The sequence below is a fragment of the Bemisia tabaci genome, chromosome 4 (genome assembly GCF_918797505.1).
Source record: "Bemisia tabaci chromosome 4, PGI_BMITA_v3".
NCBI lineage: Eukaryota > Metazoa > Arthropoda > Insecta > Hemiptera > Aleyrodidae > Bemisia > Bemisia tabaci.
This window is the reverse complement of record NC_092796.1, coordinates 18,895,513-18,967,601: the sequence shown is the minus strand read 5'-3', so window position 1 is coordinate 18,967,601 and position 72,089 is coordinate 18,895,513. Positions and strand designations below refer to the sequence as shown.

General features: G+C 38.9%; 3 protein-coding genes across 3 annotated transcripts; all 3 read left to right on the top strand.

Moving 5' to 3' along the window:
• Positions 1–5,221: 5,221 nt before the first annotated feature.
• LOC109030058 (uncharacterized) lies at positions 5,222–8,524 on the top strand. Its single transcript, XM_019040820.2, has 2 exons — positions 5,222–6,570; positions 8,206–8,524. Exons 1-2 carry the CDS (start codon positions 5,448–5,450, stop codon positions 8,451–8,453), a joined length of 1,371 nt encoding a protein of 456 aa, XP_018896365.2. The 5' UTR covers positions 5,222–5,447; the 3' UTR covers positions 8,454–8,524.
• Positions 8,525–10,790: 2,266 nt separating this feature from the next.
• LOC109030000 (uncharacterized) lies at positions 10,791–24,965 on the top strand. The gene is made up of 6 exons (XM_019040737.2): positions 10,791–11,140; positions 13,229–13,319; positions 18,093–18,310; positions 19,280–19,579; positions 22,927–23,250; positions 24,133–24,965. Exons 2-6 carry the CDS (start codon positions 13,315–13,317, stop codon positions 24,927–24,929), a joined length of 1,644 nt encoding a protein of 547 aa, XP_018896282.2. The 5' UTR covers positions 10,791–11,140; positions 13,229–13,314; the 3' UTR covers positions 24,930–24,965.
• A 10,061-nt stretch (positions 24,966–35,026) lies between these two features.
• Positions 35,027–43,942, top strand: LOC109030008 (uncharacterized). Its single transcript, XM_072299072.1, has 4 exons — positions 35,027–35,046; positions 35,930–36,141; positions 37,952–38,182; positions 41,598–43,942. The coding sequence occupies exons 1-4, from the start codon at positions 35,027–35,029 to the stop codon at positions 42,032–42,034; spliced, it is 900 nt and encodes a 299-aa protein (XP_072155173.1). The 3' UTR covers positions 42,035–43,942.
• Positions 43,943–72,089: the final 28,147 nt, after the last annotated feature.

Genomic DNA, 72,089 nt, shown 5'->3' with positions numbered 1-72,089 from the left:
TCTGGCTTTGCGTTAAAGTCTCCTTAGAGGTTCCTCTCATATTGCGCATGTCCATAGAAGCAAAATGAAACATATCGGCAACAAACAATCGGCATAGGTGAATGAGATTTTGAGAGTATGACCTACACGTTTTCAGTTTTGCGTCCCACTTTTACTGCCCATGTACACAGACGCACAATACAAATCAATGAGTCAAATGGACTAAAATAAGCTTTAGAAAATGAAAAATTGAAATTGATCGGTATGTTTCTAGTTGTAGGTATAACATGATCTAACACACAAAATCAACTTAACATGGGACAAAACTCGCAAAAATAAAAACCCGCGGGATGTTTCACAGTATCACAACTGCACTTTCAACCGGATAAAAAGAAAAATTAAAAAGGAACAAACTGAGATCGCTATTTATAAGAGACTCATCACGGTAACAGCGGCGAGGCTCAGTTTGTTTCTTTTCAATTTTTTCCGGTTGAAAATGCAGTTGAGATACTGCGAAACGTCCCTAGTTTTTTATTTAATGTTTTTATTTCTGCAGCCTCAGTCCTGTTTTAAGTTAATTTTGTACTATCGTTTTGGGTCAATTCAGTGGATTTTTTTAAATATCCATAACGTAATGCTCAGAATAAAAATAGATGTTCGTCGAGAAATAAATATGAAAATGATAAAGTGTGCTTTAAAAGTGTATCAAAAGATTCTTCACGCTTTATTGAAATGATCCCTACGTTTCACTATACATCAGTTTTATCCAGTAGTGATACGCGGACCGGTGGAAAACAGAGATACCACCTCTCAGCCATCTTCAACGTCTTCATCTGAAAAATAATTCGAAAATACGCAATTTCTTTCTTCAGATTTGTTTTTTTTTTTCTACCAAGACGGCCCTGCTTAGTAAGTTTTATCTCTATCAATTCCCCGGTGAGCAGTTGACCGTCATTCACATTCATTCTGAGAATATTCCGGACGCCATTTTGAAGGATTACTTAAGGAATCAATGCAGCCTTAAAGGAATTGCTGAAGTATACGATACCTACAGGGATAATCCACGAGGCATCCCTTGTTACGAGTACTCAACAGCAATTCGTAGAAGACTCGGTTTCAATGCAGCACACAAAACCCGAGGGTAGGACTAGGTAAGCCTCCTTGTAGCCTTTTTTTAGTATAAGAGTGAAATAATGTCATTATTTGCAACATTTTATTACATAAATTTTGGTCTTGGACAAATTACTATAATGGATAAATGTTAACAAAATTGGTCAAGATTTGCATTTGGACCAAAACATTTATTGAACAAAAACCTGTGGTGGACACATTGGTGAAGTGGACGAATTGGACTACATTTTGCCATTTGGAACTATATATTCTGGCTCTTCTGGAAAAACACTTATGTGCATAGGAAAAGTATACTAGGGCCCACGAACGATGATCCCTGAGCCGCGGGTATTTCTTGCAAACACTGGCAACAGCGACACCCCGGCCCGGACCGAGTCTCGAATTCGGGGACAATGCCGAGCCGAGTCACAATCGAACCCTAATTATTTACGCGTAATTTCCAATTTCACCCTCCCGCTAGAAAAAACCAAAATTTGTTAAAAGTTGTGTAACATTTTTTTAGCAAGTGTTTCGTTACTCTCCTTTAAAACACGAGTAAAAAGAGGCCTCGTTTATAAAAATCGGTCAAATAGCATCAAAGTTACAGTTCGAGATACGATGTTATAAATAAAAATTGGACTTCGCTTCAAAAAGGAAAAAGAAGGAAAAAATAAAAATTGTATATAAGAATTATGTATGATTTAGCTCAGAATTTTACGAGCAATCCAACCATATGATTGACGTAGAGATTGGGGAAAAATTACAAGAAATTGATCTTTTACGAAAGGGCTTCCTATGAAGAATTTTGACCTGAAGATAGGGGTAGAATAGCAGCAGTTCGCATACAATAGCTTTTCGCGTTCACAATACCCGGTCGGGCGCCATCCAATTCCCTCCCCCGATTCCCTCCCGAAACCGATTCCCTCCCCCGATTCCCTCCCAAGACCGATTCCCTCATGCGGCCGGAACCGATTTCCGATTCCCTCCCGGCTTTGAAGTAAATTGAAAATATGTGGCAACGTCGCAACAATTGATCAAGTAGTAAGACGAAATAATCAAGATCCAAAATAAACTCACCATTCCCAGATACACCTGACATACAATTTGGCACGTAAACATTTGGCAAATTTCTATGAAGTACCTTAAACGGGTGTACAGAGTCCGTCGCGTCAAAAAAAATAAGACCAAAAAAAAAATTATCACAAGAAAACATTTGGCGAAATTCTATGAGACACCGTGCGAATGAAGTGGAGCAAGGCTTCATCGTTGTAGTTTTCGAGAAGTTCGGATATATTTTTTTCGAGAGCAGAATTTTTTTGGCAGTTTTTGATCTGGGTTTTGCCACTGACTGATTAGTAGATTAGATAAGGTACTTCAAACTTCTACAACTTCTACCACCTACTCTTCTACTCTTACGAGTAATGGCGCTGTATCAGGTGTATCTGGGAATGGTGAGATTTTGGATCTTGATTATTTCGTCTTACTACTTGATCAATTGTTGCGACGTTGCCACTTATTTTCAATTTACTTCAAAGCCGGGAGGGAATCGGAAATCGGTTCCGGCCGCATGAGGGAATCGGTCTTGGGAGGGAATCGGGGGAGGGAATCGGTTTCGGGAGGGAATCGGGGGAGGGAATTGGATGGCGCCCACCCGGTCTTGTTGATGTGCGTGCTCGACCTTGCAGCGTTGTCATTTACATGGTCCATGCGTTTATTCGCCCGATTTTTCAGGGATCATCGTTCGTGGGCCCTAGTATAATGGCACATACGTCGTTTTTAAACCGGGCTAGAATCTATAGGTCCAAATTGCAAAATGCAGTCCAATTACATCTCAATGGAAAAGAAAAACACACTGGATCTAGATTCCAGACTCTTGAAAACATCGACAAGAAAAAAACTCTTGATTCAATCGGATATTTGCTTCGATTAAGAACCAAGCCTCGTAATTTGAGCGGATTTCCTTTGATTTACGCAAAAATCTGATTGAATCAACAGTATTTTTTTCTTGTTAATGTTTTCTAAAGTCTGGACTCTAGATCCAATGTGTTTTTTTTCCAGTGCTTGACGAAAAGAAAATCCTGAACCCGGATTGAAACCAGCTATTTTGGCAAATATCTTCTTTTTTTATACTCTCTCCGACAAGATATCGTCACCTCCCGGCCAAAATATCACAATCGCCATGTGACGTTTAAACATTTCCGCCGCCATTGAATTTTTTACAGAGAAATTGTTGGTTGAATCTGTTTGAAACTCTCTCTGAATTTTATCGATAGCTCAAAGGAAATTCAGTGAAATTTTCGGAAAGCTTCATTGAGAAATTTCTCTATAAAAAAATAAAATGATGGCGGAAATGTTTAAAAGTCGCATGACAGTTGTGATATTTCGGCCGGAAGGTGACGATATTCAGAACAGGGCTCCACACAGAATTTTCTCTCTGCCTCTCATCCCTCGCTGACGAGGGGTAGTGAATTACGCCACAGTTCCCCTCAAAAACGATTTCCACTTTTTCGGGAGTCTCTTTAAAACCGCATATCACTATCAGCAACCGTTCCCGAGATAATAAAAGGTAACCATATCTTGGCGCCATCGAGTAGAGGTGAGAATACTCCTATAGTGAGACGGTGTTCAAATTTCCTTCAAATACACGAGAGACTACAAGCGGAACACTATTCGGAAGAAGTATACACAGACAACTGAAGGAGAAACATTCCTCGATTAGAAAGCAAACAGTCGTGGTTGGATCTCTGTCAAAGCTAACGAACTACAGCAAACCGTCAAAATAGACCCATTGAATTTCTTACGCGCACTCTCTTTAAAACACTTCAATGATTGGAATTTGAATAGTAAGCAAATCAGATAATTGTAATTTTAAATTAAACAGTGACTTATATTTGATAAGTATCGAAATCTAATGAGCTCAAAATGCGACAGGCTATTCCAACTTAGGGAACCAGAGTTTTAAAATAAGCGACTTCAAGCAATACGTAAAAATGTAAATTTTCAGCCTAGAGACAGAGTAATAACATACAACAAGGGTTCATAAATACTGACAAGACGTTTCCGTGTTTAAAAACCACCAGCAATTGGAGGAATGAGTTCAGTTTCAAGCTCAAATAAGAGATTCAACAATTCCCACAACCTTGATGTTCATTATGCATGCTGTTTATTATGAATAGTATTTAAATTTTATTAATTTTAATACGCCTATGGTTCATATTATTTCCTTAAGAGACTACGCCTTTTAGCCGTTAAGATTCCCAACCCCAGGAAAGCACTTCGCGCCATTTAAGGTCCACTTTGCGAGCTCTGTTTAATTATTTCCATAAAGCGGGCTCTTCTAGGGACAATTATCTATCTATTAATAATATTGCAAAAGTCATGAATATTCACCCGATAAAGCGTCAGAACGAATTGTGGCAAAAAATTAAAATTATTTAAATGGGAAAATCCACGCTGAAGAAAATAGATGGTGCTGACGACAGAACCTTCTGCTCACAGGGCTCCTGCAGTTTCTTTGTTACACTTACTAAAAAACCTGGGTCACATTTCCAAACTCTAAATTTAGAGCAAGCTCATCTATAGACACTACACTCTATCGACAGCTAAGAAAATCATGGTAATCGGACCAACTGAACAGAAAACGAGCTTTTGACCAAAAAAAAAATGAACATTTAGGGAGGCCGAGAGATCATTGTAATGATGTTATTTACAATTTACTAATTTTACACCGAAAAAATGGGTGCTGATTTACCGTGCTGGATGTAAAAAAGTGTGCGACAACTTACAAAACGCTAAATTAACTTCCACAGCAGTATTAGTTTTACATCTTGACATTCCTGAAGTAACTGTTGTAGTGGTTAATTCAGCGTTTTGTGAGCTGTCGCACACTTTTATACATCCAGAATGTTAACTCAGCATCCTTTTTTTCCGTGTAATATTACTGTGATTCATTTAATGTTATACCTCTCACCTACTCAGCAGACATTTAACCGGTAAACGCCGAGTGAAAACAGAATACCACTGAAATGGAGGACACGTATGATTCGAAGCATGACAAATTCCCGACTTGCAGCTTCTGGAGACACTTATCATCTCATTGACTCCGAGAAATACTCCAAGCTATGCAAACTCAATTTCATCCGGTTAACTTACGCATGACCGAGTGACCAACTTGTCCAACTATCTACAACTGCATCTCAATTTTCATCAGGGTAATTGCGACGATTTTCCAAAATACATTATAAAACCTCATTTCATATCCAATAATGGTCAGTTGTGTACTCATAACTTTGATTGACGCATCCTCTCGTATAAACTCATCCGTTTGATCTTGTCGTGAATCACTGAAAATAGCCAATATGTGTAATGTTGTATTTTACATTTTTTATCCGGTAGTTTTTAAATTGTGTGGTGGTTACATGATAATTACTAAACATATGCTCGATGCAGGTCTAGTTAAGCCTGAAAATTCCAGCTACGAACTTTACAAAGGAGTTAGACACTCGTTTATGAAACGTGACGTGCAACAACATGTGGACATGACGGAATTTGGTGCAAAAAATTTGAATGGAAACGCATCTTCAAGTGGCATCACTTCAAACGCGAATGAAAGTTACATTCAACAGGAAAGTGTGTTTGGACCTAATCAAGGAGCTACGAACAATAATTTATCCAAGGCTGAGAGTGAAATAGATAAAACACCAAAAGTAAAAGACGTTTTCAACACAGCGACGAGGAGGTGTAAAAAACTTGGCCCTGGACAAAACAATTCAAAGTGTTTGCTGATTCGAAGTAAAATTCGAACGTTTGAACCCCTCGACACATCTTCGAGAGGGGCCTTGGAGGGAAGAAGCGTTGACAACTTTTCCAAAAGATCGGGAAAAGACGCAAGTCAGTTTGCTATTTTTAACGGGGAGAAAATTGTACTCAAGCCCGCTCCAAAAAATCACCAAGACCGTTTCAATTACTTTTTAGAGCCGCACTACAACAAAGAAAAAACCCACTTGGATTCTTCGTCAAACCAGTTTGATGCTGAGAAGCAGCGGTTTAGAGCTGAGCAAAATCCAGATGTTTTTAGCCAAGAGTTCTTTTCAAACCATCAAACTGAGAACAGTGTCAGGACTAAGATGACATCATCGTCCGACGAGGAAGACGGAAGGCATTTTTCGGAGCAGGCGAGCTCTGATGAAAGCGGCGTCAATGAGCAGCAACTAAACGACACAATTTGGAATAACGTACGTGATAACATTTTCTCATCCTTGCGGCAACTATCATCGAATAGAACTGAGAGTGCGCCCGACGAGGTTTTTTCGTCGCACGAGCTGTGTAATTTTCAAGATTATATTTTCTCATCAAGTCCGAATTGCACTTTTGGCCAACTGATATACAATCTAGTGGAGGAGTCGTCGTTTGTTCTTCAGAATCAAAATTTCTCCGAGCGGAATCTTCTAGACACGATGCCAGACACTAATTTCATCTCAGGTATGAGTTCAATTCAGCTTTTCGTGGTTCCAATCTTTAGAATGAAGTGAAGAGGGGGGCATGCGAAGGGATAATTGGACTACATTTTGCAATTCGGAACAACAATTTTAGGCTCAGTTTAGAAACAACTCATGTACCATTAGTTTCCCTACGTGCATAGTATTTTTAGCACTGAGCTAGAAATTGTAGTTCCTGACTGAAAAATGAAATTCAATTGTTGATTGGCTACTTTGTGTTTTTAGATCACAATATATAACATAAGATTAGTTAGTTAGTTATTTTAATTTACGACGATCAGCAACCAGGCTATTTACGTCGGGGACCAGGGAACCTTGGGATGGACATCAAGATCACAATACGCATAGCTGCTTTTCAATTCTTCCACAGAAATACGTCAAACATCAAGACATTTTCGAATTCACTTCATATTGGGATCTGTATGTTTTATTTTGTTCGCCAAGGGGGCTATTCGCCCCCGGGCGCTTCGAGGCACGACCCCTGTGCTTTATTTTATAAATATGATGAGTTCATCTTTACATGTTTTTTTACCGGTAAAAGCAGGTAAAAACCATCTAAATAAAACATGAATGATCAGGATGAAGTAGGATACATTCCGTTGAAACGGGATAAACCGGGCTAGAACGGGACATATTGCCTAGCGGGACAAATTGTTACTGATCGGGATGAAAGGGGAGAAATCGGGATATCCTCTCTATTCTAATAAAATCATTATAAAGAAACTCAATGGACGGAGTGAGGTAGAAGAGTAAGACGATCCAGAGGTCGAATTTCAAAGAAGGGATCAAAATTCAGAGTAGGAGAAAGTCATTAAGAATACTGTCTGGCGGAATATTTTTCTTTGAAGCATCGTTTTGTTATTAATTAAAATTATTTGCTAATTGACCTCATACGGGCGGTTTCGACAATTTTGCTGGCCGCGAAGCGGCCTTAGGGGGCGCACGGCGCCCCGGGGATCAGACCGCGTAGCGGCAAGAGGGCAGAGCCCCCTAGTAATGAAATAAGACGGTGTAAATCGTGATTAAACGATGTATCTATAGTATAAGTTCTCAAGCCTCCTAAATGTTCGTCTCTGGTAACGCTTAGTTCTAGCATTCTACCGGGCCAATTTTCATGATTCTTGCGCCTATCGAAAGGTGATGGGCTCAAGATGAGCCCGTTTCCCTCAGATTTCGGAAATATGGCCCGGGTGTCCGTAAATGGGTCTATTGCTTGTAAGCAAGAGATACAGCCAACATACACTTTTTCAGGGAGAAATCGCTCGAAAATCACGTAGGGCACATTAAAAAAGTCTGAAATCCATTCCTTAGCGCACAATCTGCGTAGTATAACACACTTTTTCAACTTTACCGCGTATGCGGGCAGTTTTTTTTAGTGGCCGGCAGTCAGGTCTCCAATTTTTAAAATAAACATTTCGACCATTAGATTTTTTGATTGGAAAAAAGAGCTAACTGCTTCGCATATACGCTAAAAATCCAACACAATGAAGTATAAGAGCATTTGCGTTGCATTCCATGAAAATTGGTACTACATATTAGGTAAAAGAATTTCAAAGAATCTGTAAAAACTCTTCATAAAACAGTTTGATCATTTTTCAATTTTGATTTCATTTTTCAGGACGGCGGAAGGCATCTTTGAAGTACATCACTTTTCTACTAGGCGTCTTGGTCGTCAAACTTCTGATTGTGTTACCGCTGGTTATTTTAACGGCCGGTAAATCCATAGCCTTGAGTCTCCTGTCATTGGGCGTTGCTACCGCTAACGTATTTCAAAATAAAAATAATCTACCCTACATGAAGCGTCGAGACGAGGTTTCACCGTTTGCATACGACAAATTTTCTCTCGGACCCCATAGCTTTAGATGATTTGTGTGATCCATCCGATGAAACGTGAAATAATTGGTAGGCGCTTTAATAAAGTTCCAACCTCAAAAAGAGTCTTGATGCATTTATTTACCAAGGGCCCACCTATGAGATATACTTTATATATATATTAATATTATAGACAGTAGGAAAAATGAGCATTGACATCGACGGTAAAACTGCAGGAATACGTATCTCGTTTTGCGGCGTTGCTAACCTCTCATCATATTTTATTTTTACATAAAATTTACTGAACATCATGTTTTGAAAACTGCAGTGATTTTTCTGCTTTACGTAAAGAATATTCCGTAAAAATTTCAAAGTATAATGTTTGTTTGGTACAACGTGAAAAAATAAAATAGAACCGGATATTCGGAAGCACCGAAATAGAGTTACGCATTTTGTAGTTCCATCGTCGAAATGTGAGTCAACAACGATACGTTACATGTAACAATACAATACATTTGTCACAGGCAATTAGTAAAATCAGGCATTTTATCAAATGCATGGGCACATGGTCAATTTTTGACTGTTTACGACATTTTGTAAATTCAGGACGAAGAGCTCACGATTTTTCAATATTTTGGAAGGAATTAATCATCAAAGCTACAAAATCTCTTTGTTCTTTCCTCCTCAAATGCTTATCATTTATTGAAACCTCAAAGTTTTAATCATTCTTTGTTTAATGGCATGGTGTAAATTTTAAGGTAAATGTTCGTTTGGGAACTAAAAAAAACGTAAAACACTTTTCTATGATGCACAATTTCAAGAGGAATTCTTTCTTGTTATAGCAGTGAATCATGTTGCCTAAAATTAGGAAAAAATTCAGAATTTCAATGTAAGTATAAATATTTGACTATTTGCTTAGACTTTTGACAAAATTCCTGATTTGACTATCTATCTGCGACACATATACAATAACGAGGCAATTTATAAAAAAAAAAAAAACACACACAAAAATTAAAATGTGAAAAAATGTTCAAATCTCTCTGGAACTTACTCAGTCGAGAATAAAAACCAAGAAAATGATAAGGAATTTATGGCGAGGTAAACACCATCTCTTGTTACCGAAAATATGTATTTGTCTTTCTCATGAATCAGCCTCAAAGTTGCCTCACTTATGCTGATTAACCTTAAACATAAAACTTGAGTATCCGCCTAATGTTCCAGAGAGTCATTAATTAACACTTCAAGCAATTAATTAATTTTTTATGATGTTTAATTAGTGAAAATCGCTTGTTTTCACGAGAGAGTGACGCAGATTAGAAGTTCGTTGCTCCAGCAAAAATAAACAATTCTCGACATGTATGAAAACTTGGCAAGTTTATAGCGTACTTTACCGATGCGCTGTTTTCGAAAGATGACCAGGGAAGATGTCGCCAGTTGGTGGCAACTCCATTACTTATATCTGGATCAAATTAATACCAAGATTATTCAGGTGGAGTTGTGATAAAATAAGTTATCTAAATAGGTATGTTTGCCGTCTTTGAGAGAATGTTATGGTTGCATGTTTCCATTGGTGAGACCTGAAGCTCAGAAGTCGAGGTACTCTTCAGGGGCCAAATACGATGGATGACGTCATCAATGTGTTTTTTTTTACCTCCTAAATTGTATACTTACTTACAATACTTCAAGTACAAACTTGTTCCCTCCTGAACCGGTTTTGTTATTATAGTTGGCAACCAGTGAAATTTATCAACTAAAAGATTCTTCAACAATAAATGAAAATTAAATATTTTATTATGGAGAGAACGAAATCTAATTTTGGTGGAGAGTATGAGGTAAGAGTTGATGCCATTGTTCAAAATCTAGGAGTCCATTTTATTGCGACCTCTAATTTATATATACGTCATGATCAGTGAAACTTAGAGTAACTTTTAGTTCGATGGTTGTCTCTTTCATGCCTCTCATGCTTGAATGGGTCTCCCTGAGAGTGTAGTGTATTTCACCCTGGCTTTTACTGTATTTGATTACTTCTAATTCCATTAATATGATCCTTATACGTAAAAACCAGTCCCGTTTTCCATACCTATTATAACTCCGGGTAGAATAACAATCTCGAGTCAGTATTTGAGCCTAAAAAACGGTACATTTTCTTCTGCCAAAAATGTAAAGTTGAGAGAATGTATGAGAGAATGTATTTTACATGAGAAAATCGGATTGGACCTTCCTCTTTAACTTTGAATCGTATGGAGGAGTAAAGCAAGTTTCGAAACTTTGCAAATAAGTAGTTTGTATCAAAGACACATGACGAGTAATTCAATTGACGTCTCGTAACCTTTTTTGCGTTCCGGGGTATGTTGCAACCCTAAACTGGAAGATGCCTGGAAGATGCTGTGATCCACTGGTTCTTTCCGGTTGAATTTTAATAAAGTCATACTTCAGTTTGACAACGTGTCTAGAGTGCGTTTTTCTTAACTGCACATCTTCGGTACAGACCGCGAAATAATTGCACTGTTGCCGCTGTAGAATGCCGCGCAATCTGATCAGGGCTTCGATTTGTTGCGCATACGATGCGTGAACATATCGTAATGTTCTTGCGAGTAATCTGCATAATTATTCCCGGATAACGTTCAATCTTGTTTTTGTTTTCCGGGCGCGACGTCCACTTGACGTCTTTTGTGGTGCGGCTCAGTCGCTTTTTTTGCTGCACACGTGAAGTGATCCCTTAGTATTTCCTGTGAATGTAGGTAAGTATCTATTTAATTTATTTTACCTTTGATGTGCGAAGGATCTTGACTCTTCGTGTTGGTTGTATGAGAATCTGGGTGATAAACTGAGTCCAGGAAAACGATCGAGTTTCGTGAAAGGTATGAAAATTATTTTGTAAACCCAACTTGCTAAATTATATTTATTTCGAGATTAGTGTGGAATATCAAAGCTAGTTGAACATATTTCAACCTATATTTGGACAATTTGCATACCTGAACTGGAAGTTTTTTGAGTATGCTTGTCTGCAATCTTCGATATTGTCAATTTGTCAATCCGTATAGTGTTCACCATGTTTAACTAGACCTAAAATGCGCCCACAGTATTTGCTTTTTTGACTAATCGTAATTTGTGCTGCACCAAACGGCGATTTTTTGAAGGGAAACTATTCGTTAAACGGAATGTTCCATCAAAATGAACAATTTTCGGATTTTTCATTTTTTTCCCCAGAAAATATCCGTAAGTACGTTGTCAACATGAAAACCAAGTGTCTTCTGACTTACGCACTCAAATTGCACGTGATAAGCAACACCTAATGTTTCCTTTTTATTCAAACAACGAATATGACGCACATTATATCAATTAACGCATATGTAACCTATCATTCTTAAGAAATTGAAACTTCGGTTGCAATTTCGTATCAACCTTACCTGTAGAAAAATATAGCACAAATTACGCAAATAATATTCGACTTTCAATAAGATTAAAGTTTAAGAGGGGACATTGCTTTTTCTCATGAAAAAGCAATTCTATTTTTCTATGGTTTTTGTCCTCTAAAGTTTCAATCAATTATCAAAAAATCCCGCATAGTAAAATCTTCTTCTCTTATCCGACGAACAACAAGGGCACGGTCCTGTTTGTGAAACTCTCGAATACGTCTTCTTCTGCAAAAGTTGGTAGTGTAGCCAGAGTACGTTACAAATCAGCATAAAGCTGAAAATCTCAATATATCTCAATATACGTTCCTCTTTGAGGGCAATTGTGCTCATGTGAGCTTTTTCCTTCTACACTGAGATTTTCAGCTATATGCTGATTAGTAACGCACTTTGGCTACACTATTAGCTTTTTGTCTGAATGACTCGTGCGTCTACCGTAATCAGTATCAAGGACACTTTCGTTACGACATGTTACTTTTTGGTGTCGCAACACATAGTTTATTTGGTAAAATAACGTTTTCTTGCCGTGGCGAGTTTTTTCTTTAGCACGACAAAATTAATGCAATGGATTATGATATAAATAATCGAGTTCTCGCATCTATTGGGAATTTGCGATTTCTATGTACTTCTTCGTAAGGAACACGATTTTGCCATCAATTCCCTCTGAAATCAACTCCTAACCTTAGAACAAGCTATCTGCATTCAGGCCGTAATGGAGGAAGATACCCACCGTTACGTTGAGAGTCCATCTCTATACCTAGTCAAAATCTCCATGCACAGATAGAAAGGAAATACAATAGCAGGGTTACTACTTTGTTCAGGGACTCCAAGGCTAAAAACACGGCAACCTTGCTAATGTATTTAATCTCTAACTTTGCATGGAAAGTTTGACTCATTGATATAGAGGTGAGCTCAACGTAGCGTGTTATATCCCTTTCCATTACGGTCTGAGCTTTGATAGCTTTTTTTAAGCTTGGGAGTTAATTTCAGAAAAAAACCAGTGCCACCATTGTGTTTCTCGCAAAATTTTAAATAAAAAGAAGTACTTAAAACGTAAATCTCTGACATATGCAAGAACTCTATTGTAATTAATGTAATACACTGGGAAAAAAACACATTGTATCTAGAATCCACACTCTTAAAAACATCGACAAGAAAAAGTACTCTTGATTCAATCAGAATCTAGCTTAAATTAAGAACCAAGCCTCTTAATTTAAGCAGATTTCGTTTTGATTCAAGCAAAAATCCGATTGAATCAAGAGTATTTTTTCTTGCCAATGTTTTCAAGAGTCTGGACTCTAGATCCAATGTGTTTTTTTCCAGTGTCGTAAAGTAATACATCCAATCTCTCGCATTGTAACAGAACGAGTTCAGTCGTATGCAATTTTTAATCCACTATTTTCTTTTTGAAAGGAGGTTCGGATGCGGACCGCTGCATGGAATACGAAGATGCGAAAGTTTATTGATCTCATAGCACTGGGTGAGGGAGAACGGCAACAATGAGGTAAACTATAATTGCATAATTTCCTATTAGATTCAAATGGCCAGACGGAGGGAGTGACCAAGTTCAGAGTCATTCTCTTGTTCTTGAAAACTTAATTAGTGCACGTAACTCATCGGAACATACGTTTTATCGTCTCATCAATTGCATTACATTTCACGCAACCAGTACTCCAATGCAGCCATTTTGATTCTTTGCCGAGCGTAATAACTTCATTGCGAGTGTCTCATTACCAAACGGAGTCGCAATATGTTATTTTTGGTCGTTCACTGCCTATAAATAACAGAAGTTTGAGGTTGAATAATCAGTTTTCATCTCATATTGATGGCCGAAGTGCGAAATCATGTATCTCCTTTGCGGTGTTTCAAAATTTCTGCTCCTATTGTATTTTTTCGAGAAGTAATAACCCAGCTTTAGTGTTTGAAAATCATGCAGAATATTCCAGTGACATAAAAAAACCAAGGAAGTTATCAAGAAGTAATGTTAACTAATTTTCACAGAAAAAAATTTAGCAAGATAGGAAGTCAGCAACGTTGAAAACAGAGATATGTGGTTTTGCACTTTGCACTTCAGCATGCACTAAGAGAAAAATATCGATGGTTAAAGTGCAAAACCACATATCTCTGTTTGCAACGTTGTTGACTTCCTATCATGCTACATTTTTTTCTGTGAAAATAAGTTAACATTACTTAAGTTCATTTGTTTCTCAGGCTGTCGAAATGTTTTATCGATTTCAAACTCTTCTTTTTCTCCGAATTAACTAAATTTCATAAACCCCTTTATTCGAAAAACCTTTACGTAATACACGCGAACGGATGGAATAGCTCTGAAATGGTGAATATGTCGGCGGATGAAGCACGACATTAATTTTAACGCCTGGTGGCCTGGATACAACTATTCGTACTCTAGGATTGTCCGTAATGCATATACAAAAAATTGAAGGCGTTCTGACTTGTCTTGCTTTCTCAGCGATGCAAGTGTTAAGCGTGGCATCTTTTATTGAGCTATCACTTTGATGAATGAGGATTGTAACGTTAGAAAAAAGAATAACGGAGGGAGTCTTATGCATTTCCCTGTCTTTGCACGGCAAGAGGCATGGTTATGACATAATAGAACTACTTACGAATATGTAGGCAATGTCAAAGGTAAACTCAATAATATGCAGGTACAATAGTATCGTCAGACGTTACTTCCATGGTAAAAATTGGCGATAGGAGCTGCGTTTCAAAATACCATAGGAGCTCATATAGCCGACTGAAGAAGGCGATAGAAAATCATATAGCTGGCTGTAGAAAGTGGAAATCATACGGTCGGGCTACACGAAGCGATAAAAAATTATACAGCCGGGCTATAGTTCCTGTCGCCGGGCTTTACACTTTATCGCCTGGCTGTTGCTTTTTCGCCATCGGCTATAAAATGCTATAAGAAATTGTGTAGAAATTCGTGTGCTTTGTAAATCCTTAAGTTTGTACGGAATCACCTTAATATTTACAAAACGCACATTATATTTTCCTTTACTGCATATTTTTTTTTTTCATAAATTAAAATGAGAATAATCCATACAGAGTGTACAAACATTTCAAAGTCATGAGTTGAAAAACGCTGACTCCACGAGATAAAATATTAGAGCCTAACACAAAGCGGAGCGGCGGCACACTGGTGCCTACAAGCCTAACAGGGATCCCTGTTAGGTTTGAAGGCGCCAATGCGCGTTTCGCGCTGGCTGCCCGCCCACCGCGCGCGCGCGGCGCCGCAGCTTACCACGGCGCTTGAAGCAACTATTTCACACCCGAGGTATTGCACAGTATCATACGAAATTGCAGGCGCTCCAACATGTTAAGAATGGCAGGCATCCCTCAAAAATACGGAGCTTTCCTCGCAAAATAAATCAAGATACTACTGCCCAAAAAGAGAGCGTTAGTCCAAAAACTCAGCAAGTCCTAGCATCCGTAATTAGTAACGTGTAGCATACACTTTATCGCCAGGCTGTTGCTTCGTCGCCATCGGCTATAAAAGGCTATGAGAAATTGTGTTGCCGGCTATAGAAGCTGTTGGAAATTTTACAACCGGCTGTAGGTCTATGGTATTTTGGAACACAGATCCTACTGCCAATTTTTATCAGGGTTGCCATAACTGTTTCCCTTCCAAATAATTTTAATTTCAGCAGATAATTCAAAACTATGGAATAACAAAAAGTCCGAGACACAATAAGGTATTACTTAAATTGTGCACGCATGTACCGTTCGGAATCTCAGAGTGAAGTCCAGATTGCATTTCACTACAAAGCCTACTTTGCCCTCTAAAAACTCTAGTAATAGTGGGGAAAAATGGTATCCATGCCATAAGAGACTTTATTCCGCAAAATGAAGTAGATTCCACTCTAAACTGCTTATATGTTGAAATTAAAATCAGTTGAAAGGAAAATATGGTCATGGCAAATTCCGTCCGACGAAACTTTTCCACCTACATTATTGAATTTACCCCCGACACTGCCTACATACCCGTAAGTAGTTCTACCATGACAGAACCATGGTTACAATGCCTTGAAAAGACAGGAAAGTGCATAGCTCTCCTTCCATCATTCTTTTTCTTAACGTTCCAATCCTCATTCATCAGAAAGATAGCTAAATAAAAGATGCCACGCTTACCACTTGAATCGCTGAGAAGGCAAGACAAGTCAGAACGCCTTCAATTTTTTGTATATGCATTACGGACAATCCTAGAGTACGAATAGTTGTATCCAGGCCGCCAGGCGTTATGATTAATGTCGTGCGTCAACCGGTAGCGCCGGTAGATATTAGGCTGCAGAATAAAACGTTCCTCACGAATTCCACTCCGATATTTTTCACAATGTCTTTCATCCTTTCGAAGAAGAAACATTTTCTCTTTTTGAGAAATTATCATGAAAACATGTTCTCTCCTTTTGTCTCTATGTCAAGAAGTAATCCTCATTATTTAGCTATGCTGATATCCTCGTGATTAGAGAAATATAGTTGTATGTTCGCACCTGCCCTGGATGATACGTTGAAAATCTTTAATGACATAGATCCGCACTTGAAAAACCGCTGAAGATATGATGGTGGACTTTTATTTAATGCTGAGTAAAAAAGACATCAACATTTTCCTTTTACCCATTAACTTCCCGTAGGATATTATCGAGTAACTAAGAAAGTTACTTCACTGTGTCTGATATCGAGGGTCTTCCTGTCAGATGGCAAAATTGGCCCTTTGAAAAAAGGTCCGTTTTTTGGAAATCTGTAAGAATATACCTTTTTTGTGTGCATAATTTTAATGCTTTTGCTCTAACGGTTTGCTGCTGAAGGCCTTAGTTTTTTTCTATCATTCCCTAATTTCCCAAAAAACTGAATTACCTACCAACACTGCACCCCTTTTTAGCATCTTGCACTGGAAAAAAAAACACATTGGATCTAGAGTCCAGACTCTTGAAAACATTGACAAGAAAAAACACTCTTGATTCAATCAGATTTAAGCTTAAATCAAAAGGAAATCCGCTCAAATTAAGAGGCTTGGTTCTTGATTTAAGCAAAAATCCGATTGAATCAAGAACATTCTTTCTTGTCGATTTTTTTAAGAGTCTGGACTCTAGATCCAATGTGGGATTTTTTTTCCAATGTAAAAATGCACGTTCTTTAAAGGTCCAAAAATCAAAAATAGTCCTCTCAGATGTAAAAGAAACGGGTCATTTTTACATAGGGGCACCGGGCACGTTAACAATTTATACCATTCGTTTAGAATAATCCCGATATCAAACTCAGTCGGGGATATTACTAAGGTATTCGATACTTGCTGTCCCATTTATTTTGAGCTTTTAGATCTGAATATGACCAAATTTTGTCTATATCATCAATCTCATGAAAAATTGAACTTTCCTCGGATAAACCTGTTTTTGAGGGAAATCTCAATTTTCCGCAAAATTAATAGGTCATAAAAGAAAATCCAAGGAAAATGTTTACTCATCTGAGCGCTAAAAATCACACCAAAACCAGCTCTCTTATCCATGGCGTTTAAAACAAAATGGGCCTGTTGCATGCAAGAGATACAGCCGCGCGAATATACTTTTTAGCGGTTAAATGACACGAAAATTACGATGGTCTCATTAAAAAAGTCTGAAATACACTCCTTACTGCGCAATTTGCGTTGTTAGGAACGCGCTTTTTCAAATTTCCCGCGTCTGGGGGCAGTTTTCTAATCACCGGAAACGAGCAAACGGCGGGCTCGGTGATTTCCGGAAGATGCCGAGTCGTTGTTGTTGTTATTATTTATTCCTTCAGTTTGTTTACAAACCCAACGTGATCTCCTACAGTGGTCCATATACGCTTTATGCGGTAACCAAATCGATCAACTTTTAAATATCCAACGCAATCCTTCTACATTTCATTTCACGATGTCACGAGCTCCGATTTTTAGGTTATGTTGTCAGTTTTAGTTGACCGGAAATAGCCGCGAGTTGCCGTTAATTGTTTCCGTTAGAAAACTGACCCCAGACGCGGGGAAATTTGAAAAAGCGCGTTCCTAACAACGCAAATTGCGCAGTAAGGAGTGTATTTCAGTCTTTTTTAATGTGACCATCGTAATTTTCGTGTCATTTAACCTCTGAAAAGTCTATTCACACGGCTGTATCTCTTGCATGCAACAGGCCCATTGCAAACGTCTGCAATCTTCACAAAAATGAATTCATACTGTAAACCCGTGAGGAATGTTTATATTACTTACGGAATAAAATAATCTTTAAATTGTTAAATTTATCTTTTTTAGGAGCTCATACATCCTTTGCTCAACGGTGATTCTTTTGCTGCTTTGGATGAAAACAGAAATAGCATTAGAGGCGAGCAAAATCAAAACCGGGGTCGAGATTTTGATGAAGTTCTACAAACCATGCGTGACTGGATGGAATAGCACCAATTGTTTTCGGGAGAAAACTGTGCATCAACCAGACCCCGTACACACGACCAACCGCACTTTACCACAAACAGGTTTGTAAGCCAATAATTCATACAGCTTCATAGTTTTCTTGCGTCCATTGCAACAAAATAAACGTGAATCATAAGACAAGTATTTTTACGATATGTGTTATGGATCAAACAGCATAGCAAGGAGTCGCGTGAAAATTCTCGTATCACTACAGGTTCTGGGATAAAATACAATCCAAAGTGAAATGATTTTCAAACTTTACAATGAGATTTTCTAACAGTGCGATACGTGGGAAATATAAAAATGACCGTGTTTGAATTCATATCGCCGACCATACAAAAATAAACAGAGTTTTTATATGCTCGTAGGTAAACATAAGTGCTTTTTTGCGACTATGAAAACTATCGCGGGCGGATTATTGAAATTGATAGACAAAACGACGGACAAAGAAGACGAAAAGAAAACGGAGTGATCTTATTGGTGGAAGCGGATGGTTACCAAGCACAAAGGAAGCAAATAGCGGCAACCTAAAAAAGTCCCTACAGTTAGTCTATAATTTTTCCCCCAAGTCTATAACGGCCACCCGTTTCAACTGATAGGATCGCTCCATTTCCTTTTATTCTTCTTTGTCTATATTTTTGTCTATCAATTTCAATAATCAGCCCGCTGCGAATGGCAGCGTATAATTTTGCGGAAGCAGATCACCTTAGTCTTAACAATTGAGGCGTGCAAGGGGAAAATCATTTTCGTGCGTTATTCTTGTGAGTATGTTCATAAATTCTTCAATTTCAATAATCAGCCCGCTGCGAATGGCAGCGTATAATTTTGCGGAAGCAGATCACCTTAGTCTTAACAATTGAGGCGTGCAAGGGGAAAATCATTTTCGTGCGTTATTCTTGTGAGTATGTTCATAAATTCTGCAATATATTTTTTGTTTAATTTGTATTTTTTCATTTTTTAGTTAAATTGATCATGACTATACATAACCGATGAAAAATTTATAAATGATTTCCATGTTTATTGTCTCATAGATAACACGATGCCATCCGAGGACCCACCCCCACAAGACAACGTAACTTCTACCAAAAGGAGCCATACTAATTATGCCGTGGGCGCAAATTTAAACTTCACACTTATTGGTTTGGTTCGCAAGATTGTACGATTATTCTCAACGGTAGCAACCTCCGGCAAAACTACGAATCCATCCATGGCCAGGTCAAGCGAACCTGCCGATGATCAACGAAAAGACGAAACAAATTCAGCTATCAAGGGCAAGAAAGTTCAGAAAGATGCCTCAGAATACTCAGAGGACAATAATTACACGGAGGAAGGTAAAAGAGTTATCAAATTTCCTAAAATTTAACAACGGAGATTGAGAAACACAATAATGAAAATTCAAAGAGGATTTACGATGGCACCGGCTTCGAAGGTGTATCCAGAAGGAAGTTTCCCAATTTCACAACTCAAAAACTATTACAATTGCAGATGGTAAAAAATGCGTTCTGTTGGTCATATACTTTCAGCTTTATAGAGAACAATAATTTTGGACTTTGGTCTACGGATTGCAGAGATATTTAACTTTTTTGCGCTCAACTTCTCTCACCTAGGATCTAATTTGGTCCACTCTTAACTCAGCCTGTTGAAAATAAATGCGCAAATATTTCCGTACCGTGGAGGTTTTCGAACACCTTTATTCGGTCTTATTATCTATGGAAAAGATAACGTTGCAACGTTTATTTGTTATGATGATTTCTTGCTGTTTTTTGGATAACATGAATTATCGATAAACCACCTCTTTCTGCAAAACACGAATAGTTGTGCGTAGTTCACCATCAAAAACGGTACACAGTAATAAATCTAAAAATAAATGACACGCAAACACCGCGTGGTTTACATTATAAGACGCAGAGCAGGTTGCATTTCTGACCACAATTATTTGATTGACCCTTGTTTAGAAAAAATACTCCTTTCACATATCCGCGATTAGAGATGCAGGTGAGATCTTCAATCAGACGGAAAGTGCCACACTTCGTCGTTCCTCCAATATGGGAGCATATATCTCAGTGGAGTGGCGTGAGTTGCGATGTATCGATTGTTATGCCATTTAAACCTATGGTAAAGAATCGATTATTAAGGTGTTCGCTACGAACACCCTGTTTATCGATCCTTTCCCATAGGTTTAAATGGAATAACAATCGATATATCGCAAAGCACGCCACGCCACTGATATATCTGCTGTGCGACATGAGCCCCGTAAAGCGTAGAGTTATACAAAGAACAGGGCTCACGTGGGAAATTGAGATACGCCCCTACTTCAAAAAAACGACGACGAATACCTTTGATGCGCTGAGTCAGAGGGCAAAATTCAATCAACAACGGGAGGGGTAGATTCCGAAAAATGTAAATATCTGGCAGTTTAGAACAATGCTGCGACACGATTGCGCAAATGCCCGCTGTTTTACCTTTTTGGAGATGCATAGAATTGCGCGAATATACAATATTCAACGAAGAAACGTTTATCTGGCGACCTTGGTTGTATGTGGTAGAAACTACATCGCGGAAAACTTCATCCCTTCCTCATTTATAGGGGGGGCATGTCTCTCTTCAATTGATTGCCCTCGCAGCACGAATGACCCAAAGAGCTTTCATAGACATTCAAAAAGTGAACTAGGGGCCTGTGGCTGCTGCGCGGTCGCCAACTACTGGAAAAAACTATACACGTAACAAATCGTAGAACAACCGAGTTCAAGTGTTTTAAGAGATGAATGGATTCAAAACCCGACGGGTGCACCCGAAAGAAAGCGTATATTTATCTGTGATTGCAACGTTATGCACAACTTCTATGTTTCATTTTTTAAGAAATGTTTCTAAAAAGCTACACACGGTTTTTCTGATAAGTTTCCGTGAATTTACCTAAATGATGTAAAGTGTCAAAAATTTCGACCCGATAAAGTTCGTTTTATTTTCTTGTGACGAAAAAAATAAAAAATAAAAAAATAAATGTCATCTGAGTAGTAATGAATCGTTACAATGAGGATACACATTTTTCCTTTAATTATGGTAAAAACTGGAGCAGAAAGTCAAAAATGATGACACGCAGTCCTACAGCATTGGCATTCCTACAGTCTTATAGGCGCCAATGTGCGTTTCACGCCAACTAACGGCTACACTGCGTTTGGCGCAATGCGAGAAGTATTCATGTAGTCTTGTAGGCGCTAATATGGGCTTCAAGCCGATCGCACTGTTTGTCGCATTGCGTGAAGTATTCTTACAGTCTAGCAGGCGTTAATATACGTTTAATGCCGACCGCACTCTGTTTGACGCGATTGGTTTAACTCGCGTTAGAATAATCGCGGCATCGAATAAGAGAGAATGAAATGCCCATGTTGTGTTTCGACGGCGTGTTGAGCAATCCAACGTTGCCTCGTTTCTCCCAATTAAATATTTTTTCCGAGAAAAGTTAGGAAAGTTCTTTTCACCCACGACCATTATTCAATCTTTTCACTTCATTTATCACCATTAAGGTAAGACGTAGATGAATTGTCAACAAACTAACCTATACTAGCGTTAACATATAAATTCGTTTATTTTCCAACTGCTTCCTGTTTCGCTTTTTTACCTTAAGATAACTTCATTTTAAATTCGCGCATTCCTGTAGCAGATGTGAAGGTTTCTAGCCGCGCAATCATTATGTCTTTTTCGCGCAATTTTCAAATATTTCTTAGAACTTTCGCGCAATCCTGGATTACCGTGGAACAATTATAGACATAATTCCAAATCCTGCTATGTAAAGCTGATAGTGTGATCAACTGATCTTATCATATAAATTTGCTCCATCTATTATGGTTTTTGAGATAGAAAATGGGCAACCCGCTTTTGGGTATACTTTTGAGCATTTATTGGTAAAATTGTGCAAGAAATATTATGATCCCCATAACATTTTCTTAAAACAATAAGCAGGCTAACGAGAGGTTTTCATGGGCGACTGTATTTGTTGAAACGCTCGTAATTCATGATAAAGCAAGAAACCTTCTCACCGTTGACCTCGAAGAAGAGCTATGAATTGAATTACCACGTTTACACGATTACTCTCCAAAATTTTAAGTAGAAAACGACGGAAGCTCATAAATTATACTCTGAGCAAAATTTTAACATAAGAGTTTCAAATGGATACTGTGCAAATCAGATCCGTTTCGCGGAAATGATTTTAGACTTGATAAACAGAATCGAGGGGAGTGAATTAAATTTCCTCTCATGCCTTATTTTTTAGCAGAAAACTAACCAACATCACCAAGGTTGCGATGAAGGGGAAAATATGTGATTTTAAATTGAGTATTACGCGATAGTTTAAATTGTCCATGTCTTCTAAAAGTCTTGGAGACTTTAACGCCAGGACAGGGAAGTAAGAGACTCGATCCTGCAAGTTCGAAACAGAATCATCAACTTTTTGTTTGAATTTTTTGCAAGTGTATAACTCATTCTCTGAGGAGAGACTTCAAACAATTTCATTGCTTAGATTTCATGTAAAATAGAGCATGGAAGTGAAAATACAGATATTTTTTGTTTATATATCCATCTACTCAAGACAAATCCATATGATGAGACTCCATAGAATGGACGTCCTATGGTTGCGTCTTTGAACTTAATTGAGCGCCAGAGGTACCTATCTTTTTTATAGATATGCAATTCGAGCCAGATCAAGGTCACGAAGGTGGTGATATGGGTTACGCGGGAGAGGAAGAGGAACTTGAGATGGAAGAACCGGAGGAGGAAACGGAGGAAGAAGACGAGGATGAAGATCTTGGTGGTGGTGGTGGTGGATACATGCGCCCTATCGCAATGAACATGGGCGCCATAATGACAAAACCCAGCATGGAGCCACAGAAAATCCCGAACTCAGGGTCAGTGAGCCTCAAGAAAGAACCATCTTCAATGATGTCTGGCATGAGTTGGCCCATGAGACCCATGCACATGATGCCTCTTATGGGAGCCCCCAATGGAGGTAATTTACTCTCAATGAATTCATGAATGGAATTCCAGCTGAATTTTTGAAAGCAATTGTATGAAGACAGAGTATAATATGCTCAGAAAATGTTCAAATGACCTGTTAAATTCGACTAAATGTGTCCATAAAAGGGTAAAATTGCTAAGTTGTGAGGGAATGATACATTTCTCCGTCAACGATGCTTCTAGATAATATACATTTGTTTGCTTTGTTGAACGAATTGCGTTTAAAAAGAAACGATCGTGAATTTTTTAAAAATAAATTATGATTTTGGTTTGCGAAAGTGAATATGTTATTTACGACTTAGAAAATGCTCACTGGTGGATAATATAAAAATCCACGAATATCTACAAAGCTATCGAAAGACCGGAATTTTCAGGAAAAATTGCATTTTGTATTTGAGGGCCGATTGAGACTTTATTCTAGATGTGTTTTTAATCTCAGCATGATGTAATTTTGAGTGACTAGAAAATGAAAAATACATACACACTCAGGCACCACCTCGAACCAGGGCGTTGTTTAGTGCCAGAAAATAGTGTCTTCCCAAAACTCTTTGTGACGCACTGAAACAGCCCTTGGAGCTTCGTGGATTTCTAATCAACTTGTCGCCCAGCAGCATAGTTTAACAACAGTCCGTTGGGACCGCTAGGCAACCTAATGGGAAGTTTACTGATATTGAACAACGTAATTTCTTCTGATCTCCTCTGAGTCAGGTGTAAAATACTATAAATAAATGATAATTATTTCAACCGCCATTAAAAACATGTTGCTACAAATGGAATACTCTCAGTTTTGCCCAAAAAAGAGTATGTTAACCAAACGATTGGGTTTCCTTCAAAAATAGGTTGTCTCACTAGTTTTTTTTACATTTGATTTCAGGTGAAATGATGATGCCCCTAAAAAGTGGTGACGAAGACGACGGTGGCCAAAACATGGTGCCCATGATGATGATGATGATGCCATCCTCCGACTCATCGCACCACGACAAGCATAAACACAAGGACAAGCATAAGCACAAAAAGAAGAAGAAGAAAAAGAAGCATAAGAAGAAAAAAGAGAGTGCAGCAGCCGCTATGATGGCCGATAAAATGGACGGTGGTGGAGACGGGAGCGGCATGATGCCCGACCCCTCCACCATGATGAAAATGGGGATGATTGGGGTTGGGGGTATGGTTTTGCTCATCCTCAAAGCCATCACGCTGATTTCGGGTAAAGCCGTCCTCGCCAGCACCATAGCGCTCACCTTATCCATCATCATGGCCTTAAAAGCGCTCTTCAACTCAGTCCATGCGCATCCACCAGAGGGCGCTGATAAGGTCATGACTTACATGAAGAAGCCAATTCACATCAATGCTGATGCTGGTTACCCGGACTATAGGAACTACCATGGGAGTGACTGGGGCTACCATGATTCTAGCTACTTCCCAACAAAGAAGTCTGGGAAGCTGCCAGAGTACAAGATAGACAAGCTTAAGCGAACTGATAAGACTCCAACAACCCTAGCTCATACTGAACTCACAACGGGCAGTCCTGTCAACCCTTTCGACTTCAACCCGGAGACGTATAGCTCGGCAAATATTATAAACTATAAGAGTGGTCTGAATAACAGTGGTATCAGTCAGTTCTATTCACATTCCGTCCCACTTTATACAGGATACGCTCCGATCAATTCTTGAGAATTCTTCTTATCATGAAAAATAAAGCATTAAACAATTCACAATCATTGTCCTTACCTTTTTGTAATGCAAAAATAGTTTGAATCTACTTTGCTAATACTACAAGTTCTCGTTCTTTGATATTCCCTGTTTGCAGTTTTCTACTTAAAAGAAAAGAAAAACTAAAAAAAATCATAGTCACACGATTATTTCTGTACCTGAAAAGTTCGTTATGGTCCAACAGTTCTCTGTGCTTTTTGCAAACCTAATGAATCATAAAACTAGTTTAGTATTGCTCAAGTTCACAAAAATATTCTTAATTGTAAAATTTTTGCTTTCATTCTGCACATAATGATGAAATGTTTACACATTTTTTCTACCGACGAATGATATCTTTTTCACTAATCATAAAACGATCATTACAGGTTTCACCAATTGTCACGAGCTAAACAATCAGTAAACGTATACGTTTTTGTGTTTCCGTTATGATTCGATTACTCACAATTGAATTTTCAATTTCAATTTAATTTATTGAAGTAAGTTTTTTATTGCCAACAGTTGGCTGTAAAGTTTATTTTTAAGAAATTTTCAAGGGAAAAGATGTTGCGTAGTGCTTCCATTCATATTTCGTCTAGAGGCTCATTGTGCGGTTCATAATTTAGACAGTTGCGCAATTTGAGCTTTTTTAGATTCCAAACTAATGAATTAAGCCGTATTCTCTAGATGAGCCCATTTCAATGAAAATATATCTATAGTCCCTCAACAAACGCACACTTGAGAAACATTACTTTCAACCAATAATGCCCGACAATAATACTTTATAAACTATAGAAATTGGGAAATGTTTCATACGAGGATAAACTATTTTAAATATCGATGCACATGAAACAAGCCTCCAATGTTAGCTACTGTCCACGGCATGACTATTTATTACATTTTCACTACTAATACGAACAATAAACAACTAACAATAAAGTTGTTATTCCCGGTTATATGAATTTAAGGAAATGCAAAGCAGCAAGTGAGTGTAACTCATTGATGCTAAAAAATTCCCCAGTAGAAACACACCGTATAATAGGGACACTATTATATTCTATTTAAAAAAATAGAAATGTACTTCAGCACAAATTACACGGGTCTACTGGCTGCTGCAATATGTTGAGCCCTCTATCAATTCGAAAAGCTATTGTCACAAACTTTTACATGTAGAAAAATTCTATTAGACACGTTGTGCATGAGTTTGTGATAGAGGATTTCATGCAGATGGCACGTAAATTCCACGAATATAAGCGAGGAGCGCACAATTTTATTTTACATTATTATTAGAGGACATTCCATTCCGAGGTGCCGTTACGTTACTTGAAATATTTTCTATTAACAAGTCTTATTCGAGATGGCTGCCGAGGAAGCGATCGACAAAACAGCAGGTAAGCACTACTGAAACCTGAAATCCTTCACTATTCCACCTCTAGAATCCTCTTTGAGGTATCAACATGGGTTGAAAAAGAGGATACCAGCAGTGATAACATATGTGTACTCAAACGATTTCACCAAAATTATGAAAAATATCACCAGATATCTGGCTCCCGACCTCACAGTATTACTGTGTCAAAAACTAAGTAGATTAACGATAGATATTACCATCCTTCCTCTAAAATTTTCCATACATTGTTTCAGTGAGCCTGACTCATCCTAGCGTATACATTTCTACTTAATAATTTGAAAGCCGAAGTTTAGAAAAAATGCATTTTTATTGCATTTATGAAAATCGATATAGCTAAATATATGGATGGCGAAAGTGAAAAAACCACGTGCCTCCGTTTGTGACGTTGCGGGCTCCCTCTTGTATTTGATTTTTCTTTGGAAAACTAGTCAAAACAATTTGCCTTTTGTGTTCAAAGAATATTTTGTACGAATTTCAACCGATAAACTTGGCTTGTTTCTCATAAAAAAATTAAATAGAAGCGGGACTTCAAAATATAACGGATGAGATATTGACGGTGAAAGTACCAGATTACGTATCTTGGTTTGCAAAGTTGCAGACTTCCTGTCATACTTTATTTTTTAAAAGAATACTACTCAACGTCAATCCTTGAAAACTGCTGTGTTTTTCCTTCTCTGTGCGAAGAAAACTCTGAAAATCTAAAGAAATTATGTTGGTTTGTTCTCATTGAAAAATTAAAATGAGAGCGGAGATTTTTAAACATCTCCACCGAGGTACAAGGTCTGGTAGTTCCACCGTCGATATGTGGTTTTGATACTTAAGTGATGACAAAAGGGTGCCGAGTCGTCAGTGAAGTCATAAATACACTTTAAAAGTAGTATTTTACTTCCTGTTACTTCGTATTATCAACAGAAAGCATGGCATTTTTTATGGTGCAAATTTTAAATAAACAAACAATAAAGAGGATTCGCTCGCCTTAATTCAATTATTGTCGGGCCTAGCGTGCACGCAAACGATGGACTATGTGGTTAAGGAGACGATAACAAAGCGTGCGATGAGCGTTATCACAGCGCCGAGCAGGAGGATGCATCTCAAACGCTTTTCAAGTCTATTTATTGTGTTAATAAGGAGGAGTAATTGCCGAGCAAGCCGCAGTAACCCATATAACCAAGACACCATCATTGGGTCTGCATACACCCTTGTGCAGTGTGCATGTGCATGGAAGTTCGCATACTGATGAGTCTCGCGCTCCTGAGATCACGGAATGTAGATAAGCCGCTGGCTCCCTATGCAGCAGCCTCCGCGAAAACCAGAGTATGAAATTTCCTTGTATATGCACTCTCTTCTTGTGCCTGAGTTTCTCTCTAACTTAATGGAACTTCACCTATAAAGCACTGGAAAAAAACACATTGGATCTAGAGTCCAGACTCTTGAAAACATTGACAAGAAAAAGGGCTCTTGATTCAGCTTAAGAAGCCCATCAGATTTAAGCTTAAATCAAAAGGAAATCCGCTCAAATTAAGAGACTTGGTTCTTGATTTAAGCTTAAATCTGATTGAATCAAGAGTATTTTTTCTTGTCGATGTTTTTAAGAGTCTGGACTCTAGATCCAATGTGTTTTTTTTCCAGTGAAGGGTAATTCATATATTTTGATGCGAAGAGAAGAAGACATATGAGAGGCTTGGTGGACAATGGGCAAAAGTGCATTTTTGGGCTATTTCGAGAAATACGAGTTTGAAGTTTCTAAATTACATGGATAATGGCGGAAAAAAAGTTTATACTGGCTTTGGGAGCGAATTTTTCACAGAATATGCATTGAGACTAATTTTACTTGAAATCATTCATATCTCAACTATTTCAAAAACAGCATTTATATTTCTTGTCCTCTAAGCCCCTCAATTGAGTCTGTTGCACACAAGAGATACAGCCAATTGAGTAAACATCTGTATAAAAAACTACACAGATATTAAGATAGGCATATTATCAAACATTTCTAAAATCCACACCTTCAAACATAGTTTGCGTATCAGTGAACGCTTGAACAGGAGTGCAATCATATACATTTGTATGATAGGGATAGTATGCGACATGATCTGAGTATTAAAATTAGGTTTCCTTGCGTCTTTTCCTGGGTAAAACTGATTGCTGGCGACTAAAAAAAAATTTTCACATAAACGGCAAATTTGAACATTTGCGATACAATTTACATAAATTATGTGATGTTGGAGTCATTGCGCAATGTCAAAACAAGGCAAAATTTGAATTTTTGCACCCTCGAAAATCGAAACATTGCTAAAAATTTGCTTTAAAAATAATTTTTTTCTACTTTTAATGACATGCACAGATAAGACTTTTTAAGATCTTTCATTTAAAAAAAAGTTCAACTCAATTCAATTTTTCGTTCAAAAGTTAAAGTAAAGGTCTTGCCTTTGACATCCCCCTACCGCTCTCTGGAGGAAGGAGGCCCCGAACCAAAAAATCCGTCATATGTGAGCGATTCACTCCAGAAAAAATAGATGATTTCTGATAGGGGAAAAAATCTAATGGAGATTGAACAACCTCCTTTTATCAATTTTCATCAATTTTTAATAATTTTATCCCTTTTATACGTGTTTGATACGGAATTGATTGCATGGCAAGCAGTGTCTATGCCCTAGTCAAAGGAAAAGAAGAAGAAGACGGAGGAGCGTTGCGAATTCACGCCTCGCGCCAAGGCGCCTTCAATTTTGCAGACGCAACACGGTCATCCATCGAGCTTGAATAGTTGTATCTCTGCGCCGTCATTAATGCGCGTCCTTTCCCTTGCTCTATTTTCATGCAGTGTTGTTTCCGTTTGTCTTATAATTCTATCTCTGGAAATTTCGAGCTGGGTCATTTTGATCCGACAACTATCTATACTGAAGGCTTTTCGTATGGCGGATTATGAGGAGGGGGGGGGGGGGGTGAGAAAGTGCCAGTGTGTTACCAAGGAGGTGGATAAAAAGAGGAGTTTTAATTTACTCCAAAACCATGAAAATAACAACTTATGCTTCAAAAACTATTGAAATCAATGCATTTAAGCACGGGCCAGGGTGACTCAACTTGTAATGTGACTTTCCTTATAAAAAAAAAAAACACCTCTTGGGCACCTGAGGATCAAACTACGAGATTTTTTTGTAAAACCTGGAACATAAAAGAATTGAAATAAACTGCCTAACTTATTTCGTATAAACTCCTAGCTTTGACCGACATCTTCGACCAATTTATAGACGAGGTATCTCAGGACATCTTCGTGTCAAAAAACTGGTGGTAAGTTGATAACGTGTCTTAATACTGAGGTATCAAAAATGTGACACGAAGTAATTGACCCAGAAAATCCGCCTTACCCGGCAAAAAACTCAGATATTTACTGCCGTGCCAAGGAAAAACGCCGTATGAACATTTCAGAGCTGCCAAATTTCCTCGGATAAAACATGTATTTTTAGGGAAAGTTATTCATATTTTTCCTTGAAATTTTCGGATTTTTGAGATGAAAATGCGAACAAAATTACCTGGAAAATTTAGAGAAAGAAATTCAAAATTTTCCCAGTAAATTCCTTTTTATTGAAGGAAATCTGGCAACGTCTGAAAGCTCATACGGCGTTTTCTCTTTAGCACAGCAGTATAAAACAGTTTTCATCGGCAGTGCGCCTCTCTTGCTCGACAGGGCTAAATAGCTCACTCCAGGCCCGATTGTCGCATACGCACATGCCTAATTTAACACATTTTCTCGCAACTAAACACACAGGAGTGTGGGTGCGTGTTTAACGATCGAGTCTCGAATTTGAAGGACGGTGTGTGTGAAGCCGAGCAGTGCGGCAGAAAGTAAGAATGAGTGAAATTTACGGAGGTGGACTCCTTTTCAAGGGTAATTGTCATCAGTGGCGTTGCGTGCTTTGCGATATATCGAGTGTTCTGCCATTTAAACCCATGGAAAAGAATCGACGAACGGGTTATTCACAACGAGCACCTTAATAATCGATTCTTTACCGTAGCTTCAAATGGAGAAGGATCGATAATCGATCATTCGCGCCTCGCCACAGATTGTCATCGACGCGGCGCAACGGCACGATAACGAAAACACGTCGGTCCTCTAACGTAAGAATGAATGTCCATTTCCTTGTGAGCCCTTGTGTCAATGTAACTTAATGCTTTCCGCGGCTCACGTGGACATTGAGATACGTCTTTACGTTAGAGAGGTGACGGAGTGAGTATCGAAGAGCGAGCAGGCGCTCTTAGGCGACATACACGATGAGAACTGAACTGCAAGACAACGAACCAGGAACAATACTCGTTGTCAGATTGCTTCAAATATGTTTGAAATTAAGATTAAGCTTGCGGCAAGCTTGATTCATGCAGGGATTTACTTGCTCCATGAAAGAAACCTGAAAACTTGGACTTCATTGAGAACTGTAGAAACAAAATGAAATAATGTATGAGTGGCTACGAAAGTCTAAAAATATGTCCCTCCATTGAAACTATCAAAAATGTCGAATTTTTTGATTTTTTTAAGAGAAGTGACCGAAATATTTGCTCAAATTTTCTGCAAATATTCTTAAAAACATACATTCTAAAAAACAATTTTTAAATAAAAATTATTCGGTCCATTTTTTTGCTTATAAAAAAATGAATTCAAATTCTGCTGCAAATAAGTCATCATTAACACACATTTTCTTTTCTTTTTTTCTTCTTTTACTATAGCCATTGATATTTTAATGCAATTGTAAGCACTCCATTAAGTGTTATCTCCATTAAGTGGTGATTTTAAGCTGCTATTTTATTTTTCCCCCAATTTCGCATGGAAACGCTGTGAAGATGATGTAATGTATAACAAATTGCAAATGTAACCTCAAAATTAAAAAAATGGCAAACTTCTTACTTCCTGCAAAATTTTCAGTTTGCAGATGGGCGGTATTGATCCTCAGCCATCGATGCATTAATTGAGGGACTTGGCTGACAAGGCGCATAAGTGCAGTTTTTGAAAAAATTGAGAAAAAGAGATATGAACGATTTCAAGTCAATCTAGTCTCAATGCATATTCTTCGAAACATTTGCTCTATTGATACCAATTTGTAAGCGTCAAGACGTCAGTTTGATCTTTCTTTCCGCAATAAATATCCATGTGATTTCGAAACTTCAAACACATATTTCTAGCAAAAACTGCAGTTATGCGCCTTGTCCTCCAAGACCCTCAATTCTACAAGTTTAAACGAAATTTTGAAATTTCCAAGTCGAGTAGTCCTCAAAGACAGTCATTCTTTGTGATAGAATATTTGCCTCTTCTCATTTGAATACATTGAAATCAACCACACTGGAAAAAAAATCACATTGGATTTAGAGTCCAGACTCTTAAAAACATCGACAAGAAAAAGTACTCTTGATTCAATCAGAATCTGGCTTAAATCAAGAACCAAGCTTCTTAATTTAAGCGGATTTCGTTTTGATTCAAGCAAAAATCCGATTGAATCAAGATAATTTTTTCTTGTCGATGTTTTCAAGAGTCTGGACTCTAGATCCAATGTGTTTTTTTTTTCCAGTGCATAATAGCTATCCCGAATCTCCTCTGACTATATTCCCCCAACGCCCGACAACAATGGCTCGGCGCCGGGCGTGTAATTACCGCGGATTAACATCGCAACTCCCGAGTAGGCAGTTGGGTCATCACACGTACTTTTAATTTTAGTTACGCTCTGAAAATGCGTACATATTAACCATATCGGCTAGTCGCACAAATGACTATATACGCATAAACATTAACTTATTCCCCTTAGTCTAGTCTCAGTCTGGATGCGGCGCAGGACGCCTGGATCGCATTGTACACCTACCGTGTTTACCGTAGGCTTTAGGATGACCTTTGTCAAATCCATCAGGCAAGTTCCTTTCACTCTTACTGTGACACAGCGGTGCGTGTTTTTCGGTGTCGATGATGACCAGTGCCCGGTTCTAATTGGCGTTTTCACTCCTGACGGGGCATCGTTTATGGTTACGGTGGTCATCAGCGTGGGAGCCAGCTGATGGGTGGAATCTTACATTCCCGAAATTAGTGGTTACGTCCGCGCAATCACTCAGTGTTAAATTGACGGAATTTTGTGCAACGTGTTGAGTGTGGTGTGTGATAACGAGATCTCCTCGTTTTAATTGGTGTGAGGCGTGAGCCCCGAATATTTTCATTTCTCCCGCATTCAAAGCGTTTGATGTGATGAGCTCGTTCATTTTCACGCTCATGTGATGCGTTTTGTCCAGTCGAGACAAGATGTGTAAAAAAAGTATTTAATCGCTCAGGATCTGATAAGGAGCTATGGTTACTTCCTTGGTAAGAGTAGCAAGTGTTAGATCAGTAACGCTTCCGCTTCAAACGAATCGACAACGTTGACCTCAGTTTCTATCTGCAAGGCAATTTTTTTTCAATTTATCGATAAGATGCGACAAAACTAAGCTGAGATATAATCATGTGATCTGGTCAATTGGACACTGACAATCAAATTCCGTAGCAGGGACTGAGCTTCATTTTAAAGACCAAACTATTTCGGTTCGGTTAACCGAAAATTCGGTCATACTAATCAAAAATCGGTATGCTGAATGGAAGTTAGGATTCTGTGACCCAAGTTTTTAATTAACTAAACCAAAATAGCTCGATGGATCATAAGACCCCAGCTATTTTTCTCCAAGTATCGCTAGAACTCTTTGTCGTGTCGTAATTTCACCGTGACTAACCTAATTGAGAACTGTTCTTTTCACCTAATCCTGCCTCTTCGTCTTTTTCTCCTGTACCTCGAATCATTTTCATTATTTCCGAGTGATGTGGAAATGTATTTACCATATTATCTTGAAATATTAGTACCTATATATATTATCGAGAAGGACTTTTACACGGACAGGTAAGATAAGAGCAGAATACTTTTTCTCCGGAATCACAGCTCAATTGATTAGAATTTGATAAAAATGAATCAAAATTAGTTAGAGCAGTGAATTAATGTGAGAGCAATGAAACAATTAAAGTCGATTAGAGGTCGAACTCAGGACTAGAGGGTTCACGTATAAAGCCGAAAAATATTTTGCCGGCGATGTGAACGCGTTCTTGGTTCGTGACGTCACAGTTACAAACCCACCCAATATGAAATTAGTACCGTTCACTCAACCTTTAGTCATACTGGTCAACACTTTTTTTTCAGATTTGCGCAAAGCTTGGCTAATGTTTCAGGGTGGATTTTTAGCGCTGATTCCGATAATGATCCCTGTTCTTCTAGACCTTTTCGATTTTTTCCAGAAAAATCGGAGTTTTCTCTAAAAATTGAGTTCCTTCAGAAAAAAGTCAAGTTTTTAGATAATCTGTGCGCTCCGGAGAAAAGTTAAGGTCATTTTGTGATTTAGAAGCCAAAAATATGTAGAAATTGATGTAGTGCATGCCTACAAAAATTTACTCTCTGTTCCTAAATTCGAAATTTTTCCGATCAGATGCTCCCTCCGCCCATATACTGTCATGTAAAGCTCGCAATATTGTTTTTCTTTGAGACGGAGGGGTAAACATTTTTTTCGTCAGGTAGCAAATGTGGCCATTTTCGCTAAATTTTTCCCGCTACAGCCGAAAATGATCTTCGTTTTCTTCCTAAACCAACCAATTTTTTTAAAAATCGATTTTTCCAAAAAAATATGCGTTTCTTCTATTCAGAAGGAATCCCTTTTTTTAAAACTTGATTTTTGGAAGGTTTTGGAAGGCAACAAAGATCACTTTCGGCTGCAGCGGAAAAAATTGAGTGGTGAGAACATCATTTGCTACCTGAGAAAAAGACCGTTTCCCTCCTGTCCGAAACGAATCAATGGCATGAGCTTTACTCCGTAGTATAAGGGTGGAATAAAGGAACCTTTGACCGGGAAAACCTCAAAATTAGGAACGGAAAGGAAATTTTTATAGGCATGCCCATGCATTAGATATTTTTACATGTTTTTTTTGGCTGCTAAATCCAAAAGTGACCACAATTTTTGTCCTTAGTATAAAGATTACCTGAAAAATGACCATTTTCTGAAAAAGCTCATTTTTTAGGGGAAATTCCGATTTTTCTGGAGCAAATCTAACTGATCTAAAAAACAGAGGTCATTTTTGAAACCATACGCTGAAAATCTACTCGGCCTCTGATGACAAATTCTGGCAAATCGACCCGTGTTGACCGGTGTCATCAGTCATCATTACTTAAATCCGAGCGTTGACCTCCAAAAGCAACTTTTACTTCACAGGAGATATGGTAGTGCGGGGTCATTAAAATACACACGATGATCCAAAAGTCCCACACCAGCAGCACTAGCATCACCCCTGTAACTTTTTAGCAACATAAGACAGAGATTTAAAATTGTGTGAATGCTCCTAGGTCAGAAGCCACAACTTTTGCTGCCCTCAAAAAATTTCAAGGGTATCACCCACAAATAGAGAATGAATCCTAGAAGTTAAAAGGGCTGGTACGGGTTTTCTTGATCACCCTGTATTTTCTGTGACGAAGATTCTATTTCGGAGACTGCGAGTCGCCTCAGTCCTGCTCATTTCTTCTCGAGAGTACATAGCTTCACTTGACGGGCCAGTGCTGAGTATCAGTGTGACTGCGAATTGTAATTACCCGTCCCTCGGTTGAGGAGACAGATGATTATTCAGAGATCCGCGATAATTATGGCGGGCAGGAGACGCTTGTAAGCGCGTGTAGTCAGCGGGGAGCCCACGCCTCCCCAACGAGCCGAGCTTCCACACACGAATAAGCAAGTAGCTTGGAGAGCCACACCATTTTTTTATGTCTTACAACTTTCAACATGACCCCCCTGTCAATCTGAACGAGCATCTTGAGTGCGTGGGCGTAGACTTGAATTGTAGCAGGCGGGTTCCAGATTGGTATCTTATATCGAGGGGCCCCACTTAGCTACTACGGCGACTAAACCTACGAGAGCTTTTTCGCGACAATAGAAAATCTGGGTCAAAATTGGATCGAGTTCATCAGAAGGGAAGCAACCCGCATTAAGTTGAAACTGAGAAGAAGAGGTTTGAAGTATTATTCCTGCATAAGGCTCAATGTAAAAAATAAACTTTAACCCTTCTTTTCACAAAAAGGTTTTGTTTTCAGACTTTCAGTTTTTGGCAGGAGAAAACATACGGTTAGTGGAACTCAAAAACATTATTAACTCGATTTTTCCGAAAATGTGGGTTAGTTCCTTTCTGATAAAATCGGTCCAATTGGACGTATTTCTACTAAAAGGAACAGAGACGGGGACGGGTGGGAAAGTACTGTGTAAAGCTTTATAAGTACTGATTCAATATGCTGAAAGGGAAGGATAAACAGTTCAACGAGCCGCGGTATAATGGCGCCTTCCAGACAAATGACAGGCAGGTTGCAATCTTTCATGTGCAAAAATACGAGGGTTCAAGGCTCTGGATTTCCAGTCAACCAACCGATCTTACTGAATATGCGAAGAGGCATATGATGGTGTCTTGGGTTTACTTCAAGTCCACTATCCAATCAATTTATTCATATTTCAAAAAAGTATTTAATTAATCAATTTGCGCATTGGTAATTTGTTTCAGAATCACGTTCCTCGGCTCAATATGTTTAATAGTCATAGCATCAGAGACCACAGCACAATTTTATGATAATCAAAAGTTCATAACCGGCCTCAAGTTGGCTTTAAATGTGTACAGACAGTGTGAAAAGCAAGACATAATGATATGCTTGAAGTCAAGAGCCCTGAAATTAATAGAGCGGGCGTCAAACTCAAAAAGCATTTCTATCTATGATGGTACGTATAAATTGTAATATTTTCTGTTATTTTCTCGATTTTAAAAAAATATTTCCTCAACTATTAATTCAGTAACCATACAACAAGGAATAATAATTTCGTCTGAATCTAGGAGGCAGTGCGCCAATTTAACCAAGTTAATTAGAAAGGTGCAATGAAGAAGAAAATGTTTGAAATTAGGTTCCCCTGAAAAACTCGATACTGAAAATGAAGTTGAACTCCTATTCTCACATTCAAAATAAATTATTTCTCGATTTTTAATTTTTCATGGGAGAGGGTATGCGACTGTCTCTACTTCAGCTCAAAACTACTGCTAACAGATTATGCGTTCCGCCAAAGTGAGGTGCGATTCTTTTCTGATCAGTCCAGGGCCGGATTTAGGGGGTGGCCACACGGGCCGTGGCTCATGGCGGCAAATTTAGGGGGCGGCAAATTTTTAAAAAAAAATCAGATGTGGGTATCAAAAAAAATCGGATTCAGAAAAAAAAATCACGAACTAGAAAAGGCCATAAAGTCTTTCATTTCTTGAGAGTAAAGGCATGGCAATTTCTAATGTTGTCGTCTTTCGGTGATACAAAAAACAGCACCTTTAATAAGTCGAGTTAAGAGAGAAACAAAACATGCAATTTGGCCTGGAACGGCGCGTCGCAGAGAGCAATGATAACGAAGACTTCACATGAATAGGAGAAGCCCTCGACGCGGCGGTCGGCACGTAATACATATTAGCGCCTACAAAACTGCATGGATACTTCACGCATTGCGTCAAACACAGTGCGGTCCGCAGCGGTCGGCTTGAGGCGCATAGCGCCTACAAGGACTGTAGGAATACTTCACGCATTGTGCAAAACATAGTGAGGTCAGCGCGGCGCGGCGGCAGAGGTTAAGATTTTTAAACCACATTTATGTTTGTTCTTTCATAATTTTTTCGTTCATTTCTTATAAATGGAAGGCGTTGTCCACACAGCGATAGGTTTGCGAGACTTACCTAACTTTCGCGCAAAGTTCCGTGAAATTTTGCTAGTAGTGTTGACAGGGCTTTCGCAAAAAATGTGTCCATCACGATTTAACGCGTCTTATGCACCCCTTCCCTCCCCCTCCGGCATGTTCCCTTGATGGTTTTTATTGATGTTTCAAAACGAATGAGAAGGGGGCGGCAAGTAGGTAAATCCGGCCCTGGATCCGTCTAGTGCGAGATGATGATTACTGAGTTTCTCCTTCTCCACAGTGATTTTCAGTTAGTTTGAGGAAGCATTTGTTATTGAAAATTTCAAAACAATGCACTCAAGATGTTGAAGATAATCACCAGGTTAGCGAAAAATATGCACCTTCCCTCGGGTAGAAAAATAAAAGTTTACATAGAGAAAAAGTAATAAAATTTAGATTAAGTTCTCTTCTCTTGAGGACCGTCGGAATTTTTCACTCCATCTTAATCTAAAACATTTCATGATGAATTATCATCAATCTAATTCAAAGTTCGTAAAGCTTTTCTTGAAGTTTATCAATATGCTTCACAGATTAATCACCGTATTAGATGAGTAGTCCTAGCAATTGAAATATATTTACCTATTTTGAAAAAGACGACTTAACCCAATGTTTTTTTGAACTGCTCTTTTCCTTTTTATCTCTCACTGTTGTTTTGCCAGACGCCAAAATTAGAATAAATTTTCTATAAGAATATTTTTCTAAGAAAAAAAAAGAGAAGTTTCTGAAAAATTGTTTCTAAGTTTTCATACATAAAGAGATTGGTCATCTTTGAAGAGGTAGCTCAATTATTATATCACTTAATCTACGAGGAACTTTTTTATTTCAGGAATTACTCTAATAAAGTCAGCAGATACGGATGGTCGCTCGTTTTCGAAAAAGCATTTATCGGGAGTGGAGGGAGAGAAGACGGACGAGAAAACGTTAGATGAAATGCTGAAACACAATTTTGATTCCTTTATGCAAACGCATTCCATTCAACTAAGAGTGCCCAAAGCTATTTCCGATGGTATCCAAGAAGTCAAAGATTACTTGCTCATCAATGATAACACGGTTGAAGGTAAAGAATTTCAATTTTTTTTCTCCCTCTCGTCATCTACTCCTTTGAATTGTTGATAAACGAAAGAACGGACTGCGTGGACGCTGTTTTTTTACACTTCCGTCATGCACACCTAATGACCATAAAAGTGTGAAAGTAATTATTTTGAAAATTTATGAAAAATAACTTTACTCTCGAAATGAGAATTTAACTCCTCCGTTTTGTTCAAAACGTTGCTTTGACAGATCTGTAACCTCGGTTATAATTTCCAAAAGTTGGTACCCGTGCTCTGATAGTGCTGTTCATCTGACAACATTGTCAGTGTCAGCTGATAAAATGTATATTTTCACAGTGCAATCTGTGTAAGTGCAATCTGTGATGAGCCTCGAGACTCATTAGACCATTAGCTAAACGTGGCTCATACAGGAATCCACTTACCCCTCTCTTTCCCACGCTCCTGCTCACTGCGTCGGCGTCTCGACGAACAATAGCTAATGACGGTTGCCAAGCGATGCCGGGATCCTCAGCCCCTCGCCCAATTACTTACGCTTCATTAACCATTTCACCGTCACGCTAGGATTCGTCCAATTTTCAAAAAAAATTGTTTCGCGAGTTTTTAGCAATTTTTTCCTTACTCTCCGTTAAAACACGAATTAAAAGAGGTCTCATTCATAAAAATCGGCCAAATAGAAGAGAAGTTACAGTATTCGAAATCCGAAGAAATCAACAAAACTTCTCCAAACAAAAAATAAAATGAAGGGGGAGGGGGGGAATGTATAAATTACAATTTAATATGATTGACCTCAGAATGTGACAAGCAATTCAATTATAAAAAGGAGAAAAAATTGAGTGAAATTACAAAAAATTAGCCTCTTGCAAGGGGCTTCCTTGTATGAGTTTTGACCTGAAGACAAGTAAATCCCGTTATATTATTAAAACGAAATTGACTCCATAGTTTAATGCCTTAGTTTCTTGAATACGATTATTTTAAGCACTCGATTTATATCAGCAATTTTACCCATGAGGTGATTTCCTGAGAGCTGATAATATCACGAATTTCTCATAGAGCCCTTCAAAAATGGCTTGCTTTTTGGGCAGCCGATTCGGCCATCAAACCGGGGTTTAAATGGAAGCTGATAATAACACAAAGCTCTGAGAACAATTTTAAGATGAGTATAGGAACGGTTTGTAAATTACGAGGAGAGGCGGGCATTCTGTTCAGCATATCGATACATAAGTATTTTCACACGTAGAATTCAATTTTCACGTCAGGGAGTCGACATATTTTGATTTTTTCGATTTTATACGGGAAATTTATGGTTTTTCGGGATTGAAATTACTTACAATTGTTTCATGAAAAATGAATGCACCCAAAATGACTATAGCATTTTGACTTTCACATACCTACGTGCACTCACTAAATTGATTGGTAAATTCAAAGAGTGGGTACATCGACCTGGTATATCAAGTTTCTGCGATTTTTTACGGCAAATCGGTAGATTTTCGGGATGTTGGATTGCTTACTTTCAATTCATGAATGAATAAAGCATGGACATGGTTGAGCTTCTTTGCATGAAAAGACGTTTAAAATAACAAAATCAAGACATATTTAATACAATTGCATTTATATCGAGTCAATTTCTTTTCAATAATATAACGGGATTTATAATACCGGTGATTTGGGTATTTTAGCCCCAAAATACCTTTAAATCGACTTTATCTTCTAGGAATTCGACAGAATTTTTCCTTTCTTCGCTTAAATTTTTCCGTACCACTTTTCTTCAAGAATCTGATAAGATTTTGCTTGAGGCGGATCAAAAAACTTAAATTTGTTCGAATAGCTTTCTAGATTCACAATACACGGTCTCGTCAAGGTGCGTCGTTGACCTTGCAGTGTTGGATCGTGAATTCTCTTGTTGTGCTGCTTGCCTTTTTTGAAATCTCTGTAAATGAAAACTAAAGGGGTTGATATGTGCGAGTTAATGACGCGCCTTATCAACACATTGTGTTGGAGTTCACTGCTTGTTTTTCCCATCCAAATGTTATATCGTAACTTTATGTTACTTTACCCTTTTGTAACATATGACTGAGTGGTAAATCTGATGTCAATCTGATAAAATATGGCACAAAAATGTTTCACGGTGGACTTGTATGAAGAAATTAGATACTTTAAAGTCAAACATCCACACTACTTGAAGAGCGAGTATTTACTTAATTTGTTGAATAAAAATACTTTGATTTCTGGGCCGGATTAAGGGGTCGGCCAAATGGGCCGCGGCCTATGGCGGCAAATCTATAGGGGGCGGCATATTTTGCAATTTTTTTTAAATGTAGGTATAAAACAAATTCGGATTTAGAACAAAAAATTACAAACGAGAAAAGGCGACAAAATCTCTAATTTTCTGAGAGTAAAGTAATTTCTACTTTTGTCGTCTTTCAGTGACACAAGAGACAGCACCTTTAATTAGTCGAGTTAAGAGAGAAACCAAACACACAATTCAGCCTGGAGAGAAATGATGACGAGGACTTGAGATGAAAAGGAGAAGCCCTCAGCGCGGCGATCGGCATGTAACACCTATTAGCGCCTACATGACTGCACGAATACTTCACGCACTGCATCAAACACAGTGCGTTCATTGCGGACACCGTGAAACGGATAGCGCCTACAAGAATGCATGAATACCTCACGCATTGCGGCAAGCACAGTGCGATCAGCGTGAGACGCATAGCGCCTACAAGACTACGTGAATACTTCACGCATTGCGTCAAACACAGTGCGGTCTGCGAGGCGTGGCGGCGGAAGTTAAAATCATTAATCCACATTTATGATTGTTCTTTCAAAATTTTTTCGTTCATTTCTTATGAATGAAAGGCCTTGTCCACACAGAGATAGGTTTACGAAACTTAACTTTCGCGTAAAGTTCCGTGCACCTTTGCTAGTAGTGTTGACAGGGATTTCCCAAAAAATGTGTTCAACACCAGTAAACGCGTCTTATGTACCCCTCCCCCGCTGCCACGTTTATTTGATGGTTTTCATTGATGTTTCAAAACGAATGAGAATGGGGCGGAAAAATACTAGCGGCCCATGGGCGGCAAGTAGGTAAATCCGGCCCTGTCTATGAGTTGAATTTTTACCGCTTTACCAGCATAATGAAACCTAAAATTCTCATACTTTTGACCATGCATCGACCAAACCTCTTGAAATCATTATCACTCAAATTGTCGCTCATGAGCCTTGTTTTACTTATAAATCTATGCGTTCTGGGGCTCATACGGAAATCGAGATACAACCTTGCGTCAGAGGAGCAACGACTTCATGTCTGCCTTGTGCGTTTTGACCTCTAAATACATGCCTCATATGATGCCAGTAATTTTACTGCAGTTTTTTCCTAGCTTTTTATTTGCCTTAAAGCTTCTACTGGCATATGTTTTTCAGGTCGAGACAAGAAGAAGAAAAAAATGGGCCAATTCGTCATGTGGGCAATGATGGTGAAAGGCGGGATGATAGCCATGTTCTTCAAAGGTCTAGCGATCGTCTCCGGAACAGCATTGGTGGCCAGCAAGGTGGCTTTGACTCTGGCCTCGATCATTGCAATCAAAGCACTGTTCAGCTCGGGGCACTCGGCCCATGAGAAAACCACTTACGAGATAGTCAAAACGCCAATAGTGACCAATAGTCATCAGTACTCGGCCAGCAGTCACGTGGGTGATTGGGGTCCGGCCGAGGTCGAGGGTAGCGGGCCCTACGCAAGGACCCTGGAGCTACCCGTCAAGCCCAACTACCCTTATCAGTATCACCAGCATCAGGATAACGCGCACAAGACCGATATGAAACCGTCTCCGGTTGACCACTCCCATTATGGCAATTATTGAATGTCAAATGTGGATCACCGAAAAAAATTGCCGATATTGATACAGTAATATAAGTGCGGTTATCAACATCAGATTCCTTGGTAGCATTATAAAGCTCTTGTATGTTCGAGTTGTTTGCGATTTAAGTTCTTTTCTAGCATTTTCGCGAGAAACACGATGATGCCACTGCTTTTCTCTGAAACGAACTCAAAATCTTAAAAAAAAAGCTCTCAAAGTCGAGGCCGTAATGGAGGATGTATCCCACGATATCCCGAGCGTCCACCTCTCTATGTAGTTACATTCTCACTGCAAAAACAAGGAATAAATTAGCAGCGTTGCCGTATTTTTAGTTTTGGAGTTTCCGAACTAAGTGGCAACCCTGTTTATGTATTTGTTCCCTTTTTTGCATTGAGAGTTTGACTGATATATAGTGGTGGACTCTCAAGATAAGGAGGAATATCTCTTCCTATTACAGCCTCAAATTTGAGAGCTTTTTTTTCATTTTTTAGAGTTTGTATCAGAGAAAACCACTAGCACCTATCGTTTGTCTCGCAAAATTTTACTATGGAATCAGTGCTTATATCGTAAATTTTTGACACACACAAGAGCTCCTTTGCCTTACTCATCTTACATGGTCCTAGGAGTCTGGGTATATTCATCCAATAGTATCACTGTGTCATAAATGAAGTAGGTAAAATTTACCCACTGGTGAAATTCACCATGCTTTTTTCTACGAGGATGTACGCCTTGGGAAATGTGAATGAAGCTAATGTATGCCAGAAGGATTTGTGATTCAAGTATTTTTTCTCATGTAAAATTTGGTGCCTCTGATTTTCTCTGAGACAAATTTTCAGGCTCCTAAAGAGCTCTAATAGGTAAGGTCGTACATTGAGTGAATCGAGTTACATTATGGTGAGAACCCCCCTCTATATTCCGTTAAACTCTCCATGCTAAGATGGAGACTGAATACATTTGCTGTGTCGTCACTTTGTTTGGAGACTCCAAGACTGGATCGAAGCGACTCTGCTGATGTATTTGCTCCCTATCTGTGCATGGAGAGTTTGACTACACATAGATGTGGACTCCCAGCGTAGCATAAGAGAACCGCCTTCCATTAGAGTTTTGACTTTGAAAGCTTTTTTGAGCTTGGCAGTTCGTTTCAAAGAACTTAAGTGGTGCCCTGGTGTTTCTCGCGGATTTTCACTTGAGAGAAAGTATTTAAATTGCGAATCCTTCTAAACTCAATAGCTCCATCGTGTCTCTGGGTTGATCAATAGGTCTCATATAAAGCACCAGTAACCCTCTCGAGTTGGCATTTATGTATTTAGTACATGTAAAGAATGTCTGCATAGATCTCAATGACAAAAAAGGCTAAAAAATAAGCAGAGAACTATAAAGCCTTTTTTTGGACAAGCTTAAACTTTCAAGTCCAATTTCTATTTAAAAATCCGATTTACGATTATCATATTTTCTACGTTGCTTCTCTCATAAAAAAAATGTGTTGAGTCGTTCAGAAATTGATTACTTTTAACAATAGATACATTTTATTGATAATCTGTTTTACAGAATGATTATGCAACCACCGTGTTTCTGTACGCTTCAAAAAAGTGTACATGTAGTTTTTGAGGAAATAATTTCTTCCCTTTGTGCTTAAAATTTTGGTTTATGAAATTTTCAAGTAGTACAATTATGACACTCAGATTCAAATTATCATTTGATAATTCCTTTTTGAATTTTGTTTCTCACGGTGCAGATTTTGGTTCTTTTGAACCAGGAGTAGGAGAAAAGGATATTACTCTGACATCTCTTTCACGGCAAAAGAAAAAAAAAAACTTAAATCTTTACAAGTTCCTCTTTTCAAGTTTTCTCTTTGATTGTAAATTATTGTGTGAATTTTTACTAGTCTTACTAACTGGAAAATTGTTTTAATTAAATGCGTGACTTCAGTTTTTCTTCTTTCTTATATTTCCACCCGTAGCTTGGGGTTTGACAGGAATAAGTTTATATCGCCGCTCGTGATCCTGGCATAATCAAAATGGTTCACAGTTACAGATGGGAACACACCCTTTCTCAAGCGCACTCATTCTAATTTTTGAGCGATTTTACTAAAATTAATAAAACTCCTTGTTTTAGATGTTGCCAGTAAAAACTTGCAGCAGCTACATTACTTGTCTGAAAGTTTTAAGAAATTCACTTTTGGTTTCTTTGGTTTAAAATGTACATATAAAGCGAAGAAATAAGGACATAATACCTGAGCAATAGGGATTTTAGTTTATACATTGATGAAAAAGTTAAAAAATTGCGTACTTACATTGCAACATTGAAAATCTTTAGTTTTTTTTATCTATGTTTTTAAAGAATAAATTACCTGAGATATTTCTTTGGAATATCCTGTGATTATTTTTTAATGAAGTACAGAAAATTTACAGGAAACTTCACGAGAAACTTTTCATCAGATTTCTGTAAAATAATAAACTTGAGGATATAAATGCAACGCTGCAATCTACTCTAACCATCTGCATATATTTGGTGTCTTCCCCCACACTGAAAAAAAAAGTTACGGGCTCTACAGGCATACCATCCATTCCGGGCTCAGAGGCCGAAAGTTCCGGGTGCTGGAACCGTAGCTTCGACTGCTCCGGGTGCTACGCCCGGAACTTTCGGCCTCCAATCCCGGAACGCGAACCGTTTGTCTATATAGCCCGTAAGTATGACTTCCACGGCCGGAGTTTTTTTTTTTTTTTTTTTTTTTTTTTTTTTTTTTTTAAGTGGAATTCGATCCATATATCCATAAGTGCACAGGATAAGTCTGGCAACGTGCCACAAGTCTTGCACTAGACGTACACATGTCTGCTTGCTCTTTACAATCCACAATTTTCGACTTTAAATGGCACTTACTTATACTTCTTGACGGCCGCTGGAAGGAGCTCCGCGTTTCCGACTGCGCTTTTGATGGTGTCCATCCGCGCAGCGCATCAATCATCGAGACCACCGCTCACCGTTGACTGTTGCGAACTTTCGACCACTTTTTACGAGGCTCACCTAACGAGCAACATCTGAAAGCCGAGGCTCGGGCCTAATGCGTTAACGACTGTCTATAAAATCCGAAAGCAACAAGTGTTTGCTATTTGAATTACGGATGACACGGCTAGGTATTACTTACAAATCTGGGGAAGTGTAAAGGCCTGCCGATTCTGGCCAGTGACTGCATACCTGCCAGCTAACAGGATGTTGACCTACTCAAAACTCCTGAGACCTGACGCGTCCGACCTGGGAGTAGCATCGCTTTTTCATCCATTATGTTTAATGTTCTGCCTCTTGTCTACTGATTTCAGGTGGATATCAAAAATCCTGAATGAACAATTATAATGAAGGTACATCGGCTATCTTTGACTTGTATCTTTGACTAATTTAAAAGTTTCATGGAAAAATGTGCCACTTTACTTTTGGTTGATATTAACGTAAGACTGGCTTACCTACCTTTAATTTCAAAGCAAAGAGCCTCAACGTATAAAAACTATGTTATCAGATACGCGTTTGTCTCTCAAATCATTGCATATTATAAAAAAATATATTGAATTGAATTGTGTTTAAGATTCCTCTGATTCATTGAAATTCACCAATATCAGTACCTAAAATGAGACGCGAAAAACAGAGAGGTTCTGATAAATTTCATCGGTTTTAGTTTCAGCAGCTTCAATCCCAAAAAAGCCCCTTCAGTATGCACTGAAACAACGTCGAATGTGCTGTATATCTTTTAAATGAAGCATCTCATATTTGTCCATATTTACAACTCACAGTATTTTTCTTCCCTTTCAAAGAATAGCGTATCAAATAACATCATAGAAATAAAACATCTTGTAAAGGTTCTATCAAAGCATAATATCCTTGTTAAGTAATTGAAATAACGCTAACAGTTGATTTATTTTTTTTTACTTTTTCGCATTAAAATTGACTTCAAGGAGCCTAAAAGTTGTTAATAACATCACAGAAGGAAGAGAATTCTCATAATGCACCTATATTTTTGCAGAGATTATTTTGGAAATTTCTGTTTTACAAAAATCCTGATATTTTGTCTAATTATGAGCTGAGATTATCATTTATTCAACTCGATATTTTCCACCAGCGGACAGCGCCACAGTGCAGCGGTCGCAGTCGGCATCGCTCGATGTCTGATGCGTTGCATCATGCAAAATTGAAGGCGGTGTAAGATGCGGAACGCAGCTCCATGTTACGCTGCGCTGTATCATTGGTGATGATAGGAGCCCCAAGACAATGGCTCCTTTATTTTGAAATATTTAATTAATCATCAGACTCAGGGAAACATTATAGATTGAGGATAGTTCGTTCGTACGTGAAAATGGTAACTCATTGAATTTTTAAAAACTTCGACATGGGTGTCCTAACTTATGAAATGCTCACTCCCACCCATAAAATTCAAACTCTAGTAAAGAATTACTGACACCAACAGAATTAAAAATGCGTTACCAAAAATGAAATAGTGAATCTAGAATTTGGGACAAATCCAACGGTTTTATCAGAGCGCAGTCAACTTATTTTTTAATTAGTGCTCGTACGTTTGGATTTATTGCTCATGTATTTATTGTACCAGAAATTTTCATCGGTTCGGAACCACTGTCCTTTTTGGTGAGTAAATGATTGGGGGGGGGGGGGGTATTTAATTGACAAGAAATCAGTATTTAAGGTAGATAGTGCCGAAAATGTTTAACATTCACGCCGAATGTTCCTTGGTCCCTCACTTTGTTATTTTTTCATGATCTCTAGTAGATCGTGTTATTATTCTTTTTTAATAGATACGCGATGTCCACACTGAAGTACCTGCATGCCAAAGTACATTTTGTCAAAAATTTGGGCGGAATAATTCAATTCTTAAACTATTGGAAGAGTAGCCAAACATTTAGGACAAAAAGCTACACTGAAAAAAGAAGTTAGACATGCCGTCCGTTCCAGGCACAGAGGCTGAAAGTTCCGGGTGCTGGAACCCTAGCTTCGACTACTCTGAGTTCTACACCCGAAACATTTGGCCTCTGAGACCGAAATGCGGACGGTATGCCTAGCCCGTAAGGACAGCTTCCACGACCGTAGTGTTTTTTCAGTGTGATGAATGTCTACCGGCCTAAATTTTCGACAAAATTGATCTATGACGGTGTATATGAAGGAAGTGTTGTGACAACAAATGAATAATCAGAGCACATAATTGTGTCACCGATATTAAACATCATCAGGCGGCTCACAATATATTCAACCAGTTTGACCACAAGATGGCTTGGAAAAGGTGGAGGGAGGGGGGATAACCAGTTCAAGGAAAGTTTGGAGTAGTTAGCCGAGACAGAAAACAAAATTTGGAACTGTGCTAAGCATTTGCATTTTTCCTTTGGTGGCTTTTGCGCGGCCCGATGGAATCACATGATCGCGTTTCTAGATTTGGTCAAGCTCTCACGGTGCGGCATCAAAATTTGCCGGACCGGGTGCGCCGCGGGCGGCGAGAACCGCTAGTGCACTTACCCACTCACGACCTGCTTCGAGGAGATGAATCAGCAGCGGCCAATGTTGCCAGTTTTTTGCTCCAAAAAACTACTCATTTTGTGATTTGCTTACAATTGGACGTATCAACGCTAAAAGGAACCGTGTAAAAATGAATAAAACTATAAAAACGATGAGGAATGAAAATTCAATGGATGAAAAATCCTATTAGCATTGGCGGTTAGATTTGACCAAAAAAACACAAAAAAAACTTTTTTCTTTTTTAGATGTATGTAAAATTTACGTCAAGAAATACCAATTATGAAAAAAATTGACATCAGCATTTCGTAAGTATATCTCAATAACCGCTCATATTAATGTCAAACACAAAATACTCTGCATTGGATACGAAAAAATACCAGGTGGTGGAAACAATTAGCAAAAGAAAGAACGTAAGAAAATTTTGACGTTAAAAATTTACAGAAAGCTTCAGTGCGGACTAAACACTTCCAGCTATTCCGTTGTATTGAGGAAGAAGGCCGAATGAGCCTTCGTGCATCGTGCGTTGCCAAATTGCTAGGATAAGATATGACATTTTTGGGCAGCTTTTGAATCTGTTTGTCCTAACTATGCAAATAATTTTATTCTAGTATTGATCTGAAGTGTATAAATGTTTCAATTAAACGTATTCATAACTCTTTTCAAACGTAAATATTTTATCGGAGGAAATTTGGCAACCTTTGAATGTTCACACGGCGCTCCTCTTTAGCGCGGCAGTATTGCTATGATACAGAAAAAGTGAGGGGAGAGGGAACAACTATTAAAAAATCATTCCAGTTTGACACATTGAAAAACTCCGCTCGTAACAATGACAATTCAATGTATCCTCTTCACTGTGCTTGCTTACGCATTACTCAAGCTTGACTGTTCGAAAAACAAATACTTATGAGTCTTTCCAGAGTCAAATCGATGGAATAAGGTTTTGAATTTACTGACGCTATGCACTTCATAATTGAAGTGTAAGTATTCGAGGTATTATTCGAAAAGGCAGATGCTAGGCCAGGAGACTTGAACGCAAGGATGCGAAAGTTACCTATTCGGTATCTGAGCATGTTCAGATTTCTGGTTTCTCTGCCAATGCTCAGTTAGATTCCGTTGACTGTTGATGGACGAGATCGAACATAGGCATCGAACATAGAAAGGCAGAAGAGGAGATAAATAATCTCATTATATGAACCAACTTAAGCATTCCGCCATTATCAAGGGGATTTCTGATTAAACTTGGACCAAGTGTAAAAGGACTGCACCAAGTTGCATCAATTATTTTGATCTATGAAAAGAGTTTTGAGGTTGTAATTCTCCATAAGATTCAAAATTGCATCAACGAAGATTTTAACGAGTATTTTCATGTTCACCATATTTTATCTCGGCTAAAAAGTCTTAGTCCAGGAACTATACGACAAATTCGGCCAGTTAAGGGAAAAAATTAATAACAAGCTGATTTTTGACATAGTGAATCCTTATGACCCTCTGAGTCCCCCTAAAAAATTCCTCATCGATAGCGTGACCGCTTTAGGGTTTTGGGAAGATATGGGGGGTGGGGGGGGGGGGCTAAGCCCCCGAAATCGGTTTTCCGGTCATACCATGAGAACGATTGCTTCTATCACTACGCAAAGCACCATTTTCTGAATCCTCGTGAAATTTTGGAGCGATATGACATATTATAAATCTTCCATAGCCTCCGGTGCCCCCCCCCCCCCAATCGCTAAAACATCATTTCAAGGCATATTTTTGACAATTATTCTGCAGGAAAAGTTCGCTCGCGGCTGCTCAATGACAAACGCTGCCTCATGTCACTTTTAACAGTCGGTACGATTTAGTATCAGCTCATTAACCGTCATTTTCGAGCCAATGTCCGGGAGGAGGGAGGAGAGCAACACCCAAACATCCTAATTAAAAAAAACTCATCCTAAATCTTAATTAAAAGGGGGTGTTTAACCCTGTTTCTCATAACTAATCATGCAGACATGAAGCTCTATGCTCTATGAAAATGATTCAGATTTAAAGTATAGGTAAAAGAGGAGCATTCCCCGGGAACAGTGTTATGGTTTCCCAATAATACTATATCGTTCTGCGAGAAAAGGGTTTCTTCTCCGCAAAGGAGAGTATCGTCTTCGCAGAGGAAAACATTTCTCTCGAAAACAGCTACTCAATGCAGACGAGAGAAATGTTTTCTCTCCCGATCAACTAGTTTGTGCTTAGAATAGGATACATTCCTCTCCTAAGCACCAACTTGTTGCTCGGGAGAGAAAACATTTCTCTCCTCTACATTGAGCAGTCGTTTTCGAGAGAAATGTTTTCTCTCCTGAGCTGGTTGGTGCCTAAGATTCGATGGGTTTCTACTAAACTTGGTCCAATAATGGTTATAAAAACGATGATTCTAATGTCATGGTGGATTATTTGTGATGGTTAAAAAAAATAAAGTTTCATCACAAAGAGAGTATATTTGTCGTCACAACTACAATTTGATTTTGCATAATTGATCGTCTCCTTGACATGAAAAATTATTTTCTGCAGCTCAATCAAAAGCTGCTAAGGAAAGCTGTTTCCTCGCAATAATTGGGCCAATTTCCTATTTGCAGGTACCTCGTATAAAATTAGTGAGGGTAGGAAAAGTGATCCAATGGAAATTGTATTTGAACATAAGTACTACTTGCCGTAAATATTAATAGATAGAATCGTGAATCTTTTCTTCCAGGAAAGCTGCGATAAAGACAAAGGTGGGGTGGTGTGATGGTGGGATAATGGACACGACAATTCAACGGTAAGATATACGTTACCGAGCAGCAAAATCCCACCTCCGTTCTCACCTTCGCAGACAATGCTAAGAACGAATGCAGCCCTGCCGTTGCTTTCTTGCCACATGGCGAGGAAATTGGCGTAAAAGTCCGTTGCACTGAAGACTTCCATAATATTTTTGAGAAATGCCGATGGTCTAAGCGTATTTCCTTATTCATCTGACAAGTTATCTTGGCAAATAATACCTACATATTGCGATGTCATACATGTAACATAAAATTCAAGTATAGTAGATTTTATCAATTTGTTCTGTGCAGGAATAAGATATATCTCGACATTATATTGGCTTACACAAGAGATGTGGATATGAATTGAAATTATGGGATGCGCTCTTAGGTTTTCATCTTATTGGGGTAAAATATATATGCAGCGAATACGCGTAGGTATGCTTTTTGATACATTTTTTTCAAAATTTCAAGTAGAAAACACACTTCCATATCTAAAATTTTTATTTTGATCACTTTCTGTTTTCCTTTCTTGGAATGTCACGATTATTTCTTTATTTAGTTTGTTTTCAAAAATTAAACATGAAGGAAAACTACAAACGTCTCTAACTAATTTACGTGTCTTCAGAATTGAGCTACTGATATTCCTTTACCGAACGCTTCAAAAGCAGAGCATTTGAAGTGAAAGTATGTGGTCAAAAATCTCGGAGGAAATTCCGAGTGAATTTCACACGGAGCCTTTATGGCTGCCGAACAATCGAAGAAACAAGCAAAGAGCGGAAATTAAATTTTTTTTGCCGTGTGAAGTACTAATTATGAGCGAAATCGACTGTTTTTTTGCGATGGAGTCAGCTCCGCCCTCACGGTGCGAATTTCATTCTTTATTCATCTCGCGAAGGTTTTTTTGAGGGACAAAAAAAGCTCCGTGGTGAAATTTGCTCCCAAATTTCTAACAGTGCACACTGAAAAAAAGTATGGTAACATATATTTATAACATATACAACATATGTACTGGATTTTTTACACAGTGATACTATTTAGTGGAAATAACCAGAATTGAGGGGCTTGGAGGACAAGCGCACAAGTGTGGTTTTTGAAAAAATCGAGTTACGATTTCAAGTAAAACGAGTCTTAATGCATATTCTGTGAAAATTGGCTCCAGGATTCCAATCTTTAAGCATCAAAAAGTCAGTTTGAACTTTCTTTCTACCATAAGAATCCATGCAATTTCGAAACTTCAAACACGTATTTCTCGAAATAGCAAAAACTGCATTTATGCGCCTTGTCCTCCAAGCCCCTCAATAGTAGTATTCACCACTTGAGTGATACTTACTTTTATATGGCAAATGCTACCATAGAGTCTAGTGTTTCTTACCACACTCATATTACCGTGACAGAGTATGGTGTATATTGTTTTCGGTGCATTTTTACAGGGGTGTTCGGAGGGGGTTCATCTGCACGATCTTGCCGCGACGTCTGCGCCCGCTCAAGATCACGTTCGGAAAGCCCGGCGTTCCCGCGGCTTCGCGCTTGAACTTGGAAACGAAAGTGTTTCAGGGTCGCGGTTCCCCAGCTCCGTTTTCGTGAAATCGACGGCATCTTTCCCGAGACCGAGAGCTCGGGCATCGATACATCGATGGAACGGTCCTCGCTCGTCCGACACGTGGAAAAATATCGATCCGCGGCGCTGTATCGAACGGGTCACGTACGCTTCTCTCGACTCGCTCATGCATGATGTGTGTATTATCACCGGGCAATTTGCTTAATTATACTTTTTAATTGGGATCGGACGAGCGACTCGCGGCTCGTCGTCTCGGCTCACTTTCCACCGGGCGCTTTTATAAGCTTTTTCGGGCTTTCTTCGTTTTCGTCCCCCAAGATCGCTGTCTAATCTCCGTTTGAGTGAATATTCCTTTCGTTAGTTTTGTGCATGTACCTTGACTTGTAAAGTTTTCCAAGCGAGCAAGCTTTAGGGTGGGTACAAGGCGTTGTTTTTCGACGTTTCATCGTTGCACTCGCGAAAGAACTAAACTACATGTCAATGTTGCCAAATTTTCCCTCGTTTTCATTTTCACCAGAAAAAAAAAACAAATTGGAAAATTCTGAAATTTCTGATTAAAAATTTCATTAATTTATCTTCTAATCTCATGCAAAACTCAGAAACATCTGCCAAAAATTGCTCAGATGCATTGTAGCAAAAATTTTAATAATTTTTGTTAATTATGCAATCTTGAGATGGAGCTACGTACCTTCGTCCGGGAAACGACGGTTAATGTAAAAACAGCCACAGTGAGTCAAAAATTTCATTTACAATATCGAATTTTAATTTACGAAAGTCATTATTATTTGGATGTCGTTTTACAATTAGGAACTACAGCTTGTGGCTCAGGTTAGAAACAACGTACGTGTCATCAGTTTCCGTATGCATACAAGCATTTTTACGGGTGAGCCAGGAATTGTAGTTCTAATAACAAAATCTAGTCCACATGTCGGTGCGATACTAACAAATGAAATCATCCTTAAATCAAATTGTTATGGTATTTCTACTCAAATTATCATTTGCATAACTGTTGATAAATGTACGATACACTACTTCTCAGCTACTAAGAGACTTCTCAAGTCAAATGACAAGTCACTCGGATATAAAATAGAGAGATTTGCTCCTTTCATCGAGAATAACAGTAAAAAATATCTGCAAGCTTGTCAAACTGAGGTTTCCCTGTCTGAAAAAAAATATTGAACACGCTGCTCATTAAAAACATTCACTGGGGAAAAAAAGTCTCTCGGATCCAGAATCCATACTCTTAAAAAATTGTCAAGAAAAAATAAAATCGGATTCTTGCTAGAATTATGAGAGCCAAGCCTCTTAATTTAAGTGGATTCCATTTTGATTCCAGCAAATCGTTTTAAGAGACTAGACTCGAGATCCAAGATACTTATTTTTCCCCAGTGGTGAGTTTTTACGGCATCGTTCCCAGGTCGTTATTATTAGAACTCTTCGATACTCCCCGAATAAAAATTCCCCACCCTGGGGTAAGAGATAGGGCTCTTAGGAGGCGCTCCGGATTTTGTGACGTCATACGTGATTATGATCGGGGGATGTGGAGCACTTTGATCTCCCTTTCAAGCGCGGTCGTGCGCGGCCGTGATCTTGAGATCTTGACTTTCTCACAATTGTGTCGGCTGTCGGAGTGCTCCTCGCGGACACCTGACCCCCCCCCCCTCCCCCCGCCGTTGTCGCCATAATGACTCGCATTCGCATGCGTACCAACCGGCGTATCTTGCATTCCCCTCGTGTCCTTTTAATTGCCCCAAAACACGCTCATTGTCCAATGTTGCCGCTCGTACCCGAAATTGCCCAATCGGGCGACAAACGCAGAAAAAAATCGATGAAAACGACTGAATTTCGTGTCATATGCCCCTTTACAGTTTAAACGAAATTCCAAATGTTCCAAAATGTCTCCAAATGATGTCTTCCACGTTTCTCCATATAGGCTACTTTTCAGGAGTTCTATTGAACTAAAAAAATCAGGATTAGACTTTCAAAGAACAAACTAGACTCAATTTTTTATCGGAATTTTCACCTACTAAACTACGCTTATGTTTTGGATCCGACCCTGTATATTTACACGTTTGAGAATATTACTGACTCAGGTTTGCTTGCAAAAATACAAAAAATATTGATCATAACTTTCAACAGTACTTAAACAGGCTGTGTTTTATAAAAATAGACGATCAATTTGGAGTTCTTTTTTTCTACCAATTTTCAATATTGAGTTCGTCTTTTTAGTTTCGATGACATTGCTGTTTTATCTTCGTGCGGCAAAGGCCTGTGTCGCTTTTGAATTACTCTTCGAGCGGCAACCAAGCATCAAGCATAGTCGTTCAGCCGCGTAGAATATCCGTATCGCAATCCTTGGAATCGAACTGTTTAGCATTGTTCAAACGACAGAGCCCATGCACTTTTACAGCCGCCTATAATTATTGTAAAATCATCCAAGTGTGGGGTCTGTGATTTTAAGCCGCCACGTGCCCTCTCCCCCTTTCCTTCACCGACATTAGGTCGGCTAGAAGCGTGAGAGAAAGTGGTTTTCATTTCATAACCACTCATCAGGGATCACGATCGGAGCCATTCGAATGATCACCGCGAGTTCTGAACGATTTTCGCGGGGAGCAGATCAAACTTTGCTGGAACTTTCCCACTTTTATCGGGACTCCTTATCGAAAGTATAGTTGCGAGGCAGTGGATGTCTGAGTCGTTGCATAGAGCCCTGTGTGACTTTGTTGCATTGATTGACCGGAGAAAATTTCTAGGTACTCTCGCAATTTAATCACAATGTTAATAAGTTCTTTGCTTAAAATAATCTACCATCATGCATATCTTCACTAAAATGTTCAAAAACCAAGAATAGACAAAAATTTAACTCACTTGCATTTCACAAAAAACTTGTACTTATTTCATTTAATTTTATACAAGTAAGGGTTAAGAAACCAAAATTTCAAGGAAGTCAGTACTTGACAAAACCTAAGCATAACCTTAAAACATTAAGATAATCAATCTCAATATTCTCCACACTTAGATGGATGATACTAAAAGTACGGTTCATCTATGTACGCATAGAAGGATTTTCCTTTTTTTAAATGATTTTAGCCTCTTTCCAAAACAATTGGAACTCTGACATGGGAGATATTCCATGAAAATTCCTCTTGATTTGACTGGAAAGTCCTCTTAAGCGCCTAAATGAATAATCGTAATTGTTAGCTACCTGAATTGAGACATAGTACATTTTTAAACCTCAAAGCATCCCTGAATGTAAAAACTCTGCCAAAATATTATGTCATAATCTCATATCGAAAATCTAAGAGATAAAAGAGAAGTCAAAGTGGGGTCTTCACAACTTTAGACTTAAGTCCTCAATACGAAAGAGGAAAATAATTAGTATTTGACTGTATGAACTTCGTGCTTCTCAGAGAAAATTTTTTAGGAACTTCATTGAGAATTACGATTATTTACTTTCACGGGTTCTGATTAGGGTCATTTTTATGATTTTAATGAGCCTTGAATAAACTCATCATCAATTAACTCAGGTACGCATCCGGGATCAGAGTGTTTTCTTGAACTGATGACCATTGGTTGCATTGGTTACCTGTTGTGTCCCATCGATTACCCATTGAAGTGTTTTTATATTAAATTTTGTGTACAAATACCTGGCTCACTCCAGCGTGATATGGTACTCGGAAATGTTTAAAAAAGTTCTTAAAGTCTAAAAACTATCAAACAATCGATATCGACCATCGAATTATTCCCTACAGTACTGAAGAAGCTCCTTACAGATGACTGTAATGCTTTTTTCGTCGCGCCTCTGGAATGAGGGCGTATCTATATTCCGATATGAGCCCTGGAAGACGTACAGTCATACGAAGCAAGGGGCTCAAATAGATCGTGATACACTCTTACGTCACCAACTGGACCGCGTAATAGAAGATGCCGGAAAAAATTTGGAAACCTTAAAAGTTTTTATTTTCGAAAATAGGAATCAAAACAAGTTGGTTTTTGCAATCGCTAGCGAAAGCAATATTCGTCATGGGAACTTTTGCTTCTGGGATATGAAAATGTTAAGGTACAGTTCGTTTGTAGTATCTTCAGAATTGAAGGGGCTATGTAATTTTGTGTCGACATCTCTTTTTTAACATTTTTAATTTTTTTTCTTTGCATACAAGAAAGCTGTTATTTACCAATTATTTATTTTCGTTGGATTATGTATGGTTTTTGGAAGTTAACGCATTTAACTTTCAGTTTCGTTTTTTCGGCGTAAAGTATGATATTTTTACTGTACGCATATGCCCGAATACGCATCATAAGTGACCTATGTGCTTCCTAAGTTGCCATTTTTTTCATTCAAATAGATGTAACTGAAATGTTAGATGTGTACTACCTATACTACTTTCATGTCATTGCTTTATTTATTTATTTATTTATTTACTTTTTGCGTAGGTATAAATTGTTATTTTTTGCTGAATTTTGGAGAAAATATTGCTTTAAGAACGTGGAATGTAAATTAATTTTATTGAAAAAAGAAAATACCATCATTAATTTGGGCGAACAGAGAAAATATACATCAATATTTGGGTCAACATCTCCCTGATTATATGAAGGATGAATATATTAGTATTTCTGTATCAAAAAACTTAGCTTTTGTCTTCAGAGATACAATGATTCTAGTCCCAGTCAATTTGTTTTATTGAAAAAACAAAAAAACAAAAAATAAATAAAAAAAACAACTGAAATGTTAGACATACTATTTTCATGTCTTTCTATTTGTATCAATAGGTACTTTTTGCTTAACTTACGAACGTTGAATGCAAATTAACTTTATTGAAAAAAGAAAATAACGTCATTAATGTGGGGGAACATGTGGCTGATTATATGAAGGAGGTATATTCCAGTATTTATGTTTAACATATTAATTCACGAGAAAATGTTCGTACATTTATCATCTAGTATTAATTATTTTTTGATGATTAGTCTAAAACATTCAATACAACCATTAAAAAGTAACACCCATCGTCGGGTATCGAACTCCCGATTGCCTATTACCCGCTCCTTTTCATAAAAATGTGACGACCTAGTCAACCAGGCTATCACGGCTCCGCGGTCGGATGTGTAAAAATAGCATACAAAAGACTCTGACGGTGGGCGGGGCTTATCACAAGAGTTGTTTTCGACGCGACGCTTTGTAGCTCCCGGCTAAGCGCCTTTCTCTGTGAGACATTGTTTACCTATGCTATCATGTGTCTCAAGGTTCACCTCACCATGCATTTGCTATCGCGGCAGTAAGCTGAGGAAATATTTCTGTATTCATGGATTACATCAATCAATCGAGTTCTGATTTTGGCTCATATATCCGTAACGAGTCCTCCAGAACAATTTTCCACCTTGTACGATGGTTATTATTTCTTTACTTCTATTTTTCAAATTTGAGGTGGGATAATGGCGGCTTCTCAAGAGCACCGAGGTAGGCGATCTTTTGCACCAACGAACAGAAAACTGATGGCGAAAAATAACCAATCAGAACCTCCCAAAAAAAAGAATTTGCCTAAAAACGGAACTTCGTGGTTCTGCGCAGATTTACCAGTCAGACACGACATCTCAGGGTGGAAAAAAACTCGCTGAAAGCGAATTTTAGCAATCAACACAACTTGACGTAGAGACATGATTGGCTAAAAAATACAACGGTTTTTGATACATCGGAAAATCAACCAAAAATCGGAGACTGGGCGAAACGCTCAAGGTCGCAGAGGTATAGGGAATCCCATAGCGAAAGCAACGGAACGATTCTAATATCATGGGGAACTCCGTTCCCATGACAAAAGTTTAAAAAAAAAAAAGAAAACTAGGTTAGAATTCTAACCGGAGGCTCGCCTAAGGTTTCATTTAGGCCACGTACAAATGAATTCTTCGGGTTTCAGAAAAGAGGCCACTTTTTGGCTAACAAACAGGGCCATCACAGGGCTGAGTGACAGAGCTGCCACTTTATTTAGGGACTCCAAGACTGAAAACACGGCAACCCTGCTAATGTATTTGCTCCCTATCCTTGCATGGAGAGTTTGTCTTGATGTAGAGATGGACTCTCAGGATAGCATGGGATATACCCTCCATTTTTGCCTCAACTTGAGAGCTTTTTTTGAGCTTGGGAGTTGATTTGAGAAAAAACCAGTTGCACCATCGCATCGTGTTTCTCGCGAACTTTTACATAAAGAATCAATAGTCAAATCGCAAATTCCTCACACATGCAACATCTCCGTTGAATTTGTGACGAATTTAACATGAACTTTTAAAATTTTAGCCAAAAATTTCGTGTCCGACCTCTTCTATAAGATCGTTCCACTGTGCGTCAGAAGAGCGACATTTTAAATGATCCTTAACTGATGATGCTAATTGAGGCAAATTTAACAAGGCTCCTGGGTAAAGACTGTACCTCAGGCAACCATTGTATACGAAGCTGAGAAAAACGGGAAGAAACAGAAAGTCGCGGGGAGAGACGTTGGAAGTCCCACGGACATCACTTTCTGAACAGAGGCGACTGCGAATGCTACATCGCGTCACTCGCTGAAAGAATCCGCCGGTGAATCTCTGCGATTCCTATCATTCAGGGTAAACCTACCAAATTTCTCTCGTGAACCTGACAGCTATGGTCACGCCGGCCGGCAGAGGCGGCAAACGTTTGCGTGCGAAAGATGCTCACAACTTGTCCGTGATCCCATTTTTTGTCGTCCACCATGGTTGCAAAATTTGTAGACCACATTGGAATTAAATGTTGTATTAAGACAGGAACAACGTTTTGGGAGGATTTGATTGCAAGGAACTAGAATATCATTTGATCTGAAGCGGAATGTGACTCTTTTAACTCACTGAAAAAAATTGAGTTTGAAACAATGATGTTTAGGTGGAACAAGTGGCTTTTTGATGATAACTCGGTTCGATTTGACGAAACTAGTTTCAAATTTTAAATCCTGAAAGGTACTAACAAAGTTGTCTCAATTCCAAGTTTTATTCAAAATTCTACTGAAAAAATTGGTTACGAGGGGTTTGACCATTAAAATTGCCGAAAGCTCCTTCTTGGAACTGCATTTGAACTATATTCTGCGAAAAGGATTGATCGTTCCTGGCTCACTTCAAGAGTATTACATGTTCCAATAGTTTCCCAATACAAATACGAGCCTTTATGGATAAGCCGAGACAATGGCTCCTTAATGAAAAATGTCGACTTGTAGAGGGAAAATATTTTGATCCAGGTAGCGCTAGATCCTATATACATGCAGAACTCAGAGAATAAGTCATAAAAAGTCTGATTACTAGGTAAAGAGTATTTTATAATTAATTATGAACAATTCTATGGCAAAATAACGATTAAAATAACATTTTTTCTGATCAATACAAGTAAAAGTTATGTCAAGTTTATTCATTCAGATGGTGTTTCATTTGGCAACGTTTCCAGTGTCACAGGAAGCTACTTTTAATAGCAGCGAGTCACTTTCTTCTTTTATTGTTTTCAGCTAATCAAGTTATTTCTGATCTATGATGCTTGTGTTTTCAGTTGCGAGTAGCTCTCTGCGCTTTGGGTCCCCTGCTGTTCCGACGACGCGACGTGTAAGTGATGTCATGCTTTCAGCGACACAAGCCCCGTCCCAAAAATTTGTCTCCATATATCTACGTCAGAGGTCTTCTTGCGAAAGTCTCTCGGAGAAAGAAAAAGGAATGCCACTGCAGCCTACGTATATGGCAAAATATGCACTTGTTGTGGTTTCCCTCTAATTTCTGAACAAGCAGAAAGTTCCATCGCTTTTACGCCGAAAGGCGGCTCTGGCGACCGGTGTGAAGAGCCGAGGAGATCAAAGTAATGTGAATAATTTAAAATGTAAAAATGTCGAAAACGCTAAAAATAATAGGAATAACAAATTAGTCTGGAGAGTATAATGACCTTTGTAAATAGCAATGTACATTATTTCTGCAAAAAAAGCTATTTGACAACACAGAATGTTTTGAGGTGTTTTTGGAGTTGAAAACTCAAGTCAACATGAGTTTTTGTATACTATTTCTGTTATTTAAGACAAGTATTTTTCTGGATGTGCCCAATAATCTGGATTTTAACTAAGAACTAAGAAACTAAAACTTTAATATTCACTGAAATAAATTATTTTGACACTCAAGATTCAGTCCAAAGGACTTCTCGTTCATCATTTTATTTGAAAAGGATTAAAATCCACCTGCATTATCCATCCAACACCTTAGTCCAGTCATTTACCCGTGAAACTTTACTCCTTACTTGGTGAATTTTACTATGTCTAACAGGGCTGGATTTACCTACTTGCCGCCCATGGGCCGCCTGTATTTTGCCATCCTCTTATTCTCATTCGTTTTGAAACATCAATAAGAACCATCAAGTGAACGTGCAGCGGAGAGGGGTGTATAAGACGCGTTTACTCGTGTTTGACACATTTTTTGCGAAGCCCTGTCAACATTACTAGCAAAAGTTCACGGAACTTTGCGCGAAAGTCAAGTTCTGTAAACCTATCGCTGTGTGGACAAGGCCTTCCATATATAAGAAATGAACGAAAAAAGTATGAAAGAACAAACTGACCGCACTACATTTGGCGCAATGCGTAAAGCATACCTACAGTCTTGTAGGCGCTATGCGTTCCACACCGATTGCTGCTGAACGCACTGTGTTTGACGCAATGCGTGAAGTATTCATGTAGTCTTGTAGGCGCTATGCGTTTCACGCCGAACGTTGCTGACCGCACTGTGTTTGACGCAATGCGTGAAGTATTCGCGCAGTCTTGTAGGCGCTCATAATGTGTTACACGCCGACCGCCGCGTCGAGGGCCTCCTTTTCATCTCAAGTCCCTGTCATCATTGCTCTCTGCGCCGCGCCGTTCCAGGCCAAATTGCGTGTTGGGTTCTTCTCTTTACTCGACCCATTAAAGGTGCTGTCACTCATATCGAAAAAAACGACAAAAGTAGAAATTACTATAGTGTCAGGAAGTGGAGATTTTGTCACCTTTTCTCGTTTGTAATTTTATTTTCTAAATCCGATATTTTTTTATACCTACATTTAAAAAAAAATCTCAAATTTGCCGCCATGGGCCGCGGCCCATGTGGCCACCCCCTGAATCCAGCCCTGATGTCTAACATTTTTTAGACGGTTTCTGAACAGGTGAAATGAGAAGTTATGAATGTTGTAGAATATGCGTGAGTACTTGAATTTAAAAATAAAAAACCGGTGCAATAAATGTAGCGATGACCTGGGAAGCAAAGCATAAATTTCAATTCTATTATCTTATTTGAATCATTAGTCTCCTAAGGGAAAAAATGAACATGTGAAAGAGCCGATGGCAGGGTCTAAAATTTTCAGAATATATCAGTTCAGAGTTCAGCGTGATCCGAGGTAAAACATGTTTCGCTATAATAACGGAAATCCAGCTCGGTAAGTGGAAATTGTTCACACTGCCACACTTATTTACCACGTTACTCTATACCACGCTAGGACAAAATCACAGATCTGATCAAAGTCTCCGTTGGAAATAGGCGATCCTTTCCCAATAAGCAAATATGCATTCGTCAGCAGCTAGTGAGTGAGTGAGTGTATCAGAGAACTGTTGACGGACTCATAATCAAAATTTATGATATAATTTAGCCTAAAAATTATGAAGACAGGAAGGCGTCAATACCAATAAATTATCCGAAGAAGGCAGTCAAAGAGATGCTAATGGACCTTTTAACCCGTCGAGGAGCGTCCGTTATTAAACAGTTGCCGCACAACTTCAGAGTTTAACAGATGAGAGCGATTAAGTATTTATCACTTCGAGCATACGCAGGACCTCTGAGATTGGTCGAAGCTGCTCCGGGTATTAAACTGTACACGGAAAAAACCTACTGGGTTAAAAACCTGATCTCAAACCTATCTATTAAAATGCAATCATTCACCCTGTTGATTTTTCGAAGCTGTTAACCTAATTTGAAGTTTGAAGCAACAGATCTGCATCTAAGATACACAAAATTAATAATATGGATGTGGAATATAATTAAATTAAAGCATCTCAAGCTGATCGGTATAATTAAAGAAGGCCGAGAAGTTGAGAGCTGTCCGTCTATAATAGCTTCATTAAGTATCAAATTTATTATATTGCCTTGCGTTATTTGATTCTGCATTTCTTTTAGTTGAAACGATATAGAAACAAAAACTATAACCGCCTCAGCCAGAGGCGCTCAGTGGAGCGTGTCAATGAGAGAAGTCATTCGAAGTGTGGAAACATTAAAGCTCACATCGATGTCAACACGGTATGTACAATTTTTAGGAGAGGCTCCATTGACTTTCACGTAAAATTTTTCTGATACTGCAATCTACAATGTGAAGAAATCACATCAAAGGTTGCAGTTTTCGTCGAAAATTTCATGTCCAACCCTCTGAATGACTCGTTCTATTGTGTGACATTCTTTACTGCGAAGATTTAAAAAGACAGAGTGCCTTCATTTTTTCATTCATAAGTTGAGAAGAGGAACAGTTGCTCTACAAATCATACTCATCCCCTTGAGACACCAGAACAGAAGCACAAAAGATACTCACACACTACACCTGTATACAGTTATTATGCCTATGAGGTCTCTTTGTAGTATAAACGAGGTATTGAAAGCGCACTGCAACTTTGGATCCTTGCAGTAAAGTCGCTTTTGGTCCCGCAACGCGGGCTGCGAGTGAAGTGGTGAGTGCCCGGACAGTCAAAACGCCTTCACTATCGTGCGTATGCAATACGGACATCCATAGAGCTCGAATAGTTGCATCCGGGAGTCAAAATGAGATTAGTATAGTTTTCTTCGCGTTCAACACTTACTGAGGGAGCTTTGCTTTTGTTCATTTGATTTCTGTATTTAGTCTTATTACTCTCAGCTTTGTTTTCATATTTTGTGGAAGTGTCTTTGTCACCATATTTTACGTGAAAAGGTTACATCTTGCATTTCAAAAGTGCAAGAATGGACCACTAAACATGGTACAAATTTAAACATTCCGATACATGTTTGCTTACCAGAATTTCACATAGAACACGATTCTTGCATCAAAAGTTACTGAAATCAACTCCTCACTAAGATATGAACGTTCTAATTTTACATTGGTTACGGGAAATTTGAATTGCCTGGTCGTAAGACACATAATACTCTACGCGAGTCAAATCGCGTACTACAACGGTTTTTGCAGGCTTATCAATCAAACATAGTACATTTCCTACCTTGTATTGTTCCAAGTTTGAACAATATGCTACCGCTGAGCCAAAGCGTCGAGATTGAAATCGTCATATTTTCGTATCCCAGAGACTTGCACAGTCACATTTAGTTTGCGATTCAACAGTACTTACGTAGACGATTGTGTTTTCATGAGCGGAAGGTTTGAATTCGTGCGTCAAAAATCATTGGATACCTTGCTTAGGAGTCAATTTTCAATAATTTTCGATGCACGGTTCGAGTTTTACGTTAAATTTTGGTTAAGAGACGTATATTAGAATGCTGTGCCTTGTCTAGTGGTCCATTGAGAATAACTAAACGAGTTCATTGGCTGAAAAGGCAGGTTATACTCCCAAAATAAAGAGTATGTGTAATGCTTTTGGCTGCACATGGTTTCAGTAGATCGTTTTCGATACATCAAATAGATGAGATTGTATCGATATCGATTGGTTCAACATGTAAACATAGTCTCAAAAGTCAATCGAGTGATCTGAGGAAACGGGGTTTTTCTGATAGATTTTTTATTCTTATGAGTACTAGATGGCATCGCAAGGTGAAATAGTTCGGAACTTTCTCATTTTCAGCTTTTCCGACTGAAATCCTGATGGTTTTGTTTGAGGTTATGTTCTATTGTTTTGAACCAAACGATACATCGAACCACCATCGAAAACGATCCATACAGTGGGAGGTCTAAATGATTAGTTGTAGGCTTGCCTCTCGCGTCTAAATGGGCCGAACCAGCAACTCATCCCAAGAGGTCCGATCAAACGGTATTCAGGGAGCGTAATGGATTGGATTGATTAATAGCGATTTTTAGGCGTAGCAGTGGCCAAGCGACTGACTCTGCAATCAAGGCATTCCGCATTCTATCCCATCATATCGCCATCCCACTACCACCTCACTGCTTCATTGCTTCACTGACACACTGCCGCATCTGCATGAGTGGCGACCGCTTCTAGACCTGTTCAATCTGCCCAACATGTAGCCAAGTGTAAAAAAAAGATGATTTTTTTCCAGCAGACTCCGGGCGAAATAAACTGTCGCGTGAGAATCGTTTTGTACATATGAATAAGCAAAATAATGTTTCCAGATTTGCTTGGGTGCCAGAACATGAATTCTAGTTTAAAGAATAAATTCCTCTTTTTAAATATGTAACACCTGTTTGTATGTATGTAAAAAAAGCAGTCATTCTGAATGATAACATAGACCCACACTGATTAAAATCACCAGAGTTACAGTACAAAACGTTACGTTTTTATTTAGATTCAATTTTGTTAACATTTTGCTCTAATGATGTTTTACATTTAATTTGTATGTTAACAAATATTTAATAACTTGGTTTTACAGATTCGGATAATCATCCTGGATTAAATAATCTGCGTGTACGTATATTTCAGAGAATTGGGAATTTCAATATTATCTTGTTTCCAGCGATGTTTTACCCTAATACTTTAACATTATCTGTACACCGTTCTCGAGAAGTCGAAAATTAAAATCTTAAATTATGAAAAAATGCACTCTCCCTCGAAATTTTGAGATCAATTTTTTTTTACCTAACTCGACTAAAAATAACAGTATTGAAGAATTTTTCCGCGAGGGATAAAACATTTCCCTCCCTGGACGGTCATCTGGCGTTTTCCTCATAAAAATGTCAACAAATCCCTTATAATAACGTCAATTTGCCATTTTTTGTGAACGATTTGGCATCGAAGGAGCACAGCTGGCTCACTGCGTTGAAAACGCGTATGGAGGAGATTGTAAGATTGTATTAGCATTGGCAGTGCTCGGAGGCAGAAGCAAGATGGGAACACTTGGATGGCAGGGTGCGAAGGATTGTACGAGGATCGAGAAGTTATAGGTCACAGAAAGGTTAGAGTGGCTCTAGGAGGCATCGCCGGCACAGCACCGATACTCCCACATCGGTAAGAGGTGATAGTCGGAAGTCTGCCCCACATTCACCGTACGCTACGGGTCTATGCCACGGTGAAGGTTACGGATCGATCATTACTAATGGATACATTTTCCTTTTACTTCGCTTAATCCTGATATCCCGCTACGACGATCTGTGGATAGGTCAAAGTTGTTCATTTTCATGGAACAGGCTTCGAAGTTTTTTTCCCCCTCTTTTTTCAAATATCTTGCAATGAAAGTCTAGATGATAAGCCTCGGAGAACGTAAGCAGTGGAGTGCCCCAAAATAAGTTTTCTTATTGAAATGGTACGCAAAGCACGGCGGACACAGAAGATCCAATGCTACGACAATCGTTTTCAAGTATTTTCCATGAGGTTGTCTCCACTTGTCTCGTACTAAAGTGGTAGATAAGGACTCTAAAAGTACAATGTAACCTCCCAGTCTTGGGTTAGAATCATGTAAGACGTAAGCGAATTTGAGTTTTTTAGTTTGATTTTAGCCTTAGTTGATCATGTAAGAGTTTTACATGTGATGAAATAGGCTAATTTAGTGGCTACGTCATAGAAACTTGCGTGAATTTTCTTCTCTGCGCGAAAAAAACTTGTGAAAACTTAAGGCAGTGATATTGATTTGTTCTCTTTCAAAGAATTAAAATAGGTGCGGAGGTTTTTATACATCGCAAAAGAGATACGTGGTCAGGTAGTTTCAACGTCAATATGTAAACAATTTTATGGTAACATTCTTAGATTTTATAATATTTTAGTCCCGATAACAATGAATAAGCAATTGAATGTAAATACTTGGATTTGCAGTCAAGATTTGGGATATCATAGTCTTGTGTATTATATGTACATCAACGGTGTAAGTCCCAACCATGTACCTCGGTTTGCGACGTGGCAAACTTCCTGTCATACTTCATATTTTAAATAGAAAACTACTCAATTGCAATTCCTAAAAACTGCCGTGAGTTTTCATCTCTGAACAAAGAAAATTCTACGAAAACTTCTAGGAATGATGTCACTTCGTTCTACTTTAAAAAAATAAAATACGAGCGGAGATTTTCAAACGCCACAATCGAGATACGTGGTTGCGGACTTAAACCGTCGATATGTTTTCAATTTAATAGTTGAAAAGACCATGCTACGCCGTAATTAACCTAAAAAAACTTGAAAATTCAGTAGCCCACAACATAGTAAGCTCAGATCCAGGTAGACCCATAGAACACTTAAAAAAAATCATGAATATTTGAATAGTTGTCCGTTTGTGCCTGAGGAAAATTGTATCCTTGGTTAAAAGCCGAAATGACATCGCATCGTAAGGAGAGAAGTTCATTAGCGGCACAAGTTTTAAGGCTCATTTTCGATAGGGATGTGTTGATTTTCGATGTTTTGAAATTGAAATTCTTATCCGGATTGCCATTAAAATTTCTCATCACCTGTCGCGTCGAATTTAGAGTTCATCTTAATTGCCGCGCTGTTTAAACTGGAGCGCGCACTCAAGTTTAAAATCTCCAATTTTTGACGCTCTTCGCGAACTTAATGACAGTGACCCCGTTTCTTTACTTCGATCGTCCACTTTTTACCTCATCGTTTATTTTATTTACATTTTTTACAGTTCCAAAATTTTTATCGAAAAAGCTGTTTCTTCAAAATAGCTAATTATGGTATATTTATGTCTCTCTCTCTCGTTCGGTGCTAATAAAAGTGAAAGTCATTTGGTAAACTTATTAGGGCAAGGAAGATTGAATTAAATGAAAATGTTGAATTTGACAACAACAAAAGCTAATGTAATTTACTTTATTTGTGAATACAATTCGATACAAAAATTACACTTAGATTGTGCCTAAGACACTAATAATGCTTCAAATTATCTGAAAAATAGAGAACGTATTCTTTTTTTTACCGAAAATCGTTTGATTTTGTCTGAAATTAGATGATAAACACTGAATTATTTTTTGCGCGTAAATGTATTGTGTGTACTCGATCTATTTAAAAAATTAATTAAATTAATATTAAATAATTATCATTAAATAATTCTCTAATGACTTTTGCCTATTTCATGAAACGTTATTTGATATAGGTTGGTATTACCAAAGTATTTTGAAGAGAACACCAAAGCCCTTGATCAAATCACCGTCGTAAATCGCTCATGACTTTCATACTATGGTCGTAAAGATGGAACATGAAAATTCAAAATTTCACTCGAAAAATATAGGCCTTGTGCGTAGACAGGAGCTCAGACACTGATTTTTCCTAATCGGTGATTGATGTCCGGCTATACATATTGATAAATGGAGAAGTCACTGACGTCATCACGGATACAGTTACAGTGTAAGTGATGGAGCAAAAGAAGCCAGATAGAATAACCAGAAGAAGATCCGTCTCGGCTGATCAATGTTGGATGTGATGGACGGTGAAATGCAAGGGGACGATGGGGAGAGTGCACCAGCGGTTGCCACGTTTTGCCAGCTAATTACCGGTTTTCCCTCCTCTTGAAGCTTCGTTGAGGACGCGAATTTTCTTTTATGACATTGCAACTCTGGTTGCACTTTGCGGAGGGAAGGTCGTGCTGGGGATCGCGCCCGTGCAGAGAAAGTCCATTTGTCCAGGTGCCTGCTTAAGTTATTGCACGGCGCCGGGAGGTGGTGAGTTGGTGAGTTTCCACCAAAGCCGCACCGTTGCCATGGACTCTTCTCATTTTTTCCTCAAACAAAAGGCGAGTCGTAGTAATTGAATGTGGTAGACAACGAAGTTGGATTTATGCACTGGAGTATGATCTTCTATACCGGCCGCACTATATTCAGTTGGATTTCATTTCGCAATAAAGGGACTAATATTTTAATCGCATTCAGCGAAAAGGAACCAGCGCGATTACAGTGTTGTAAAAATGTTGCTAGCTCATAAATATGTAAAAAGTCTCCTAGACGAATAGCAAACAGTTTGGGCTGTCCACCAAAAAATTGTTAATTTTGTTAATTTTAAAGAAGAATAACTGTGTAAATTTTAATACTATACTTATATTAAGTATTTTTTTAAAAAAAATAGTGGAAAAGTTGTACAATTATTAAAACACCGTAATTGCGCTGGTTCCTTTCGTTGGTTGAATCATTCTTAGAGGCTCCTATCTGCATTGGAAAACTAACAGCACATACGTCGTTTCTCAAATGAGCCAGATATAGAAATTTCTGTTTGCAAAATGAAGTCCAGTTCATGTATCCGCACCTCTCAATCTATGTAGAACTGTACTTCGGTTCATTACATTACCAAACTTTCACACCAAACGAAATTCTTAACAATGCTTTTGCAGCATGAACCGACTTGAAGAAAGAGGTCGGTTGCCTGAGCTGAGGGTTTGGTTACTAAAAAGGAGAGTCCAGTTACGCTAACCAAAATGTGCGGTTAATATAGAATACCATGACCGGGTTCCTTTAACTAAACGGTTTTTTCAATGTTAAAAGTGTTGTTAACTTTAATAGAAATTCCCTCCAAAGAAAATTTTAATTTGTCCCATTGGCGGCAATGGGCCAGTCGCTGATCAAAATCGACTCAAAATTAAAAAAATAATGTTGAACTAAGTGTATAGGAACCTATATCCACGATCGTTTTTTCGTGTATTATGGTCGGTTACAACTCTCTCAACTTACGGAATCTTATTCTAGGATTTCAAAAAATGCACTGTTCCCGGGATATTCTTGAGCCACGATCACACTGCAATTGGAATGCAGGAGTTTGACCCAGTGAGCACACGCATGCGCATACTAAAAAAATTGGCATTTGGCAGTGGTTAACCGTTGATTGTCGACTATCTCCGAATGCGGGTTCATGGCAAGTGCACGTCAATTCAAAGTTCAAAACAAGAAACCTCAATCTTTGATGTGAGTATTCACTCTCAATCTGTGTTACCCTACAAACTTCGTTTCAGAGGCCCAACGTTTGTTGGCAGTGAGCTTTCATTTATTCCCAGCCGCAATCTCGCTCACAATGATAATATTCTCTTAGATTTACGATCAGCTGCAAGCTGAAGACTCAAAGGTAGTCGTGCTTTCGGTAAATACCACGCCAAGCACGTCATAATATGTATACTAGGTTATACGAGTATGTTGATTTGACTTGCAGCTGCAGCACAAAAATCCAAAATAATGAAGCCTTTGGGTATATTTCTTCATCGGAAATGAACAAAATGCTACAAAATGATCTATTTAACCAAACCTCTGGCTTAATTTTGCGCTGAACATGAGATATGCTGACCACTTGTGGTGTAAGTGCCCAAGGTATTGGTGGAAAAGGCAAAGCTCTGACAGACGCGACGCAAGGCCCAGAGACTTGAACGCAAGGATACGAAAGTTACCGGGCTTACCGTGTTGTTTTCCGGCACATTGATCATATCGAAAATCTATTAAGCGGACCAGATTTATATGGTTTATTCAACCACATTACTTGATTTTTTAATGAAAAGCTAGCAGGAAGATTAAGCACATCATGTCTTTTTTTCGAAGACACAACACCCGCGGGAGATTCCTCCCGCTCTGGCAACAGCACCCACAGCCGGGCTATCTTGCACAAACGTCCAAGAAAGTAGAATGCAGATTTTCTGCGGCGCGGATTTCTACGAGGACCGAGGACCGGGGGACCACGACCCGGGACCGAGTCAAGCTCGTATCGCGCCCGCCAAATCTACGGGCCTCCTCCAGGTCCACCGGGGACCCCGGCCATTTCCCCGCTCGGACAGGCAGCGCGGCCCGGAGAAATGAGAAAACATCTAACAAGACGAGCTTTGAGCGAGCATCGGCGAGCGCATCTTCCCCCACCCCCGCCCCCTCCCCTCCGCGGGGTTTTATTGGCAATAGTTTATTCTCAACATGTTGGCCGCGTATCTATAAGTCAGATCTTCGTTTCTTTTCGTGACTCTGCTGACCTGGAACCCGGGGAGACCGAAGAAAGTAAACAGGGAATTATCATCGGCGCGCACTCGCACTTGGGCACTTTCTGGCGACCGCGGGGTCGGCTCCCTTTTCTGGAGGCTTCCGAGCGGGGTTTTTGCGCCGAGTCATCGAGACCCGTGCTGATCCGCCCGCCAGGCAGAACAATCACGGGTTGATGGCATTCCGACGGCACAAATTTCGGACCCTCCGGCGCGAGTATCTAGGAATGTCTCGTCTGGTGTCAAATGAAAATAATGTTACTCGCGAGAAAGCGGGTGACCGGGTGGGATGAATGAGGGAACAATGAGCATGTTGCAAACTTCAGCTACAGCAACAAGAAGAGCTATTTCTTTTAGATAATGACTCAAAAATCACGATGAGCACATCGTGGAAATTTATAATACCTTCCTAACTGTACGAATTGCGAAAGAAATATGCGGATTTTAAGCTTTCGCTTCAAAATCGATACTATTACACAGGTAAGCATTCTGTAGGAAGAGTCGTTCGTAGTCGTAGCGCACTAGGATGCTAAGCAATATTCAACATGACTGCGGACAATTGCGGTCCATTTACACTGAATTTCACACCTAGATAAATGAATATAAGTTGGCAGGCACATTTTTCTCATCAGCGACCTTTCCAGAGAAAATCGGATGAAATAAATTCCAAGTATCATTCCGACTACATTGGCCTTATAAGAACAGAAGAAGTGAAACTTACGTGTGGAGGTTCCTTGGTATGCTGCGCTTGGAACAACGAGGAAGACAATGTAGATGATAGGAGGGACTAGTTTTGACAAATTATATCTATTTAAAATTTTGGAGGTGCTGAAAAAATTGATGATTCAATGACTTTGGCATAATTTACAAGCATAACTTGGCTCATCAAGTTAAACAGAAAGCGTCAGCATAGACATGGACCATTGCTGCATTATAACAAAGTAACAACGACGACGAAGGTGCAGCAAAAGGGTGTGAATTTTGAAATGAGTTATTGAAAACAGAGGTAAAAGTTGTACGGTGCAGAATTCCCTGCGACTACCCATCCAATTAAGACGACTACGGCTCCAACCACGCAATCTTTTTACCCCTCATGAGAAAATGGCGAGGCCCGCGCACCGCCTGTCTCTCACGTCTGAGTTTCCTGTCGAAACCGCGCGGCGTCAATCGCGAACCCCACGGCGATGCGCGGTTCCTGCTCGGAGCGGCGGTTTTCTGCTCGTAATCAGATGCGGCGCGCGGTAACGACTTTCAGTTTCTAATCACAGCGGCCGGATTGTCTTAGCCGAGGTCACAGCCGCATCCCGGATCACTCGACCCTCGGTAAATTTTTACCCCCTCCCCGCCCTCCCCTTTCGTATTGACCTCGCCTCTGCGGGGTAGAATGCCGGGGCCTCGAATAATTGAAACTCGCCGGGTATCGTCGCGTTCGGTTTCACTTTCTGCAGGGACGCCGCCACCGACGCCGACGCCGACGCCGGCGACGCTGAGAAAAGTCCGCTTTTGGGCTCGTCCGAGAAGAAATCGTGCGACTGTTTTGCCGACGCTGATTTTCTAGCTTTCACTCTTTGAAAAGACGCGGTCGAGGCGCCGCGCATTTCACCTATGAACATGTGTTACCAGCTTTAAATTCCGCTTCCGAAGGAATTTTGGTCAGCGTTCCGGCGAGTGCATACTCTTCTTCGGGATCCATCAAGTTGGCAACATTCATCTCTCTCCATTTAAACCTATGGAAATGTATCGATTCTCGAAGGGGCCAGGTGCTCCGACAAGAATCGATTATTTAACACAGGTTTGAATGGAGGGAAGACAATGCTATCAAGACGCGGCCGAGGTGCCGCGCATTGCACCTAGGAGCATGTGTTACCAACTTTAAACGCTTCCGAAGGAATTCTTGTCAGCGTTCCGGCGAGTGCATACTATTCGTGGATCCATCAAGTTGGCAACATTGTTTTCTATCCATTTAAACCTATTGAAATGTTTCGATTCTCGATGGGACCAGCGGACTGATTGTTGAAATTGATAGACAAAGTGTAAGACAAAGAAGCCGTAGGGAGTATGGAGAAATCTTATTGGTTGAAATGGGTGGTTCCTGTAGACTAAGGAAGAAAGATGGAGTAACTATACGGTTAGTAGACAGTAGACATAGGGCCCAGGTTACAATTGAGACAGTTTCGAA

Excerpts from the sequence above, each read along its gene's own strand:
- LOC109030008 (XM_072299072.1), top strand. The coding sequence starts at position 35,027 with ATGGCGGGCAGGAGACGCTT. Across the intron at positions 35,047-35,929 it reads ATGGCGGGCAGGAGACGCTT|AATCACGTTCCTCGGCTCAA; the intron begins GTAAGCGCGTGT and ends AATTTGTTTCAG. Across the intron at positions 38,183-41,597 it reads CAATGATAACACGGTTGAAG|GTCGAGACAAGAAGAAGAAA; the intron begins GTAAAGAATTTC and ends TATGTTTTTCAG.
- LOC109030000 (XM_019040737.2), top strand. Across the intron at positions 18,311-19,279 it reads CCGCACTTTACCACAAACAG|ATAACACGATGCCATCCGAG; the intron begins GTTTGTAAGCCA and ends ATTGTCTCATAG. Across the intron at positions 23,251-24,132 it reads TATGGGAGCCCCCAATGGAG|GTGAAATGATGATGCCCCTA; the intron begins GTAATTTACTCT and ends ATTTGATTTCAG.
- LOC109030058 (XM_019040820.2), top strand. The coding sequence starts at position 5,448 with ATGTGTAATGTTGTATTTTACATTTTTTATCCGGTAGTTTTTAAATTG. Across the intron at positions 6,571-8,205 it reads AGACACTAATTTCATCTCAG|GACGGCGGAAGGCATCTTTG; the intron begins GTATGAGTTCAA and ends TTCATTTTTCAG.